Source organism: Micromys minutus (genome assembly GCF_963924665.1).
Source record: "Micromys minutus genome assembly, chromosome: 10".
Classification (NCBI taxonomy): domain Eukaryota; kingdom Metazoa; phylum Chordata; class Mammalia; order Rodentia; family Muridae; genus Micromys; species Micromys minutus.
Window position 1 is genome coordinate 25,202,737 of NC_137979.1, and position 72,089 is coordinate 25,274,825.

A 72,089-nucleotide genomic window follows, 5' to 3' on the forward strand; every position below is an offset into this window, starting at 1 on the left:
CTATTAGGTTTTCAATGCATACTGTCAAGCCCTTGAAAAAAATCAAGTACTGACTAAAAATATATATTCACATTGTTTTATGTAAAAATTATTTCAATGTCTGAAAAAACAATACTGACAAAAATGTATAATTTTAAGCAAAAAATGTTTAAAATCTGTACATTTATCTTTGTTTTGTAAAATAAAGTCATTTAAAAAAAATTTAAAAAAAAAATGCCATGGGTGATGCCTGAGATACCCAACATAAGGATGCTGTGAGTTAGCTAGAACTGATCAGCTACTGAAATTTACCAGGTCATCACTGTCCTGAGCCTCCTCGAAGAAATAATTTTTATACCTTTGAGTTACAGGACTTGTGACTAAAAGTTTCTTGTTCAAATCCCCTTTTCTTTAACACAGAGTGTTCAGTTGCCAACTTATCTCAATCGGGTTCTGAACCAGGCAAGTGTAGAAGTGGGTGGATGCTGGATTTTAAGAATTACAGGTAACAAAGTGTTTTTATTATTTCTTATCCTCACTATGAATAACATAATAAATAAGATTATAAAGCAATGTATATTTAAATTTTTAATTAATTTTTGTATGTTTGCTATTTCAGATTCTTGCCTTAAATTTTATATATGTGCATAATTATAAAGCAATAAACATTTAAATTTTTAGTTAATCCTCATGTATATGGGTATTTTGCCTCCATGTGAGTCTATACACCACATTTATATAGTATCCACAAAAGCCAGAAGCCAAGATGCCCTGGATGTGAAGTTATAGGTGGTTGTGAGCCACCAATGTGGGTGCTGGAAAACGATCTGGGATTGCCTGGAAAAATAACCAGTGGTCAATCTTAATCACTGAGCCATCTCTCTAGCCACATAAAAATAAAATGCTACTGGTATGAAAGTGTGGCTTTACATATTGCTAACATTTACTATTTCTAACCTGTTTTTTTTCCTGCTTTTATGGTGAGATTAGTACTACCTTCCAGTGATTTCAATTTATTTATTTATTTCCCTGAGGAATAATAATGCTAACAATATTTTCATACACTTACTGTTGATCTAAGAACTTGTTTTATTTTGTTTGAGACAAGGATTCTCTATGAAACTGTCCTGGCTGTCCTAGAATTTTCTTTGTAGACCAGTCTGGCCCTGGACCCACAGAGATCTGCCCTCCTCTGGGATTAAAGTACTGGAATTAAAGACATGCTCCACCGTGCCTGGTAACCTAAAAACTTTTATTAGAGATAATTTTCTCTTCAGCTTATCTCTAATTGTTTGGGGAAAAAAGTGAGTGCTGCCCATCGGCTACCTGGAGCATGGCACAACAGGATTCATACATGCAACATTTACTGCCTTCTTGCTTCTCCAATACACATTAGTATCATGCTTTTTTTCTCTTTATGGAAGACAACTCATTACATTTGTCGTATTTTGGCCTTATGAAATGTGGTAATTTTGAAAGGCATTATGCTCCCATATATTCAAGTTGTGTCTTATCTTCATGTCTGCTAATGGCATTGTCCTCTTTAGAGGAACCCACACACAGGTCATTGACTTGATACTCTGCCTCTCATATCAGGGAGTTGTTCTTGAATTCCCTGGAGACGATATTTTTCTCCTCTTTTTCCAGGAGGTTGTTATTGCATATTGTTTTGATTTCTCATTACTGTTTGGAGATGCCAGTATTTTTTTTAAATAATTCTGTGTTTCAGGATTTGGAAAACAAATCTAAGAAAACTATGGTTTCTGTTTGTCTCTCCTTTCTGCATCCTGAAATGATGAGTACAGAGATTACTCAATGGAGGGAAATAATAGGGAGAGATGAAAGACTCACCATTAGGAGTTAGTTTCTCATGGTCATTCTCTACGTGTTCAAATATTCAGTCAACTTAGGGACTACTATCAGTTCCTTGACCCCTGAATTGGTTTATTTCTACTGTCTACTCCATGGTTTCTAGTTCTTTTGTGCTTTTCTACCAAACTGGTCCATTGCTTTGCTTGCTTTGTTCTCTGAACAACTGGAATTGGCAGTGTTGCTGGATATCCCTTTTGCAGCTTCCCTTAGCTGTCAGATATTGGTAAAGAAGAAAAACAACTCACTTTGTCTTTTTCCACTGCTGTGGTTTTCTTCAGATAGTACAACCAAATCTGAATGTGTAGTCATTCCCAGACATTCTCCTAGATAAAAACAAGGCTCTGAAGTGAGACTATCTGGACTTAACACCCAGGGCTGTTGCTTAAAAGGTCTATGACCCTGGATGAATTAATAAATAAACATAAATTCTTGGCTATTTCTCTTAAAAATAAAAGTTATAGTACCCATCTCATAAGGTTTTTACGAAAAGTAAAGAAGCCCATGTGTTCCATGTGAATATCCTGATACAGGGAAAGAACAAGCTCAGGTAATTGTTGCTGCTGACTTATTAACAAAACCATTGTCAGCATTTTCACCAGCACTTTCCCTGTGACATCATTCCAGAGAAATTAAAATGGTTAATAATTTTCTGACTAGTGTGTTGTTTTTTATTCATTTGTATTTTTTATTCATCCATTTCCACTCATGGCACACTTATAAAACTTTTTTAATCCAATGCTAAGGATTGAACATTGTGTATTATACATACTAACAAAGTACTCTACTACTAAACTACACCCACAGCTTGTGCTGACTAGTTGCATGACAACTTGACATCATCTAGAGTTCTTTGGAAAGAAGGAACCCCAATTGAGGAGATGCCTCTACCAAACTGGTTTCTAGGCAAGCCTGTGGAACTTGTTTTTAAAGTAATGTTTGATGCAGAAGGCAATGGCTCATTGTGGGTGATGATCCTAGCTACTACAAGAAAGCAGATGGAGAACTTCAGTATGCATCATCCCTCCATGGCTTCTGCATCAGTAACTGGCTGCTTAAATTTCTGGACTGATTTCCTCTGTTGATAGACTGTGAGGCAGAAGTGTAAACAAAACAAATCTTTTCCTCCCAAAGTTGCTTTTTGTCATGATGTTTTATCACAGCAGTAGAAATTCTAAGCCCAGTACTTTTTAATTTTAGATTGAGATGTGTCTCATTAAGTTGCCAAGCTGGCCTCAAGCTTGTTACATGGCCCAGGCAGGCCTTGGACTTCAGATCCTCCAGCTTTAGCTTTCCAAATGGCTGGGATAACAAGTGTACTTTCAGAAGAATATTCCTAAAGAATTCAGCATTTCTGAATTTAACCTATGCCCTTGCTTCTTTGCTTTATGTAACTATTTATTACACACCTTTAAAATGCAAAATAATGAAGTAATCTTTTAATTATTCACAAGTGTTAAATTTAGATTTGAAAATGCCTTCCTAAAGCATTGGCTTTGTGTATGTTTGTATATTTGTACAACCGTTCTTAAATCTGAAAAGGTGAAGAAGTCAACATGGAAACAGGAAATCAAACGTTTGTGCCAGAGTTCCTCCTTCTAGGCTTGCCTGTTGAACCACACCATCGAGACCTGTTCTATGCCCTGTTCCTGGCCATGTACCTCACCACTGCCCTGGGGAACCTCATCATCATCATCCTCATTCACCTGGACTCCCATCTCCACACACCCATGTACTTGTTTCTCAGTAACTTGTCCTTCTCTGACCTCTGCTTTTCCTCAGTGACCATTCCGAAATTGCTGCAGAACATGCAAAAGCAAGTTCCATCCATCTCCTATGCAGGCTGCCTGGCACAAATGTACTTTTTTCTGCTCTTTGCAGATCTTGAGAGCTTCCTCCTTGTGGCCATGGCCTATGATCGTTATGTGGCCATTTGCTTCCCCCTGCACTATACTAGCATCATGAGCCCGAAGCTGTGTCTCTGCCTGGTGGCACTATCTTGGTTACTGACCATAGTCATCTCTTTGTCACACACTATGCTCATGGCTCGGGTCTCATTCTGTGCTAACCATGTGATCCCGCACTTTTTCTGTGACATGTCAGCTCTTCTTAAGTTAGCCTGCTCTGACATTCAGATCAATAAGTTGATGATATTTATCTTGGGAGCACTTGTCATTATTGTCCCATTCCTGCTGATATTTTCATCCTATGCACAAATACTGTTCTCCATCCTCAAGGTCCCCTCTTCTAGAAGCATCCGCAAGGCCTTCTCCACCTGTAGTTCCCACCTCTCTGTGGTGTCTCTTTTTTATGGCACAATTGTTGGTCTCTACTTATGTCCATCAGCTAATAACTCGACCATTAAGGAGACTGCCATGGCTGTGATGTACACAGTGGTGACCCCTATGCTCAACCCCTTTATCTACAGCTTCAGGAATCAGGATATAAAGGGAGCTTTTAAAAGGGTGTTTTCAAAGTGGATGGCTAAGCTTTCTCTGGGACAGTGATTCTAAATATTAAAATATGTTCTCAAATAGTAGGTCCAATTTCAAATAGTACGCAGAGGCTTTCTTCAAGTTTCAGTAGTTAGAATTTCTCACGGTTCTTAAATTTAGCATTATACTTGAGGAGTATTTCTAATTTAATATATATTTAATATATACATGCCCTGAACAATGCATTTGTTCTGTGGAGTCATTTTTCTTGTTTCAGATTACTTCATAGCTTTTTTAATGTGTTGATTATAAGATTATTTAATGGCCACATACCAAAACTATCATTTCTTTTGGATTTCATATCAACAATAATTTGTCTGCTAATGGTTATCTACTTCTATTATGTTTACATATTAGGTGTTAATTCCTTTTTTGAATTAAGGTTTTGTAATCTAGAACAAGCTATCCAGTCCTATTATAGGTTGCTTAATTTATAGATAGTAAAGCTGTGGCACATAGTATATTCTAAGGAAATATAAATCGTGATAGGTCTAGAATTTATTTGTTAATCCTAGTTAAGTTTTTCCTCCCTTATATGTTGAAATAATGTGCTCTCTTTATTTTCCAAAAAAAGTATACATGTCTTGAAGATAGGTGACCTAAAATGAACAAAGCCTTAAACATTGCTTTCCATATTTATTCTAGATTATTTCTTGAGTGCATTTTCATATTTCCTAAAACATGCCTTAAACATTACCTTTAAAGGAAATCTTCCTAGTAATGCCTATGTTGACACTCTTCACTTATCCAAAAATGCATTGACTACTAAAATAGGGCATACCTGCTTGAAGGTATCTAGGTGGCAAAAAGTGAAGGTCTCTGTCAGTTCTGTTTCCTTCTCTATCAAAGCAGTTAACAGTTGTTATTCTATATATTGCCTATACACAGCCTAGAATTATATATAATAAGTAATTGGAACTAAAGACTTGTTTAATTTCTTTTACCTAAAATGCATTGTGAACTTGGAATTTCACATAGGGATGTGTAATGCTTTTTGTTTTTGTTTTGTTTTGATGCAAGGTCTCTCTGTATTGCTCATGATGACCTTGAATTTACAGTGATCCTTGTTTCTCCATCTTTTTTGTGCTATGACTATGAGTATGTACTGTCACCACATCTGACAGGACTCGTGACACTTTCAGAAAAATGTATTTCAGCAACATACTTTTGGTGGACTTTTGGGTTGTTTTTTAGTTTATCCTTGATTTACAAAATACTGTTTCAATTCTATGTCTTAATCCCAATATTTTGTAGCATTGTCCTATTTTCTTATGGAAACACTCTCAGAACTAAGTACATTCATTCAGAAAATATTAACATTTTATAATTGGGTAGAAACTGCCAAATTGCCGAAGACATTCTTCTACTCTAAGCTCTCCAAAGAAAAAGAGGATGTGACTGCCTCTTTAGTGTCCCTAGTATTGGAAATGTGCTCTTAGATGTTTATTGCTGTGATAGCTAAAATGTGAGATTTTACTGTTTTTAAGCTAAACCACTGTGTGTACTGGTGAAGTCAACTTTTAATTTGTCAACCATTTTTTTCATGTGTTATTTGGGCAACATCTTTGTCTTAAGTTGCTTTCTTTTCATTTTTCTGTTAGGGATGTTGCCACTTGATTTGATTGATGGCCTTTCCTCTGCTGACCATTTGTCTACTTTTATCTTGCTAAAGATTTTAAATTTGGAGTAGAAAAGGTTTCCTGGATCATTTTTTTTTGCATTAGTCCTTGCAAAGGAGTTTTCATTAAAATATTAGCATCATTTTCACACTATGCAATCTTGATCTCTAAAGCTCTATTTCTGATCCACTTTAAATCTGGTTTAGGAATAATTATCCTCTTTCTTTTCTCTCCATCATCAATGAATCAGATGTCACTGTCGTTGATACTTCAATATACTAACTTTGAATTATGCTGTTTATATTCAATTTTTTTCTTCATTCTAGCATTTCCAGATGCCATCATATTTCTGCCTAAGCACATAAGATACACTTTGGTAGACATACATATAAAATATCTGTACAAGTTAAAATTAGGTTGCAGTCCCAGGAGTGCATAACCAGCAGAATATACTCAAAGGGGATTATTTCTGGGGGTGTTTTTGTTTGTTCTACTTCACAGGTCTCTTACTTATTATATATCATTGTTTTTAAATCTGTGGTTGTATAAAATTTCTCTGTGTGCAAATGTGTGTATCTCTGAGTCTGTTAGTTGTTAATGTGCTTTTTCTTGGCACTTTTTTTTGTTTTGTCCTATTCTAAATTTTATTTCATTTTATTTTATTTTTAGATGCCAGTTGAATTTCTAATAAGAAAAAAAGATAGGGTGTGGGCAACTTCTTTCCGGCCCACAACTTGGCCAGGGGGCAGAGCTGGCACTCCAGACCCCCTCCCACACCCAGGGACAGATAGACTCCCTGGTGATTTGACACAACTAGACTCACAGGTTCATAGGAGGGACAAGATCCAGTCAGGGACAGCAAGGCCAGTTAACAGATAAGACAACCAGATGTCAAGAGGCAAACACAAGAGCATATGCAACAGAAATGAATGCCATTTGGCACAATCAGAACCCAGCTTTCCTACCATAGCAAGCTCTGTATACCCTAACACATATGTAAAGCAAGATTCCAACCTAAAATCCCAACTCATGAAGATAATAGAGGGCCTTCAACTGGGCATAAGTAACTCCCTTAAAAACTCCAGGAGAACATAGGTAAACAGGTAGAAGCTCTTAAAGAGGAAACACATAAATCCCTTAAAGAAATACAGAAAAACACAATCAACTATGTGAATGAATTGATCAAAACAATCCAAGGTCTAAAAATGGAAACAGAAACAAAAAATATCATAGATATGGAAAACCTAGGAAAGAGATCAAGATTTCCAGATACAAAAATCATCAACAGAATATAAGAGATATAAGAGAGAGTCTCATATGCAGGAAATACTACAGAAGATATTAACACAACAGTCCAAGAAAATACAAAGTGCAAATATCTCCTAACCCAAAACATCCAGGAAATTCAAGACACAGTAAAAAGACCAAACCTAAGAATAATAGGAATAGAAGAAAGAGCAGATTCCCAACTCAAAAGGCCAGTGAACGTCTTCAATAAAATCACAGAAGAAAGCCTCCATAACCTAAAGAAAGAGATGTCCATAAACATACAAGAAGCCTACAGAACACCAAAATAGATTCTACCCATCACATAGTAATCAAAACACCAAATGCACACAACAAAGAAAGAATATTAAAAGTGTTCAGGGAAAAGGCCAAATAACACATAAAGGAAAATTTATCAGAATTATACCAGACTTCTCAACAGAGAGTATAAATGTCAGAAGACCTTTTGGACAGATGTCATACAAACCATAAAAAACACAAATATCAGCCTAAACTACTATACCCATCAAAACTCTCAATCATCATAGATGGAGAAACCAAGATATTCCAGGACAAAATCAAATTTAAACAGTATCTTTTGACTATTCTAGCCATACAGAGGATAATAAAAGGAAAACTCCAACAAAAAGAGGGAAGCTACAACCATGAAAAAAACAAAAAATTAATCATCTCACAATAAACTCCCACAGAAGAGAACCACACAAACATAATACCACCATTACAATAAAATGAAAGAAACCAATGATCATTCATCTTTAATATCTCTCAATAGCAATGGACTCAATATAATCAAACACAAGACAAGCCTCAATAGATATAAGTCAATCTTTTAGCCAAACTAACTAAAGGGCACAGGGATTGTATCCATATCAACAAAATCAAAAAGGGAAAGGGAGACATAACCAAAACTGAGGAAATTCGGAAAACCATCAGATCTTTCAAAAAAACTGAAAACTCTAGATTAAATGGATGATTTTCTAAACAGATACAAGATACCAAAGTTAAATCTGGACCAGAAAAATTATCTAAACAGTTCCATAACCCTAAAGAAATAGAAGCAGACATCAAAAGTCTCTCAACCAAAACAGAAAGCAAAAGTGAGGCAACCCAGTCACAAAAGAACAGACATAATATGTAGTCACTGACAATTGGATACTAACCCCAGAAAGCTCTGAACACTTCAGAATCAATTAACAGGCCATATGACCTCAAGAAAATCAAAGGCCAAAAAATGAAAGCCTCAGTCCTTCTTAGGAAAATAAATAAATCTATTTATTTTCAGAGTGGAGTGTACCTGGATCTTAAATTATTACTAATCCAAGATCAAAGAATATAGCCTCGTGGCAATTTTTGGTATTCAAAGATCATTATGCTTAATTTATACACACCAAGAAAACTGACTGTTTCCATGTTACGCTCTGTCCTACATGTACTTTATGCTTATGGTGACTAGTAGGATTTCAATACATGCTATCAAACCTCTAAAAGAATTAAGTACTGACAAAAATATATTCATATATTGTTATGCCAAAATGCCTTTTAAAATCTGTACATGTATCCCACTTTTTTAAAATAAAGTTGTAAGATGAAAAAAAATAAACAGAAAAACAGAACAAAACAAAATCTAAGGGCCAGATGATTTTAGTGCAGAATTCTATCAGACCATCAAAGAAGACCTATCATCAATACTTCTCAAACTATTTAACAAAATAGAAACAGATACAATACAAACCTAATTCACTTTATGAAGCCACAGTTTTGTTGATACCCAAGCCAAACAAAGACCCAACAAAAGAACTTCAGACCAATTTCACTTATGAATATCAATGCAAATAAACTCAATAAAATACTTGCACACTGAAACCAAGAACACATCAAAACCATCAATGACCACAATCAAGTAGGATTAATAGCAGGGATGCAAGCATGGTTTAATATATGAAAATTCATCAATGCAATCCACTATATAAACAAATTCAAAGGAAAAAATCACATGATTGTTTCATTAGGTGCTGAAAAATTCTTCAGCAAAATACAGCACCCCTTCATGTTAAAAGCCTTTGAAAGATCAAGAATTCAAGGCACATAATTATACACAATAAAAGCAATGTACACCAAACCAACAGCCAACATCAAATTAAATAGGGAAAAATTTGAAGCAATTCCACTAACATCAAGGACAAGTAAAAGGTGTCCACTCTCTTACTATTTATTAAATATGATACTGAATTTCTATGTAGAATAATTAAACAACAAAAGGAGATCAATGGATATAAATTGAAAAGGAAGAAGTCAAGGTATCACTGTTTGCAGTTGACATGACAGTATACATAAGCAACCCCAAAAATTCAATCGGAGAACTCCTATACCTAATAAATAACTTCAGAAAAGTGTACTGATATAAAATTAACTCTAACAAATCAGCATCCTTCTTCTACACAAAGAATAAATGGAATTAAAAGAAATTTTAAAACAACACCATTCACAATAGTCTTAATTATATAAAATATCTTTGAGTAACTCTAATAAAGAAAATGAAAGATCTTTATGATAAGACCTTCAAGACCCTGAAGAAAAAAATCAAAGAAGACCTCAAAAGATGGAAAGTTCTCCAATGTTCATGGATTGGTAGAATTAATATAGTAAAAATGGCCATCTTAATAAAACCAATCTACAGTCTCAACACAATTCCCATCAAAATTATAGAAAGAAATAGAAATAGTAATTTTGAACTTCATCTGTAATAACAACAACAAAAACAGGTTAGTAAAAACAATTCTCAACAATAAAACAACTTCTGGAGAATCACCATCCCTGAACTCAAGCTGAACTACAGAACAATTGTGATTTTTAAATTGCATGGTATCAATACAGAAAGAGACAGGTAGATCAATGGAATAGAATTGAAGACCCAGAAGTAAATCCACACACCTATGGACACTTGATTCTTAACAAAGAATCAAAACTATACAGAGGGGGAAAATCAGCATTTTCAACAAATGGTGCTACTCTAACTGGTGGTATGCATGTACAAGGATGCAAATTGATCCATTTTTATCTCCTTGTACGAAGCTCAAGTCCCAGTGGCTCAAGGATCTCCACATAAAGCCAGACATGAGGAATATAACAGAAAATAAAGTTGAAAAGAGCTTTGAATACTTCAGCACAGGGGAAATTTTTCTTAAAAGAACCCCAATGTCTCAGGCTCTAAGATCAACAATTGACAAATAGGACCTCATGAAACTTAAAAACTTTTGTAAGGCAAAGGACACTATAAATAGGACAAATCAGCAACCTACAGACTGAGAAAAGTTCCTTACCAACCCTATATCCCATAGAGGGCTAATATCCAAAATATAAAAAGAACTCAAGAAGTTAGACTCCAAGAAACTAAATAGGGGGCACAAAGCTAAACAAAGTATTCTCAACTAAGGCATCTCAAATGGTTGAGAAGTACCAAAAGAAATGTTGAACTTCTTTAAATCATCAGGTAAATGTAAATCAAAATGACCCTGGGAATCCACCTTATACCAATCACAATGGCTAAGATCAAAACCTCAGGTGACAGCACATGTTTGCAAGGATATGGAGAAAGAGGAACACTCCTTCATTGTTGGTGGGAGTGCAAGGTGGTGCAACCACTGTGGAAATCAAGATGGTGATTGCTCAGAAAATTAGAAAAATCTCTATCTATTTAGCTCTATATAGCTATTCCACTCCTGGGCATATATACAAAAGATGCTCCAATATATAAGGACACATGCTCCACTATGTTCATAACAGCCTTATTTATAATAGCCAGAAGCTGGAAACAACCCAGAAAATGTGGTACACTTATACAATAGAATACTACTCAGCTATTAAAAATGACAACTTCATGAACTTTGTATGAAAATAGATGGACCTAGAAAATATCATCCTGAGTGAGGAAGCCAAGACCCAAAAGGACATGCATGGCATGTACTCACTTATAAGTAGATATTAGCCCAAAAGCTCAGAACGCTCACCATACAACTCAAAAATCATATGAAGCTTAATGAGAAGGAAGGCCAAAGTGTGGATGCTTCAACCCCACTTACAAGAGGGGACAAAATAATTACAAGAGGGAGGAACTTGAGTGGAAGAGATATGGAGGGAGGAGGAAAAAAGAGAGATCAAGACCAGGTACGAGAAAAGGAAAGAAGTCCAGAGGGTCATGAGAACAAATAGCAATAAGTATCAGTGGGGGGTTGGGGAACTTTAGGAACCAATAGAAAGTCCCAGGGGTCAGTTGAGGGCAGACTTAGAGGTGTTGAGCTAGGGATAAAGGTATTATCATGATAGACACAGAAGTCTTAGAAGAGCGCAGTCACAGAGACAATAAGGCAGTTTAAAATGAGCTAATGAGTTTTCCATCTGGGGATCTGAGAGAGCTTCTAGGTGGGTGAGTGTCTTCAACTTGCTGGGAGTTCAACGCTGTGCAGCCAAAATTCACCACTACAGGAGGCATTTGGTCCTGTGGAGACTTGATGCCCCAGAGAAGGGGAGGGTGAGGCAAGAGTGGGTGGATGGAGGAGGCCCCTCTTAGAGGAAAAAAAGAGGAGGGAGAGATGTGGGGTTCATGGAGGGGAGACTGGAAAATAGGACAAAATTTGAAATGCAAACAAATAAAATGATTAATCAAAAAGCTAGGGTATGGGTCTGAATGAGTGGAAAGTATCCTGGAGAAACTAGGGGAAGGGGAACCCTGACAAGAATAATTGTATAAAAATTCTATTTTCAATAAAAATAAGTAAAATGAAATGCCTGTGTGGAAATTAATTAGTCTTTGCTAGGGAAGTACTCTCTAATGGGTCATTTAATACTAAGTGGTCACCCCTCAAATAATATACACACAAACAGGACTAATTTATGGAATATTTATATATTCATAAGCATATGTATGTAACAATAATAATTACATAAAAAGAGGCTATGAATTTGAGAAGCAGTGAGAACAGGAAATGAAAGGGAATGGAAGAAGAAGAAGAAGAGAGAAAGAAAATGATATAATTTTATTTGAATTTGACAAACTGGCAAAGAATAAAAATGCTTCAGATAAGAAAAAGGCACACCTAAATATAGGTGGTATTTCATAAAATTAAAAATATGTTCTCTTTCAAAAAAATTTTGAGATAGAATTCTTTCAAATATGCTTATAGTCTAATATATTACATTGTATAACAAACTGTTTAGAAATTGCATTGTAATCATATTACTATGCAGTAGTTATATGAAATTATATATTTATTAAACAAAGTTAGTTATTTCTACAGAAGAGGATATAGAATATATTTCTACATATTTGAATTTTTTCAATTAAATTCCATATATTACTTCATTTAATAATTATACACTAATTTCTACTTTTACTCTTCTAAATATTTTTAATAATTTTAGAGTAGATGACAGCTCTTTTTTTGTTTAAACAATTTTTTGCTTTAAAAGTTACTTCTTTGTATGGCAATTGTGCAGCCACCCATGTTAGCAAGTTTTCTAGTTTCTAAGAAGAATTTTCAACTAAATATTCTAGCTACTGGAGATACACTATGAAAACTAACATAAATACTGATAAGGGTGGACACTGTTCTCTAACTACATGGAATATTACTTTGAAAACAATGTAACCATAGGCTGCCTGGTATAGTGACTAGCTTGATAAAATGGTTTAGTGGCAGAGATGCCTTGGACAAGCCTGATGGCCTGAGTTCTGTCTGGAGGAACCAGATAGTAAACAAAGGAAATCAAATCCTACATGTTGTCCTCTGGGCTCCAAACGCATTCCACGTAACTTTAAAAAATGTGCAATACTAGTGTCTCTAGGAAAAATTTATATGTGAGTATAGGAGTGTGTTCTTGTGCTCTAGCTCAAGGATGAAAGAATAATAGAATCTTCTCGATAGCTTCAAGTATTTAAAGGGAATGGCAAACTCACTCTATGTGCCCAGTGGTTCCTTGAGCATAGGAAGGTTTTTACAAAAGCCATATCTTGGGAGCAATGAGTTAGAAAAAGTGTCTAAAGTACTCCATTTACAAATGCTAATGCTTTTGACCACTCTAAGTCATGAAGATATAAAAAATAATCTTACATGCACTGGTGGAGCCCATACAGTCATAGCAGTAAAGAGCCCAGTCATAGCAGTCAAGAGCCTGAGTTTCCAGAAGCTGTAGTGACAAGAGATCAGACTCTGTGGAAACAGTTAAAGCTGGAACCCAAAGCCAAATGCAAGACACAGCTGAGTACATTAGATAGATCGACAGGACCCTTGAAATCTGAAAGGGTCATCAACCCCATCCTCCAAGGACAAATATAGATTGTTCATAGTAACAGAAGAAATGTCAAATCCCATCAACAATAATTATGACACACCCTTTCCAAAACTCAAGATGATACATAAGCCTTAAAAAAATCTAGCAAAGAAAAACAAAGTTGACTAAAAGTAAGATGTAGAAATTGGTAAATGCAGAAGTGAAAAGCATCAATGGAGTAGAATGTCAATAAAAACTATAGAGTCAATATTGGTAAAACTAAATGTCTACTCTTTGGGGATAGTTAACACAGAAGATAAGCTTTGGCAAGTAAAACCACACAAAACAGAATAGCATCACTAAGAATCCTGAGTGAAAACAAGCCAGATGAGTAAGAAGAGAGGCATCATTAAAAATTAAAAGTGAAAAAGTAGGATGTTTAGAGAAAATCGGGATTCCACCAAGGTGTGTGGTGCACATACCCTGAACTAGCATATTAGATATAATTAATAGGATAATAAACATAAATATATACCTAACACAAAAGAAAGAATAAAGTAATAATAACAATAATAATAATAGAAAAAGCAAATAAATGTAAATAGAAATGTGTTTAAGCACTTTTTACATTAGCAGTTAAAAGTAGTAAGGTAGGAAGGTGGGTAGAGGAGATCCAGGAATACAAGCCTGGTGAAACTGTGCTGGGAATAACTGGGGCACAGAGAGGTCTGGGCCGAGCACAGGGAAAGCACCCCCCTACACACCAATTGGTTCAGAGGACCAGGAACTCTGCTGAAGGGACACGTTTCCACCCAGAGGGCCCGTGCATCCGGACCAAATGCTCAGCCATCTTCCACCAGGAACAGCAGAGATCCAGGGACACAGGCAATGTACACAGAAGAGACAGGAACCAATCACTGACAACAAGACCACTAGATGGTGAGAAAGCATTTGACAAAATTCAACACCCCTTCATGTTAAAAGTTTTTGGAAAGAACTGGAATCAAAGGCCCATACCTAAACATAATAAAAGCAATATAGAGCAAACCAATAGCCAACATCAAACTTAACAGTGAGAAACTTGAAGGAATCCCACTAAAATCAGGGACTAGACAAGGCTGCCCACTCTACCTTTACCTATTCAACATGGGAAGGAAAATCCTAGCCAGAGAAATTAGACAGCTAAAGGAAATCAAAGGGATACAAACTGGAAAGGAAGAAGTAAAAACATCACTATTTGCAAATAACATGATAGTGTACTTAAGTATCCCCAAAAATTCAACCAGAGAAATCCTACAGCTGATAAACAAGTTCAGCAAAGTGGCTGGATATAAAATTAACTCAAACAAATCAGTAGCCTTCCTCTACTTTAAGAACAAACATGCAGAGAAAAAATTAGGGAAAAAATACCCTTCACAATAGTCACAAACAATTTGAAATACATTTTTGTGTGACTCTTAACTAAGCAAGTGAAGGACCTGTATGACAGAAACTTCAAATCTCTAAGGAAGAAAATCTAGCAAGATCTCAGAAAATGAAAAGACCTCCCATGCTCATGAATTGGAAGTATCAATATGGTAAAAATGGCCATCTTACCAAAAGCAATCTACAGAATCAATGAAATTACCATCAAAATTCCAACCCAATTCTTTATAGAGTTGGAAAGAGCAATGTGCAATTTCATATGGAATAACAAAAGACCTAGAATAGCAAAATCCATCCTCAACAAAAAAAAAAAAAAAAAAAAAAAATCTGCGGGAATCACCATCCCTGACCTCAAGCTATATTACAAGGCAATTGTATTAAAAACTACATGGTAATTGTACAGAGATAGGCACGTGGATCAATGTAATAGAATAGAAGATCCAGAAATGAGGCCTCACACATATGGTAACCTGATTTTTGACAAAGGAGCTGTAAACATTAAATGGAAAAAGGACAGCCTATTCAACAAATGGTGTTGGTCCAACTGGCACTCAGCATGCAAAAGAATGAAAATAGACCCTTTTCTTATCTTTTTGTACAAAGCTTAAGTGCAAGTGGATCAAAGATCTCCACATTAAACCAGATACACTGAAACTATTAGAAGAAAAAATAGGGAAAACCTTAGAACACATAGGCACAGGAGAAAATTTCCTGAATAGAACACCAATGCCTTGTGCTCTAAGGTCAAATAATGACAAATGGGACTTAATGAGTTTCTGTAAGTCTAAGAACACTGTCAAGAAAACAAAACAGCAGCCAACAGATTGAGAAAATATATTTAACAACCCCACATCTGATAGAGGCCTAATATCCAAGATATACAAAGAACTCAAAAAGTTAGATACCAGAGAATCAAACAACCTTATTTAAAATGAGGTGCATAGCTAAATAAAAAGTTCTCAATTGAGGAATATCGAATAACTGAGAAGCATTTAAGGAAGGGCTTGACATCCTTAGCCATCAGGGAAATGCAAATCAAAACAACCCTGAGATTCCACCTCACACCAGTCAGAATGGCTAAGATCAAAAATTCAGATGACAGCAGATGCTGGTGAGGATGCACAGAAAGAGGAACACTTCTCAACTGTTGGTGGGGTTGTAAACTGGTACAACCACTCTGGAAATCAGTCTGGCATTTCCTCCAAAAATTGGACATAGTACTACCTGAAGACCCAGTTATTCCAATTCTGGGCATATACCCCAGAGAAGCTCCAACATACAACAAAGACACATGCACCACAATGTTTATAGCAGCCCTATTTATAATAGCCAGAAGCTGGAAAGAACCCAGATATCCTTCAGTAGATGAATGGATACAAAAATTGTGGTATATTTACACAATGGAGTACTAGTTAGCTATCAGAAACAATGACTTTGGAAATTCTTAAGAAAATAGATGCATCTAGAGAATATCATCCTGAGTGAGGTAACCCAGTCACAAAAGAACGACATAATATGCAGTCACTGATAATTGGATACTAACTCCAGAAAGCTCTGAACACCCCAGAAACAACTCACAGACTATATGAAGTTTAAGAAAACCAAAGGCCAAAAAAAATGAAAAGTCATTATGCTTAATCTTTACACACCAAGAAAATTTTGACTATTTCCAGGTTACATCTTGTTTTACATGTACTTTATGCTCATTTTAACTAGTAAGATTTTAAAGCATACCATCAAACTTTTAAAAAAATCAAATACTGACAAAAATGTATTCATATACTGTTATGCAAAAGTGTTTTTAAAATCTGTACATTTATCTTTGTTCAATTTTTAAAAAGGAAAGATGGGTAGACTACTTTTCAAGACAGGAAGTGAACTCCTTGAGCTTCTGACCTTGGGACAGCCTCTACCTTCCATTCATCTTTTTCCTGTGTTATACAATGTGAATCCCTTGTGGACTCCTGCTTAATGAGAGTCATGTGCATGGTGTACTTAGCACAGCATTTGTCTTAAACAGTTCATCACTAAACGTCCATTCTACCCTGTAATAGTGAAAAAGTGATAAGACACTCTGCATTGTTAAAGTGTGGACAAGGGAATGCTCATCGCAAACTTAGTAGAGTGACTTATAGTGAAATTGCATACAGAGAAGCTGGGCTGGCAGTGGAGGTTGGTTTGGGTAGACAAGGGGGAATTTTGTCTCTTTGAATGTTCACAATGCATATGCAGGATATATAATCTATGAAGAAAAGCATTAAGTTAAAATCACATTTGGATTATCTAGAAGTGTTCCAGGAAGAACCTGAATGGCTATGGCTGCCATTAAGGCACAAGCACTCCCGTGTGCCTCCTTCTCCAGCTTCTCCATTCACCTGTTGGTGTTACCTGTGTCCCACGTTCTCACTGCAGAGATAACCAGGTCAGTTTCTCCTTACCTTTCTCTGCCTTCTTTTTATTTTTTCAATTTCCAAAACTTAGAATTTCCAAACAACACTAGACTATTTTGAACATCCAGACAACATACAAAGGCATCAGATTTACTGTCATTTAACTTTGTGTTACATATCACTATATAATGCGTGGTCATATTTGCTTGGGATCTAATTCTTTTTTTAATTTTTTATTAGATACTCTCTGCATTTACATTTGAAATGTTATACCCTTCCCACACCCAGCTCCTATCCCCACTCCCCTGTCACTTGTATTCAATAAGGTGCACTGCCTCCTAATGACCCTCTCCACCCCAGTGCCATGGCAGTCCCCTACATTGGGAAAACGTGCCCTTCCAGACCAAAGTCCTCTGTAAACAAGTCATACTTAAGTCTGTGTAGGAGCAAAACTAACAACTTGAAGGAAGGAGGAATAAAGACAATATGTTGATTTTTGGAGAAAGAGAGAATCAATGAGACCATATTGATTTGGAGTCAGTACTGTTACTGACATGCCAGTTACTCGGACCTTCCATTACTCATCTTGGAGTGCTGCTCTCCATCTGAAACCCCTTTTGAAGGCGCCCTTGACCTCTTTGTTACGAAGACTGTAGATAAAAGGGTTCAAGGTCGGTGTGACTACTGCATAGACCACACTAGCCATGCGGTCATAGCGAGCCGAGTAGGCAGAGGATGGACGGAAGTAGACAGAGAGGACTGAGCCAAAGAAAAGTGACACAACCACCAGGTGGGCCCCACAGGTGGAGAAGACACGGTGCCGGCCTCCTGTGGTCCGCATTCCAAGCACTGCCACAAGGATGCGTGCATAGGAGAGGGACACAAGGAGCAGAGGGGTCAGCACCACTGTGAGGCCCTCTGAGAAGATAGCAGTCTCAGCAGCTGATGTGTCAGAGGTTGCCAAGCTCAGCATTACGGTCATGTCACAAAAGAAGTGGCGCACGGGGGCGGAGCGAGGGTAGGAGAGAGCAGAGATGAGCAGTGTATGCAGTAGAGAATGCAGATGGGACACAGCCCAGGATGCAGCCACCAGAACAAAGCAGCGCCAGGGTGTCATGACTACACCATAGTGTAGCGGCCTGCACACAGCCACCGCACGGTCATAGGACATTGCTGCCAGGAGGTAGCTCTCAGTGATGCCCAGAGCTACAAAGAAGTACATCTGCGCAAAGCAAGCCTGGAATGATATGGCCTGGCCAGGGTGGAGCAAAGTGGCCAGCAGTCTGGGGACAGTGACTGTGGTAAAGCAGACATCCACGAGGCTTAGGTGACCCAGGAAATAATACATGGGGGAGCACAGAGCCCCGTCGGACCTCACCAGCACCACCATGCTCAGATTACCCAGGGCATTGAGCAGGTAAATGCTAAGGAAAAGCAGAAACAGCAGCGGGTGGGGGTCTGTGCCATCCATCAAGCCGAGGAGCTGGAACTGTGGTTGATATGTGAGGTTGGTCAGAGCCATGGAGGTCAGGCACCCGTGGAAATGCTGAAGAGAGAGAGAGAGAGAGAGAACAGGAAACCTAAGTTCTAGAAACCCCAAGTAGATTTCCAGGACCTTCAGGTACCATATATAATCTTAAAATTAAAGACAATATTTCAAACCTATTTGCCATTTTTCCTGCATATTTGTCTGTACCACGTGTGTGCCTGAGTATTCTACTCATATGAACTGAGTGAGATAACATTTTTCCTAGAGAGATTGGGAAGAATTCAGGGGCAAATTACCTGAATTGGTTCCTTGGGAACGGACAGGAGTTTATTAAACAAAGAACAGAATGTGTGGGGTTATTGGTGTAGAAAGAAGACTGAGACACCCACAGATAACACTGGAACAAAGCCTGCTCTTGCTCTAAACTCAGCTCATTAAATCAGTTGGACAAAAATCTTCCAAATTCCTTGGATCTCAAAAATTATTTGTCCCCATTCAACATCTTCCTGAAAGCCCCATACCCTTCCTCACATTGCTCTGAGGCCATTAAAGCCTTCTAGGGCTGAGGTGACCTGCCCACAATCTGCCAAAAGAGAGGGACCATGTTTCTGCGTGGTCCTAGAAGATAATGGGGCAAGCGACTGTCAAGAAAAAGCCACATCACACTGCCCTGTCCAGAGACGTGTGCATGATAAGGATGTCTTGAATGAAGCTTTCTGTAGACCAGTGAGTGGACACAGGAGAATGGGCAGTGGGGGAGACTGGACAATGGTGACCAGTCATGCAACTGCCAGGACAACGTTTCAGACATTTCCTACCTGTTCATTTTGCTTTCTGTCATTATTACTCATGAGGCGTCTTGTGGAACTTGCTATCTAAGAACAGGAAAGCTACCTTTGTGCCATGATGCCTTTCCACTTTGTCCTGTATGTCAGTACCAGGCCTTTCTTCCTAACTGCTCCCTTAGATTGTATATGGTGCTGCAGAAAAACCATGACTTTGAAACCAAAGACACTGGTTGTCTGTGTAATCAAAGAACCCCTTTCATTTAGTCCCTACTCTCCTGACCTGGAAAATGGGTGCATTGATTCCTCTCTTAGATGCTTGATGACAACATTAAGTGAGTCAATGTACTTCAAGGACTTATCAAGGAACAGATGCTAACTTGTGGTAGCTCCCATTCCCCAGAGCCTAACGGCTTCTCTCTGATTTCTCGTGGGTTCCTGGTGGCTTTTGAGATAGATCTGTCTGACACCGGTGGTCTTTACTTATTCAGTGGTTTTGATTTCTTTAATTGAACTGAACCTGGTTTTCATGTAACTACCACAAATAGTCTCAGTTTAGCCTCTGGGGATAGTGTGTGTCACACTGGCTTTTTCTATAGCTTTTTATCTGGCAGTGAAAGCAATCTGTTCTGTCTGCCAAGTCATCTTTCTTCAACCATTGGTGCCGAAGGTGCAGTCTTAAAGGATCCAATTTCCATGTCCTTCCTATTCTGGTCACTCTTCTTCAGCATTTTCTTAGCAAAAGCAGGCAGTATTCCAGCTGAAGCTGAGCTGTATGGACATTACTGAGCAGTATAATGCCTCAACCATATAGTTCATTATTATCGATTTGGCCAGGCCAAGCACTAGATTGAGCAGCAAAACTACAGAGCTAACTTAGCCAGTGACCTAACCTTAAGTAATGCAGAATGTAATCATCTCTACCTTAGATATGTGAATCAAGAAGGGAATCGTTTCTCTGCCCAGTGGAGATTTGAGATTGGGATTGAGTTTTAAAACATGAATACACACTGCCAGCATGGGCTCACAAGAGTGAGAACACTGCCAAGATGGGAAGGATGGAAAGGCATGGAAAGATGATTTGTGGAAGGGTGAAAGTCCAGACATGCCCCCTTTCACAAACACCATGCAGAGTAGAAGGCGATGAGGTGGGAGGAAGGGAAGATGCACAGAGGACACATGCCATGATGCAGCAGGAATGTGCCAGGTTCTCTCACCTCCAGGATCCTCACCAGTCTCAACAACGCCTGAAGGCCAAGGAGGATGGTCTCCCTCCTGGCCACAAGTCCCCAGTCATGGAGGTAGATGGATTGCCTTCCATGCTGAGATGAAGTTCCAGAGACATCAGTGAGTTTCCTGTGGTATATAGAGAGGAAAACCCAACACAAACAGTAAGAGACCTGGGTGTTCCACCTACTTAGCTTTCTTGCATAGCCAGCTCAAGTCTTTTCCACTGGAGACACTGTGGATGCTGCCTAAAGCCTCGCAACATGACTTACAGAATTATAATCCAGTCTTCCCATCAGTTGCTTCTAGAAGTTTCCCCTTCCCTGGAGGCCAACCTGATTGGTCTTTTCACTGCTTCTTACATCTTTATCACAAGGCTTCCCAGCATCCTGTTTCCTATTTAAGATGCTATCCCTCTCCGTCTCCAACACCTAACCTAGATTCCCTCCCTTCTCCCCTAGAAGCCCTGTACTCTCTCTGGACCTCTGGAGTGCCCTTCGATTCCTCTCTCCCTTCTCTACTAGCTCAGTTTCTGGTGCTTTTTTCTGCTGTGATGCTTATCTTCCCCTAGATGATGAACCTTATAAACACATTGGATTGTCACTTCACATCTCAATTTGCCAGGGCTTTGACCCAGTTCTCTCAGAAATTTTAGAAGTCTCTGCCAAGGAGGTGGCATTTAACCAGGACCAGCTTGAAACCACTCATCAAAACCGACTTGGATAGACAATATTTTTAAGTAGGAAATTATAAGAGAAAGATATTTTATCTCTTTGAGCTGCTTTTTTCTTCCGTGTTAAAGTTAAATGATTCAGAGCTAGAAATGGTGGCCCATGATGAGTCCAGGAGTTTGAGAACAGCTTGTGAAACATAGTAAGACTCCATCTACAATTTTATATATATATATATATATATATATATATATATATATATATATATATAAAATTCTACCTCCTCACAAACACTTAGCAAATTGCAGGTGTCTAATGTCATCCTCCAGCTCCTAGATATTTCTGATAACACGAGATATGCTGTCTGCTCCTGAAACACCTGGCACAGGACTGAGTTCTAGGATACTGGAGACTCCTTCAGTACCTGAGTAATGCAGGTATTACATCAAAAGGACTTATTTAGGAGATCAGAATTAAGCAGAGATATATAAATATAGTACCAGTAACCTTTTCTCCCAGGCACCTGCTGCTGTAAACCCTATGCACCAGCACCTCAGTTACACAAAGACTCAGAGCTTGGTGAGATATACCCACACAGGACACAGGTATATCCTGGCATATCCAGACACACAGACCTGCAGAGACACACTTGCAGAGATACAGGCATTAACTGCTTACACAGAGACATGGACATAGTACATGCACTTAGAAAGCAGTCACATGTGTCACATGTGCCTGAACACAAGAAGAAATTGCAGAAACATGAAGCTCTCAATTGACTCACCACACACAGCCCATGACTAGATGTACATGACCCATCCATTCTGTTCTTGCTCTCTATATCTGCAGGTCTGTCTGCCATATCAGCATGGGCAGCGGGGAAAGGTGTCGCTAGCACTCTCTGCTGGAGTGTTTCTAACTACACCCTTGAATCTCATTTCTTCCTGAGAAGCCCTTGTTCTCTCAACAGAGACCCTTGCTCTTCAATGGCAATTTTAAGTTCTATTCCAAGATAAGCCCCTCTTGGAAAGAGATCGGCTTCTCTTCTACTTTGCTCTGTCAGCACATCACTTACTTCTTCTCAACCCTTTCTTCAACAGTCTCAACTATTGTATCTACTCCATGCCAGGCAGGTACTTGAGCACTGGGCAAGGAGTATAGTCACAGTATATGCACATGACATAGTCCAGTGTTAACCTTTCTGTTTTGTTACCAGGCAAGGGGCAATGAGATTAGGTTTCTTGCCCAATACCATGCTCCAAGACTGGGCTCAAATTTGCCTGAAGTCATTCAGCAATCTGGAGTCTAGCCAAAATTCTAGTCACCCACATGCAGTCTGCCATGCATTTTTAGGTACTTATGTACCCTTCTCCCACCAGTGCTTGATTTCTCTACCTTACCTTTCTACCACAGTCCTTCCTACCCAAGAGTTCACCCATGAGTGTGCCTGGGCTCAACTCTGCAAAGCACAGACTAGCTGCTTGCAGCAGAGCTGTTACAGAAGGTATGCCCTGGAGAGGCAGCTTTGTTTCCACAACTAAAGGTGAAAGAAATGAAGTAATGGTTAGTAATAAATGGACCACCAACTGACTAATTGTCTAGGGAACACTATGGCCTCTGTAATCTTTATTCCCAACAGGACTTTTTGAACTTCAGTCAGCCAACGGTCCTCTCTCCGATACTGCCATGAAAGTGGAAAAGTGATCAAAGTTTCTGAGAATCCAGAATTGAGATAGATGCCCATTTACATGGTGGTGGCTGGCTGGGCCCATACCCAATGCCTTACGCTATTTTTTTTTTTTTGTTTTGCCTTATGCTATCTTTTATCTGCCCCCTCCTCAAAGAGAAGGCCTAAGGGGGACATAGCTTGGTAAAGATCAACAGTCAAGGGACACCAACAGCCTCTTCCTGGCTTTTCCCAACATCTCTAAATCTGCAAACTTGCTGTGTGACCTTGCTTAGGGAGGAGGCTCTCCTGACCCTGCTGTGAGGAGAGCAGAACAGTGCTCCTGAGAGACCACCTAGAAGCCAGTCTCTTAGTCCACAATTGGAAGTATTTCTCAAGACCCACCTTCACCATCGTGGTCCTGCCTCACCTAGAAGTGGAAGATGGAAAGAGAGGCTGGGGTTCCTGGAAGAGTTCCCATAGCAGCAGGATCTATGTCAGAGCAGTGGCTCTTCATGTTCTAGGTGAAGCTGTTCATCAGGGGCTTGAACATTGCAGTCCTCTTACTCCACAGAGAGACTATAAATGCTAGTATCAGAACTCTGTCCTGCTGGAGCCAAAGCAAGAACAAAATAGCCTCACCTCCTTCTTCCAAAGCCTGCTGATTATCCTGAGATTCTTGCTTGACTCACCAAAGAGCCCTTCTAGATCTGGAGGCCTTGATTTCCCAGTGGCTCAATTCCTCCTGAGGACATTCTCTATCTTATCTATCTGTCTGTCTGTCTGTCTGTCTGCCTGCCTGCCTTTCTAGCTATCTCTGGAACTAATAGTCACATCGCATCTGTAAGCATGAGCTCATTCACTTAACATTTATTCAGTGTCCATGAAAGATGACCTACTGACATCCCAGGAGTGTCACAGAAGTTTGGGAATAAGTGAGACATCAATTCACAGCTGCTTTGACGCTGGGAAAATTACCTCTCCCCTGTGGTCTTAGTGTCCTTGTTGGCAAATTGAGAAGGGAGAAATGATGACCTCTTCATGCTTACAGGTGTAAAATTGTGAACATGAGGCCTCCACATTAACATTCAGTTTGGAGAGAGAAGACTTTAAGTCAAACAGAAGAACAGAAAGATTTTAAATACTAAAAATGTAGTCTTTTCAAGGGTACTGGGAAGGTCTCTGCTTTAAAAAGGTACTTCTTTGATGAGGAGTGAGAACCACACTTAATTTTTAGGTATAAAGTAAATATTTTGAGTACAGTTAGAAATTGCATTGGTTTGGGAAAACGGAAGTAATGGGTTCCCTTCTAGGGTGGACCTTAAATTCAATTAGATGATTATGTTCATCCTCGGGATACAAGTACCACTACTGAGCAACACCAAATGAACTTGTGTGTGTGTGTGTGTGTGTGTGTGTGTGTGTGTGTGTGTGTGTGTGTGTGTGTGCAGGAATGTAACAATGATAACTAAGAAATAAGAGACCCTGAGTATGAGAACAGGACATGGGAAGAGCTAAAAGAAAGAGAGAGAAATGGGACAATGTACACATAGACTCATCTGTAGATGTAGATGTAGATGTAGATGTAGATGTAGATTAGATATAGATATAGATATAGATATAGATATAGATATAGATATAGATATAGATGATATAGATATAGATGATATAGATATAGATATGAAAATGCCATCAGGAAACACTACTTTATGTGGTAATTTAAACTTTCTAAAGAAAAAACACAGAGGGAAAAAGATTTGTATATGGTTTGAAGATCATATAAATGAAAGGCTAAGAGTAATAGCTCATTTCCAAAGAGTGAAGAAAAGAAATAATCCAATTCAAAAGTCATAAGCCCATTCTTTCAGAAACAAATATGAACACCAAAAGAAATAACTCAAAAGAGTAAAGAATTATTGCATCAAGGCCTTAGGAACAGGTGTTGGGAAGTATGGGCCAGGCTGCAGGAACAGGTGTTGGGAAGTATGGGCCAGGTGGCAGAACAGGTGTTGGGAAGTATGGGCCAGGTGGCAGAATAGTATTAGGAAGTATGGGCCAGGTGTCAGGAACAGGTGTTGGGGAGTATGGGCCAGGTGGCTGCTTTATGTTGTGTTTTATTCCTTAAACTAAGTAATGTAATGTTTTGATTGAAATAAAATTTAACTCTAAAATAAAAATAAAATACAATTTTGAATCACAATTACTGAATTTTAATTCAATTCATGTACCATCTTCTAAAATAGATTGTGCAAAATACCTATATTTCTTTAATTCTCACAGGTAGTCAAGACACAGATAACTGATGAATTTATTTAAATTTATTTTTAAATAAATATAAAAATGTTGAAACAAAGTAATTTGCTAAGGAAAAATAACAGGTGACCATTTTTCCAAGTCACACAGATGCAAACAAAAACCCATCAGTAAACACTCACTAATTACCACAAGCAACTGTTAACAGTGCCTCCTTGCTGCTGTGGCAGTGTCTCAAAGCATCAGTATTTTTTTTCACTTGTGGAATTTAGAAATCAAAGCCTTATTATCACCAAGTGAATTATTTTGGAATAATGTGAGGTTATATGTGTGCTCACATGGTTTCACCAACCTGACTTCTGGACAGTACAGCAAGCTCTGAGTCAGGGTCTGGGGCTGTGTTGGAACGTGTTCCTGAAAACGTAGTGACCTATAAAGAAAGCATTAAATTTTCACAGTTTTCAGTATCACCTGTTGAAAGTAAGTTCTATTTCATATTAAAATAGTTTAAAATCTTGAAGAAACTAGCAAGACATATCTTGAAGGTCAAACGATCTGGAATTGACTTGTGGATTAATTTTCAAAGCAAAGCCATAAGAAAATTGCTTTTCATTTCTCTCTCTCTCTCTCTCTCTCTCTCTCTCTCTCTCTCTCTCTCTCTCTCTCTCTATCTATCTATCTCTATCTATATATCTCTCTCTTCCTTTTTTAATTTCACAAGTTTATTTTAAAAAACAAAGATAAATATACAGATTTTAAGCATTTTTGCATAAAAGTATACAAATACATTTTGGTCAGTACTTGATTGTTTGTAAAGGTATGATAGTGTGCATTAAGATCTTGCAAGTTACAATGAGCATAAAGTACATGTAAACCAAGATGTAACCTAGAAATACTCAAAGTTTTCTTGGGGTGTAAAGATTAAGCATAGTGGTTTTTCCTTTTTTTGGCCTTTGTTTTTTTTCTTGAACTTCATATAGTCTATGAGTTATTTCAGAGATGTTCAGAGTTTTCTGGGGTTAGTATTCAATTATCAGTGACTGCATATTATGTCTGTTCTTTTGTTACTGGGTTATCTCACTCAATATGATATTCTATAGATGCATACATTTTCTTAAGAATTTCATAAGTTCATTGTTTCTGATAGCTGAGTAAATTGTGTAAATGTACCACAATTTTTGTATTCATTCATCTACTTAAAAACATCTGGGTTCTTTCGATCTTCTGGCTATTATAAATAGTGCTGCTATAAACATTGTGGTGCATGTGTCTCTGTTGTATGTTGGAGCTTCTCTGGAGTATATGCCCAAAAGGGGAATAATGGGGTCTTCAAATAGTACTATGTCCAATTTTCTGAGGAATCGACAGACTGATTTCCAGAGTGGTTGTACCAGTTTACAACCCCACCAACAGTGGAGAAGTGTTCCTCTTTCTGTGCATCCTCACCAGCATCTGCTGTCATCTGAATTTTTGATCTTAGCCATTCTGACTGGTGTGAGGTGTAATCTCCTGGTTGTTTTGATTTGCATTTCCCTTATGGCTAAGGATGTCAAGCACTTCCTTAGATGCTTCTCAGCCATTCGATATTCCTCAATTGAGAACTTTTTGTTTAGCTCTGTACACCATTTTTAATAGAATTGTTTGATTCTTAGGTCTCTAACTTCTTGTGTTCTTTGTATAAATTAAATATTGGGCCTCTATCAGATGTGGGGTTGATAAAGAACTTTTCCCAATCAGTTGGCTGCCATTTTGTTTGCTTGACAGTGTCCTTAACCTTAAAGAAATTTTGCAATCTCATTAAGTCCCATTTGTCATTATTTGACCTTAGAGAACAAGTCATTGGTGTTCTGTTCAGGAAATTTTCTCCTATGCCTATGTGTTCTAAGGTTTTTCCTACTTTCTCTTCTAATAGTTTCAGTGTACCTGGTTTAATGTGGAGATCTTTGATCCACTTGCACTTGAGCATTGTACAAGGAGATAAGATAGAGTCTATTTTAATTATTCTGCATGCTGAGTGCCAGTTGAACCAACACCATTTGTTGAAAAGGCTGTCCTTTTTCCATTGAATGTTTACAGCTCCTTTGTCAAAAATCAAATGACCATATATGTGAGGGCTCAGTTCTGAATCTTCTATTCCATTCCGTTGATTCACGTGTCTATCTCTGTACCAGAACCATGCAGTTTTTAGCACATTTACCTTGTAATATAGTTTGAGGTCAGTGATGTTGATTCCTGCAGATGTTCTCTTGTTGTTGAGAATGGATTTCACTATTTTAAGTATTTGCTATTCCAGATGAAATTGCAGTTTGCTTTTCAAGCTCTATGAATAATTGGGTTTGAATATTGATGGGGATTGCATTGAATCTGTAGATTGCTTTTGGTAAGATGGCCATTTTTATAATGTTGATCCTTCCAATCAATGAGCATGCGAGATCTTTCCAATTTCTGAGATCTTCCTCGATTTCCTTCTTCAGAGATTTGAAGTTCGGTTCACACAGGTCCTTCACTTGCTTAGTTAGAGTCACACCAAGTTATTTTATATTGTTTGTTACTATTGTGAATGGTATCTTTTCCCAAATTTCTTTCTCTGCATGTTTGTCCTTTGAGTAGGCAAAGGCTGCTGATTTGTTTAAGTTAATTTTATATCTAGCCACATTGCTGAACTGGTTATCAGCTGTAGAACTTCTCTGGTGGAATTTTTGGGGTCACTTACATGCACTATTATGTCATCTGCAAACAGTGATGTTTTTACTTCTTCCTTTCCAATTTGTACCCCTTTGACTTCCTTTTGCTGTCTAATTGCTCCAGCCATGACTTTCAGTACTATGATGAATATGTAGGGGGAGAGTGGGCAGCCTTGTTGAGTCCCTGATTTTAGTGTGATTGCTTCAAGTTTCTCACCATTAAGTTTGATGTTGGTTATTGGTTTGCTGTATATTGCTTTTATTATGTTTAGGTATGGACCTTGGATTCCTGTTCTTTCCAAGACTTTTAACATGAAGGGGTGTTGAAATTTTCAAATGCTTTCCCGGCATCTAATGAGATGACCATGTGTTTTTTGTTTGAGTTTGTTCATATGGTGAATTACATTGATTGATTTCTGTATATTAAACCATCCCTGAATCCCAGGGATGAAACCTACTTGATCATGTTGAATGATTGTTTTGATGTGTTCTTGGATTCTGTTTGCAAGGATTTTGTTGAGTATTTTTGCATCAATGTTCATAAGTGAGATTGGTCTGAACTTCTCTTTCCTTGTATGGTCTTAGTGTAGTTTAGGAATGAGGGTTATTGTGGCCTCAAAAAAATGAGTTAGGTAGTGTTCTATCTGACTTATTTTGTAGAATAGTTTGGAGAATATTGGTGTTAGGTGGTCAATAAATGTATGATAGAATTCTGCACTGAACCCTTTTGGACCTGGGCATTTTTTTTTTGATTGGGAGGGTTTTGATTACTGCTTCTACTTCTTTAGGTGTTATGGGATAATTTAGATGGTTTACCTGATCCTGGTTTAACTTTAGTAGCTGGTAACTGTCTAGGAATTAATTCATTTCTTCCAGATTTTCCATCTTCGTTGAATATAGGCTTTTGTAGTAGGATCTATTGATTTATTTATTGAATTTCCACAGTTTCAGTAGTTATGTCTCCACTTTCATTTCTGATTTTGTTAATTTGGTTATGCTCTCTTTGCCCTCTAGTTAGTCTGGATAAGGGTTTATCAATCTTGTTAATTTTCGCAAAGAACCAGCTCTTGGTTTTGTTGATTCTTTGAATGGTTCTTTTTGTTTCTATTTGGTCAATTTCTGCTCTGATTTGATTATTTCTTGCCATCTATTCCTCTTGGGTATATTTGCTTCCTTTTGTTCTAGAGCTTTCAACTGTACTGTCAAGTTGCTAGTGTATGCTCTCTCCAGTTTCTTTTTGGAAGTACTCAGAGCTATGAGTTTTCCTTTCAGTACTGCTTTCATTGCATCCCATAGATCTGGTTATGTTGTGTTTTCATTTTCATTAAATTCTAGAAAATCCTTAATTTCTTTCTTTATTTCCTCCTTGACCATGCTATCATTTAATATTATTTAATAGAGCATTGTTCAGTTTTCATGTGTATATGGGCTTTTTGTTGTCTTTGTTGTTATTAAAGACCAGCCTTAGTCCATGGTGATCTGATAGGATGCTTGGGAGTATTTCTATTTTCTTATATCAATTGAGGCTTGTTTTGTGACTGATTATATGGTCAAATTTGGAGAAGGTGCCGTGAGGTGCTGAGAAGAAGGTTTTGTTGTTGTTGTTGTTGTTGCTGTTGTTGTTGTTGTTGTTGTTTTAGGATATGTTCTGTAGATGTCTATTAATTACAATTGGTTCATAACCTCTGCTAGATTCACTGAGTGCTTGTTCAGTTTCTGTTTCAGTGATCTGTCCATTGATGAGAGTGGGATGTTGATGGCTCCCACTATTATTGTGTGGGATGCAATGTATTTTTTGAGCTTTAGTAGGGTTTCCTTTATGAATATGGGTGCTCTTGTATTTGGAGCATATATGTTAATGATTAAGAGTTCCTCCTGATAAATTTTCCCTGCAACGAGTAAAAAGTGTCCTTCCTTATTTTTTTTTTTTTTTTTTGATAACTTTTGGTTGAAAATCTAGTTTATTCAATATTAGAATGGCTATTCCAGCTTGTTTTGGGGCCTTTGCTTGGAAGTTTTTTCCCCTAATCTTTTACTCTAAGATAGTGTCTGTCTTTGGCTCTGAGGTGAGTATCCTGTATGCAACAAAATTCTGCAATCTGTTTATGTATCCAGTCTGATAGCATATGTCTTTTTTGGGGGAATTGAGTCCATTTATGTTAATAGATATTAAGAAATAGTGGTTGCTGTTTCCTGCTATTTTTGCTTTTAGAGGTAGCATTGTGCCTGTGTGGTTTTTGTTGTTGTTGTTGTTGTTGTTGTTGTTGTTGTTGTTGTTGTTGTTTTTTGTTTTTTTTTTTTGGTTTTCTTGCTTAGGTATTTTCTTGTTTTTACTTGGATGTAGTTTCCCTCCTTTTATTGGGTTTTCCACCTATAATTTGTTGTAGTGCTGGGTTTGTGGTCAGATATTGTGTAAATTTAGTTTTGTCCTGGAATATCTTGTTCTCTCCATCTATGGTGCTTGAGAGTTCCACTGGGTATAGCAGCTTGGGCTGACACTTGTGTTCTCTTAGGGTCAGCCTGATGTCTGTCCAGGATCTTCTAGCTTTCATAGTCTCTGTTGAGAAGTCGGGTGTGATTCTGATTGGTCTGCCTTTATGCTACATGACCTTTTTGCCTTACTGCTTTTAGTGCTCTTTCTTTGCTTTAGGCACTTGGTGCTTTGACTATAATGTGTTGGGAAGAATTTCACTTCTGGTCCACTCTTTGTGGAGTTCTGTAGGCTTATTTTATGCTCATGGTCTTCTCATTCTTAATGATAGGGAAGTATTCCTTCTATGATTTTGTTGAAGATATTTACTGTGTCTCTTAGTTGATATTCTTCGGCCTCTTCTATTCCTATTATCTTTAGGTTTGGTCTTTTCATTGTGTCGTGGATCTCCTGCACATTTTGGGTTAGGAGCTTTTTGGTTTTTGCATCTTCTCTGGCTGTTTTGTCTATGTTTTCCATGTTGTCTTCAGCCCCTGAGATTCTCTCTTCCATCTCTTGTAGTCTGTCGGAGATGCTTGCATCTGTGACTCCTGATTTCTTTTTTAGGTTTTCTACCTCCAGGGTTGTCTCTTTTAGTGTTTTCTTTATTGTTTCCATTTCTATTTTAAATTCCTTCATCTCTGTAGTTCTGTTTTCCTCTAGTTCTTTGATTTCTTTGAGTGTTTTATGTTTTTCCTCTTTAAGAGCTTCTATTTCTTTTTGCTTTTCCTCCAGTTCTTGTTTAAGGATCTCCATCATCATCTTGAGGTATGATTTCCGGTCTGAGTCTTTTTTTTCTGGAGTGTTTTGCATTCCGCTGTTTGCTGTGATGGAAGAGCTAAGTTCTGATGTTGCCATGTTGTCTTGGTTTCCATTAAGTAAATTCTTTCGCTTTCCTCTTGCCATTTTGTTGTGTTGTCTGTGATTATATGTGGTCTTGTTGTCAGTGATTGGTTCTTGTCTCTCCCTTGTCCCTGGCCTGTGTCCCTGTATCTCCACTGTTCTAAGTGTAAAATAGCCTGAGCATTCGGTCTGCACGCACAGGCCCTCCGGGTGGAAACTGTCCCTATGTCAGAATTCCTGCTCTCCTGAACCAATTGGGGAGCCGCGCAACTCCGAGAGCTTGGCTCAGACCTATGGGCCCTAGCTACTCGCAGCACAGTCTCACCAGGCCTGCGTCCCTGGATCTCCACTGTTCCCGGTGGCCTATTTCTTCATTTGTGTTCATTTCATTTTTTGTTGCTGCTATTGTTGACTGGCAGTTTCATTTTATTGGTATTCAACTTCCTCAATTCTTTGTAAATTTGTAATTTGGCAATTAGCCCCTTGTCTGAAGTGTAGCAAGTGACAATGTCCTCCCATCTTGTGGGCTGTCTTTTCTCTGCTGTTTGTTTCTCTTCCTCAGCAGAAACTTTTTAGTTTCATATTGTCCTGTGTTTTGATGCTTGGGTCTGACTCCTGGTTATTGATTTCTATTCAGAAAGTTCTTGGCACCCAGGTGTCTTGGGCAGTATTTTCTATGTTTTTCACTAGATCTTTCAGTTGTGGGGTTAAATGTAGATATTTGATCTATTTTGAGTTGATTTTTGTACAAAGTGAAAGTTAAGAAATCTATGTTCATTCTTCTGCAGGTGCATATTTAGCTTTGCCAGCACTATTCTTTAAATAAGTTACCTTTTCTCTGTTTCATGTTTTTGTTTCACTTGTCAAAATTTAGGTGGCCATAGTTTTAATGGTTTATTTCTGGGCCGCATCTTCTATTGTGTTCTGTTTGTTTACTTGTATGTTTCTGTGCCAGATCATATCAACTCATCAAAAATGTGAGATTGTTCTTAATGTGTGTAAACTATTAGTGTTGTTAGTCAAAATATTTGAAAATATAATCTTGGGAAATGGATAATGAAGATCTTCTCAAAGAGACACAATAAGAAAGAATAAATAGGGAAGATTAATTCTTATTTTAAGAACTCACACTTGGGGCTGGAGAGACGGTTCCGTGGTTAAGAGCCTTGGCTGCTCTTTCACGGGGCTGGGATTCAATTCCAAGCACTCTCGTGGCAGCAGTTCACCATTGTCTGTAATTCCAGCTACAAGACTTTTGACACATTCACACAGATATACATGCAGGCAACATCGATGCAAATAAAAATAATAATTGATAATGAAAATAATGGTTAATTAATTTTTAAAAGAACCCACACCACCTAAAATTAAAATAGGAAGAAGTATTTAAAAAGAAACGGAAATGATATAATCAAATTGCTATATGAAATTTAATTAAATTTTAAAAGTAGAATAGAAATATAGTATGGCAACTGAGATAAAGTGAAATAATTTGAGGATAAAGAAGTCTTCTGGGTTCTATTTTGTCTAGATCTCATGAAAAAGTGCATGTCTGAAATAATACTGAAAGGATAGGAAAGAAAAGTTGCTATTTTAGAAAAGATTCTACCTAAAGAATATAACTGAACATCACTATGCATGCCATATCTCAGGACAGAAAGGTTCCACAATCCAAAACTGAGGGACTGTGGATGCAACTTCATGAATGTGTAGTGGACATTTCATATTCAAACCATAACACAGTAAAAGCACATTCCTGAAGGTCTCTGAAAGGACCAACCAGAAAAAAGCAAATCACAGTAGCTCAGCTGAACTGGCTGCTGTGTTTGAGCTAGGATGTCAGAGCTTATAACAGAAGCAAACTACCTCTTCCCATAGGCTTACAATAGTCTGCTGTGTCTATTTTAGAATGTGTGAGTTTATGTGAGTGTGTGTCTCTGAGTGTGTAACTGTCCATCTCTCTGTGTCTGTCTGCCTGTGTCTGTGTGTCTCTGTGTTAGAGACAGACATACAGACAGAGAGAGAAACAGAAAAACAGAAATGCAGAAACAGAGGCAGAGAAACAGAAACAGAGAAACAGGCAACAACTAAAAACAGATGGGTGATGGCTAATCTCCTATGGGATTAATCACCTTGCAGGATTTTTAATCACTAGGAGAACACATTTCAGAGTGACTCTGTAAAGGTGTTACTAATCAAGTTTGATGGAGAAGAGAAGTCCCAGGATGAAAGTGAGAGGTATCATCCCATGGTCTGAGATATTTCATTGATCGAAAAGATGAAATGAAGCTGAACACTAGCATTCATCTGTCTCTGCTTCCTGATTAAGATGTAATGTGACCAGATACCTGCCATTCCTGATGTCATGCCTTTCTGTCCAAGATAGTATCTCTTCCAACTGCAAGTCAGAATAAAACCTTTCTTCCTCAGGTTGCTCCTCATCAAGGGTTTTGTCACAGAGTGATGAGAACTGTAACTAGTACAGTTTGGAAAAACTCTGACCTCATAATAGCATGTTTTTGGATTGGCATTCTACAAAAGCCATGATGAGGTCTCACATCTCTCCTTTGGTTGTTTTTGAGCTCTTGTGGAACACAATCAGAATGTCCTAAAGTGTTTTTCCAGCTTTGAGAAGCTTCTTGTTGTATATTGTCAACAGGAAGGTTCCCGAGGCTCCTCATATTGTTGTGTCAAACTATGAGATAAGCTCTTATAAGGGTTCTGAAGTTTTGGGCTTATCTAAGATAAAACCACAAATAAAAGATTATTGACATAATGGCCACTCAATGTAGTTTCTCAATTTCTTTTATTTTCTTACCAGGTAACTACTTCCTTCACTCAGTGTACATGATTGGGTTTTAGGGTCGTAAATTCAGGTGCCTTGCTTTGCTAGTATGTCAAACTGAAGAAACACTGAAGCATGCCATCAGATCCTTTCCTTCCCCATTTACTCCTGGAAACTTTGGTTCCTGAACAGAAGCACGGAGGATCGCAACAAAGCTATAGGTTATCCATTCCAGTGCTGACTCCCCTCCACCCAAAGCTGTGATCTTTACTTTGATGCTGTGATCTCCCTTGTTACTTTGTAGTATGTTTTGATTATTCTCATAAGTGAGCTAGCTCATTTCTACTTTTAGTTAAAAAAAAAACTGTGGTAGATCCATCTCTATGTTACTCTGCTTTCTTTGAACTTAGGCTGAAACTATGAGTGTGGTTCTGAGTTTTACCTTTCCTCTCAGAGTGTCTGAACACCACTGAAACACCGACTTAGACAAGACAGGCTAAAGTCTAGAATGGGTGGCCTGCAATCCACTGCTTCCCTCAGTGTAAGACAGCACTGTGTGCCAGGCTGAGGGGAGTGAAGTGAATGGGATCCGCAGAACTCTGGACCAGCTGGATGTGCCAGAATAGCTCTTAGAAAAAGAATATAGAGGTTCCAGAGGTGTAGGGCCAATATCCCTGGTCCCACAGTGGCTAAAATCAAGGGAATAAGTTGGGGGCTGCTCTGATGCAACATTGGTCCTTGAATAATGTGGTGCTCATGACTCATGCCATTCAGAAGTATGGTATCATTAAGGCAAGACCTTGTGTGAAAGTCTTCTGACTATGGCAGAATGCTGATCAAAACACTAACTCATAGAAGTCAAATCTCAGATTATCTTCTTCCGCTTTGCTCTTAAATTCTGTTTATATCTATAGTAGGTTTTGCACACGAAGGTTTCCATGATTGCTACTGTTTGGGTACATCTGCATACCTAACATAGATCCCAGAATGGTAATGTGTTAGCTACCACTTCCAAGATTTCTCAAGAACTGAACCCTTTCCTTCACTGGTCTAGTGAACAACAGCACTATCTGCAGTTTGTTTTGACCAGAGGAACGCCTGTCTTCCTGGCCTAGATTGTAAGAGAGAGACATAAAATCTACATATGATCAGATATTAATTTAGATATTGTTGCTGACATCTTACCCTTTGACCTTTTTAGTAATTTAGTTCTTTAACAATTCTATATGTGTATATAGTGCACACTGGTTACCCTCTCCTTCTATCTCCCCGTGTCTCACTCCCATCCCTACCAGTCTTTCCCTACCCCAGTCCTAGCTGCCCTTTTCTTAAATTTATGGGTGTGGTTTTATTTTATTTTATGAACTTAACTAGAGCTGTCTCTTTAACATTGAGACCTTCCGTTGCATCCTAGTAAGGTCACCAGTGACTGTCCAGCTGAAGACCATGACTTCCCCTTTCTCTAAATCTATCAGTAGAAGTGGTATTACAATGACAAGAAGGATTCGCTGAGTCCTTCCTTCAACCATTCCTGGCTATTGATGACCCATCCTTGTGCAGACATGGTGGCTCATTTGAAGTAGATGAGAGTTCATGACTTCAGTGACTGTGTACTGCCAGGAATACTGCATTTTGCGGTCTTTTCTCCCTAACATCTGGTGTTTACTTCCTTCCTGCTTCCTCTTTCACAGTGTCGGGAGCTTTGGAAAGGATGGAATAATGTCCCACTTAGGGATACACACTCAACTATCAGTTATTCTCTGTGCAATCACAGGTCTGTTTTTGCTGTAGCTCACTGGAGACAGAGACCTCTCAGATTAAGGCTAAGAGTGGTAATTGTCTATGAACATAAACTTACATATTTAAAAACTGGGTCAATGGTATGTTAACTTACCTAAACCACAGAAATAAGTTTTCCCCTAGTACCTGTCACATCCTCCACCAGAGGCTTTTGAAGAGTATACTATTTTGGTTTAATAATCCACAGCTTCAAGAAGAAGCTTTTTAGAGCTATTCTGTGCATCTCCAGTTAAAATTTTTTAATAGTTTTTTAGTTAAGTTTGGCTACAGAATAGCAGGTTTCCTCATGACTTTTTCTCTTTTTTACATTTTTATTGGATATTTTATTCATTTGTATTCCAAATGGTATACCCTTTCCCAGTTTCCCCTCTGAAAACCCTCTATCCCAACCTCCCTCTCCCTGCTTCTATGAGAGTGGTCACCCACCTATCCATTCCTGCCTCCCCATCCTGGCACCTTCCTACACTGGTGCTTTGAGCCTTCCTAGAACCAAGAGCTTCTCTTCCCACTGGTGTCCGACAAGGATATCCTATGCTACATATGTGACTGGATCCATGGGTTGCTACATGTGTACTCTTTGGTTGGTGATTTAGTCTAGCAAACCCCTGATACATATACAACTGGAACCATGGGTTGCTCCTTGTATATACTCTTTGGTTAGTGATTTAGTCCCTGGGAGCTCTTGGGGCTGGGGGTGTCTAGTTGGTTGATAATATTGTTATTCCTATGAGATTGAAAACCCCTTCAGTTCCTTCAGTTCTTTCTCTAACTCCTTCATTGGGGAACCTGGGCTCAGTCCAATGATGGGCTGTGAGAATCTGCCTCTGTGTTTGTCAGGCTCTAGCAGAGCCTCTCAGGAAACAGTTGTATTGGGCTCCAGTCAGCAAACACATCTTGGCATCCAAAATAGTGTCTGGGTTTGGTGTCTGTATATGGGATGGATCCCCAGATAGGACAGTCTCTAAATGACCTCTCCTTCAGTTTCTGTTCCACACTATATTTCCTTTTGACAGGAAGAATTCGGGAGTAATACTTTTGAGATGGGTGAGTGGACCCATCCCTTAACTGGGAGCTATGCTTCTCTACTAGATATAATCTCTACGGATTCTATTCCCCCTTTGTTAGATATTTTAGCTAAAGACATCCCTGTTGGGTCCACAGAACCTCTCAGGTCCCTGACATCTGGGACTTTATAGTGGCTACCCCTAGTTCTTCTCTCCCACTGCAAAACACCTACTTTCAAATTCCTGATCATCTGTATTTCTCACAAACCTCCTCCCATATCTTAACTGCCCCCCTTTTCCACTACCCTCCTCTCTCACTCCCCGATCTCACTCTCCCTCTACTACCCATAGATTATTCTCTTCCTGCTACTGAGTAGTACTATAACATCCAAACTTCCGAGTGATTGTTCTTCTTAAATTTCATACAAAATGTGGGTTGTATCATGGGAATTATGACCTTCTTTTTGGCTAATATCCACTTATCAGTGAGTACATACTATGTATGTCCTTTTGTGAATGGGTTATCACTCAGGATAATATTTTTAGTTCCATCTATTTGCTGCAAACTTTAAGTTATTGTTTTTAATAACAGAGCAGTATTTTACTGTAAAGTGTCACATTTTCTGTGTCCATTCCTCTGTTGAAGGACATCTGGATTCTTTGCAGCTTTTGGCTATTATAATTAAGTCTGCTATGAACATAGTGGAACATGTGCCCTTGTTACATATTGGAGCATCTTTTGGGTTTATGCCCAAGAGTGTTATAGCTGGGTCCTCAGATAGAACAATTTCCAATTTTCTGAGGAACCACCAGACGGATTTTCAGAGTGGTTTTTACTAGTTTTCAATCCCACCGGCAATAAAGAAGTGTTCCTATTTCTCCCATTATTATTTTGTGTGGTGCAATATATGTTTTGAGCTTTGGCAGAGTTTCTATTATGAATGTTGGTGTCCTTGTATTTGGAGCATAGATGTTCAGGATTGAGAGTTCATCTTGATGTATTTTTATGCAATGGGTAAAAAGTGTCCTTCCTTGACATTTTTTTATGACTTTTAGTCGAAATTTTATTTTATTTGATATTAGGATGGCTACTGCAGCTTGTTTCTTGGGACTATATACTTGGAAAGTTTTTTCACAGCATTTAACTCTGAGGTAGTGCCTGTCTTTGTTGCTGAGATGAGTTTCCTGTATGCAGCAAAATGCTGGGTCCTGTTTACATATTGAGTCTGATATTCTATGTATTTTTATTGGGGAATTGAGTCCACTGATGTTAAGAGATATTAAAGAATAGTGATTATTGTTTCCTGCTAGTTTTCCTGTTAGAGGTAGGATTATGTTTGTGTGCTTTGATTATTGGGGGTTTGTTTCAAGAAGATTACTTTCTTACTTTCCCTAGGGTGAAGTTTCTCTCTTTGTGGTGGAGTTTTCCATCTATTATCTTTTGTAGGGCTGAATTCGTGGACAGATAATGTGTAAATTTGCTTTTGCCCTGAAGTATCTTGGTTTCTCCATCTATAGTAATTGAGAATTTTGCTGGATATAGTACCCTTGGCTGGCATTTTTGTTCTGTTAGGGCCTATATGATGTCAGTCCAGGATTTTCTATCTTTCATAGTTTCTGTTATGAAGTCAGGTGTAATTCTAACCAGTCTGCCTTTATGTGTTATCTGCCCTTTTTCCCTTGCTGCTTTTAGTATTTTTTCTTTGTTATGAATATTAGTTGTTTTGACCATTATGTGTTGGGAAGAATTTTTTCTGCTCCAGTCGATATGGAGTTTTGTAGATTTCTTGTATGTTCACAGTCATCTATTTCTTTAGGTTAGGGAAGTTTTCTGTTATAATTTTGTTGAAGATATTTAGTGAGCCTTATAATTGAGAGTCATTGCTTTCTTCTACACCTACTATCCTTAGGTTTGGTCTTCTCATTGTGTTCTAGATTTCCTGGATGTTTTGGGTTAAAAGATTTTTCATTTTTGCATTTACTCTGACTGTTTTCTCAATGCTTTCTACAGTATCTTCTGTCTGTGAGGGTCTCTTTTCATCTCTTGTATTCTGTTGATGATGCTTGAGTCAAGGAGAGGAGAGGTTTTTGGCCCTGTGAAGGCTCAATACTTCAGTGTAGGAAAATGCCAGGGTGGGGAGATAGGAAGGAGTGAGTGGGTGGGGAAACACTCTTGTAGAGACTGCAGGAAGGGAGATTGGATGGGAGATTCCAGAGGGTAAACCAGGAATGGAATAACATTTGAAATGTAAGTAAAGAAAATATCGAAGAAAGAATAAAAAAGAAAGAAAAAAAGAAAAAAAATGTGGCTATAGAATGAATGGAACTGGAGCAACAAACTGAGAGCTTATATTTTAAACCACAAACATGGAGTAGATAGATAACTAGAAATTTCAAAGTTTGTCTGCAGTTAGCATACTTCCTCCAGTAGGACCACACCTCCTATACCTATACAAATAACACCACCAACTGAGTATGAAATAGTCAAACACCTTGCAAACTGAATCCAAGAACATATCAGAATAATATTCATGTGATCAGGTAGGCTTCATCCAAGGGAAGCAGTGATGGTTCAATATATGGAAAGCCATCAAAATAATCCACTATATAAACAATTAAAAAAATAACTACAACAACTTGATCATCTCACTAGATGCTGAAAAAGCCTTTGAAAAAATACAACACTACTTCATGAAAAAAGTATTGTAGAGAATAGGAATTCAAGGTCTGTAACTAAATGTAATAAAAGCAATATACAACAAAACAATAGCCTACATCTAACTAAATGGAGAGAAACGTGAAGCAATCCCACTAAAATCAGGGACAAGACAAGGCTGCCCACTTTCTTCCTATATATTCAACATAGTACTTGAAGTCCTAGCCAATGAAATTAGGCAACAAAAGGTCAAAGTGATACAAATTGGAAAGGAGGAAGTCAAGATATCACTATTTGTAGATAATATGATAGTATACATAAGTGACCCAAAGATTCCCAAGAGAACTCCTCCAGGTGATAAAATACTTCAGCAAAGTGGCTGAATACAAAATTAACTCAAACAAATCAGTGACTTTTCTTTCTTCAAAAGAGAAAAAGGCTGAGAAAGAAATTAAAGAAACAACATTCTTTTTTTAACGAATTTATTTTACAAAACAAAGATAAATGTACAAATTGTAAATATTTTTTGCTTAAAATTATACATTTTTGTCAGTACTGTTTTTTCAGACATTGAAATAATTTTTACATAAAACCATGTGAATATATTTTTTTAGTCAATACTTGATTTTTTTCAAGGGCTTGACAGTATGCATTGAAAACCTAATAGTTACAAAAAGCGTAAAGTACATGCAAAACAAAACGCAACATGGAAATAGTCAAAGTCTTCTTGTTTTGTAAATATATGTATATTTTTTTGTTTTCTTTATTTCTTGGACTTCATACAGTCTGTGAGTTGTTTCTGGGGGAGTGCAAGCCTCTGGGGTTAGCATCCCACTATCAGTGGCTGCATATTATGTCTGTTCTTTTGTGACTGGGTTATCTCACTCAGGATGATATTATCTAGATGCAGCCATTTTCTTAAGAATTTGATTAAGTCATTGTTTCTGGTGGCTGAGTAGTATTCCATTGTGTATATGTACCACAATTTTTGTATCCATTCATCTTCTGAAGGACATCTGGGTTCCTTCCAGCTTCTGGCTATTATAAATAGAGCCGCTATGAACATTGTGGTGCATATATCTTTGTTGTGTATTAAAGTGTCTCTGGGGTATATGCCCAGAAGTGGAATAGCTGGGTCTTCAGGTAGTACTATATCCAATTTTCTGATGTATCACCAGACAGATTTCCAAGGTGGTTTAATTAGCTTGCAACCAAACCAACAGTGGAGAAGTGTTCCTCTTTCTCTGCAGCCTCGCCAGCATCTGCTGTCATCAGAGTTTTGGATCTTGGCCAATCTGATTGGTGTGAGGTGGAATCTCAGGGTTGTTTTGATTTGCATTTCCCTGATGGCTAAGGATGTCGAGCACTTCCTCAGGTGTTTCTCGGCCATTCGGTGTTCCTCAACTGAGAACGTTTTGTTTAGCTCTGTACCCCATTTTTTAATAGGGTTACTTGATTCTCTGGTGTCTAGCTTTTTGAGTTCCTTGTACACCTTGGATATTAGGCCTCTATCTGATGTGGTGTTGGTAAAGATCTTTTCCCATTCTGTTCGTTGCCGTTTTGTTTTCTTGACGATGTCTTTAGCCTTACAGAAACTTTGCAATCTCATTAAGTCCCATTTGTTAATCTTTGACCTTAGAGCTTGAGCCATTGGTGTTTTGTTCAGGAAATTTTCTCCTGTACCTATGTGTTCTAAGGTTTTCCCTACTTTCTCATCTAATAGTTTCAGTGTATCTGGTTTAATGTGGAGATCTTTGATCCACTTACACTTGAGCTTTGTACAAGGAAATAAGAATGGGTCTATTTTCATTCTTTTGCATGCTGAGTGCCAGTTGGACCAGCACCATTTGTTGAATAGGCTGTCCTTTTTCCATTGAATGTTTACTGGTCCTTTGTCAAAAATCAGGTGACCATATACATGAGGGCTCATTTTGGATCTTCTATTCTATTCCATTGATCCACATGCCTATTTCTGTACCAGTACCATGCAGTTTTCAGCACAATTGCCTTGTAATATAGCTTGAGGTCAGGGATAGTGATTCCCGCAGATGTTTTTTTGTTGTTGAGGATAGATTTCGCTATTCTAGGTCTTTTGTTATTTCATATGAAATTGCACATTTATCTTTCCAATTCCATGAAGAACTGGGTTGGAATTTTGATGGGGATTGCATTGAATCTGTAGATTGCTTTTGGTAGGATGGCCATTTTTAAGATGTTGATTTTTCCAATCCATGAGCATGGGAGATCTTTCCATTTTCTGAGATCCTCCTCAATTTCTTTCTTTAGAGGTTTGAAGTTCTTGTCATACAGGTCCTTCACTTGCTTAGTTAGAGTCACACCAAGGTATTTCATAGTTTTTGTAACGATTGTGAAGGGTACGTTTTCCCTAATTTCTTTCTCCACATGGAGAAACAACATTCTTTACAGCAGTCAGAAATAATATGAAATATCTTTGATTTCTGGTCCAAGGCCAGAGCCGGCCCTGTTTCATCAGAACTGGCAGTCTGCTCTTATATTGCTGGGCACCTAGAGGAGCCCCTGGAGTGCTCTCACTACTGAGCCCACGGGGGAGTTCACTTTCTCTCTCCACTGACTATCCATGGAGAGAATGCCTGGAATTCTCAGGGCACAGGTAGCTCTGTGCTGTCTGGGAATGGACTTTTCAGAATCAAATTCAGGGTGGGCCCACTGCCATAGGACTACACAGCCTACCCAGAGATTTGAACACCCAGAAACAATCTCCCTCTGGAGCCCATGGGCCACAGATCCACAGACCCACAGGAGAGACAAGCTTTAGTCAGAGACAACAATATCACCTAGCTTCACCAGTAACAAGATGGCAAGAGGCAAGCACAAGAAGCTAAAAAATGGAAACCAAGACAACCTGGCAACATCAAAACCCAGTTTTCACACCACAGCTAATAGAGAATATTCCAACTCACCATAAAAACAAGATTTAGACTTAAAACCGTACTTCATGGTGATAGAAACCCTCGAGAAGTGCATGAATAACACACTTAAAGAAGAACAGGAAAACCAGGAGATCACATGCAAACAAGTTGAAACCCTTAAAGAATAAACACAGAAAACATAAAAATCACTTAAAGAGTTACAGGAAAGCACAACCAAACAGGTAAAGGAATTGAAAACAGAAATGGAAGCTGAGAAGAAACCACAAAAGGAGACAATACTGATGTTGTAAAGCCTAGGAAAGACACGGGGGGGGGGGTCATAAGTGATAAGGACATCCTCTGCTACATATTTGCTGGAACTATGGGTCCCCCATGTGCATTTTTGCTAGGTGGTCTAATCTCTGGAAGCACTGGGGTTTGGTTGATTGGTATTGTTCTTCCTGTGGGGTTACAACCTCCTTCAGTGCCTTCAGTCCTTTATCTAACTCCTCCATTGGTTGACTAACTCAGTACAGTGGTTGGTTCAGAGCATCCAATGCTACATTTCTCAGGATCTGGCAGAGCCTCCCAGGAGACAGCTATATCAAGGACCTGTCAAGATGCACTTCTTAGCATCCACATTATTGGTAACAATATATAGGATGGATCTCCACAGTCTCTGGATGTCCCTTCCTTCAGTCTCTGCTCTCCGACTCACCCACTCCCTACTGCCTCCCCACCCTGGCATTCTCCTAAAGTAGGGCATTGAGCATTAATGTGCAATAAAGGCCATCATCTGCTACATAGGTGGTTGGAGCCATGGGTTCCTCCATGTGAGTGCTTTGGTTGGTAGTATAGTTTCTGGGAGCTCTGTGGTGTCTGGTTGGCTCTTTTGAATGTCCTACATTCCACTTGTAAGAAGTAGGATTGAGCAAACTTCTCTGATTATCGGGAAGAGTGGTCTTCTTCTGCTCTTTTTTGTTGAGTCTTCATTTGATTTTGATATTAAAGTAGTAATGCCTTCAATGGAGTTCTGAAGTATCCCTTGTGTTTATATTGTGTGGTGATTAGAGGATTATTCATTTTAGTTCTTTAAATGTGTGATAGAATTTTTTGTGGATTTGTCTACATATTATTTTTAATTACTGCTTCAATTCCCTTGCTTGTTATTGGTCTGTTTAAAGTATTACTCTCATCTTGGTTTGACTTTTGTTGTTTAGATCTATATCTGATTGTTTGGGACTTGATTCAAAAATAAAGAATGGTGGCTCTTGGTTGTTTTCCAGTTCCATTTGCTTGGGATAGCTCTGCATTCTTTCTCTTAAAGGCGGTGCCTATACTTGAAGGTGCCTCACCTGGGGATCCACCCCATATGTAACCACAAAACCCAAGTACTTTTCTAATGCCAAGAATGCATGCTATCAAACCTCTAAAAGAATTGCCAAAATGCTCTTAAAAGTCTGTACATGTATCTCTCTTCTTTAAATAAAATTGTAAGAAAAAAAAGAAGTGTTTACTGGCAGGAACCAGATATTGATGCTCCCACACACTCTGCCAGAGCCATATTGATATGGATGAGGATGCTTGCAGCTATCCATCGACTGAACATGGGGACCCCAATGAAGGAGCTAGAGAAATGACTGAAGGAGCCGAAAGGGTTTGCAACCTCATGGGAATAATAACATTATCAACCAAGCAAACCCCCCACAAATCCGATTGACTAAATCACCCACTATTGAGCACACATGGAGAGACCCATGGCTCCAGTTGCATAAGTAGCAGAGGATAGCAGTGTCTGGCATCAATGGGAGAAGAGGCCTTTGGTTCAGTGAAGGTGTGTTTTCCCAGTGTAGGGGAATGCCAAGGCACTGAGGTGGAGAGAGTGATTGGGAGAGAAAGAACCTTCATGGAAGCAAGTGAAGGGGGAGGGGAGGAGGGGGTAAAAAGATAACATTTGAAATGTAAATACAGAGAATATCAAATAAAATAATTTTTAATAAAAGAAGACAAGGTATGTTTCTCGTAGACAACAAAAAGATGAGTCCTGGTCTATAATCCAGTTGGCTAATGTGTATCTTTTGATTGTAGAATTTAGGTCATGAATATTCAGAGTTATTGAAGAACATGAATTAATTGCTGTTATTTATTGATTTTGTGGCATTTATTTTCTCATCTATACTTTACATAAGCACTCCTCCATAGCTTATTGGCTGTGTCTATCCTTCTCTTCAACATGGCTTCCAGTATTCTCTAGTACAGTTGCTTTACAGCTGCTTTGGTGGTCACAAATTTCCATAGGCCATTCATTCACTCATTTATTCTTCTTTCATATATTACATCCTGACCAGTTTCCTCTCCCTCCATTTTCCACAGTTCTCCCCATCCAACCACCTCTTGTCTCCTCCTGATCTACTCTTCTTCCATTTCTCTTCATCACACAGCAAGCATCACAAGTATATCAGCAGAACCTGGCCTGTCAACTTACAATACATCTAGTCACAAACCCAAGTATCAAGGCTAGATGAGGCAACCCAGTAAGAGAAAGAGTCCCAAGAGCAGACAAGATAGTCAGAGACATCCCCCACTTTCACTATTAGAAATCCCACAAGAATACCAACCTATACAACCATAACATGCATGCACATGATCTAGCTCAAATACATAAAGTCTCCATGATTGCCACTTCAGTTTCTGTGAGCCCTTATTAGTTCATTCTGTGGGCTATATTCTTATAGTATCTTTGACCCTCTGGCTCCTATAGTCCTTCCTCCCCTACTTCCACTGGGTCCCCTGAGCATAGGGGTTCCCTGCCCAAAGTGGCTATTGGTCTCTGCATCTGCATCAGTTGCTGGATGAAACCATTCTGATAATGACTGGGCTGGGCACTGTTCTATGAGTATACCAGAATATCATTAGGAATCATTTCAATAACTTTTCCATTTGTATTAGGTTATATTTTAGATCCCTGGTTTGTTCCACCTCTGATTACTAGACAACCAGGATGTGTCCAGCATGGCTTCTGGTCTGACAAGGGCCTCAAGTTAGGCCAGCATTGATTGGCAACTCCCACAAGTTCTGTGCCACAATTACCAGAGCACATCTTGCAGGCAGTGTTCAGGGTCTGTATTCCCCATTACTTGGACTCTTTACTACCATCACTCTCATGGATTCCAGAAAGTTTCCTGCATACCAGGTTTCCACAGCATTCCCAAATGCCCTTCAACTCCACTCACTGCACAGTATTCTCCTCCAAAATCCCACCCCAACACCTCCTGTTTGCATCGCTAACCAACCCCAGCCAATCTCAAATCCTATTTTATTTTTCTTTCCCAGGAAGACAGTTATGTCCTCCCTTGACTTCTCCTAGTCTCTGGTCTTCTTGCTTGTGTGGCTTATGGTTAAATAGTGGTTCTCTGCTTATAATTCTTTGTCTAGGGATTTCTCTCTGTGAGATATTCCTTCTTCCGTGTCTACTGATATTGTCGTAATTCAAGTCTTATTTAGGAAGCATTTTCTAGAAGACACAGTCCACAGAAGACTTTCTAGTCCTCTGGATGTTACATTCTTTCTACCCTCCCTCTAGACTCTCCCAAAGCCTAAGGCAAAGAAATTGTATATATGCTTACTGAGGTTTAAGCTTGCTCTGATCTGTTACTCTCTGAATAGTATCCATTTGTGAGGTTTTTTTTTTTTTTTTTTTTTTTTTTTTTTTTTTTTTTTTAACAGAATGAGCTAATTCTTCTACTTTGTCTTTAAGCCTGGATAATCTGTCTTCTATGTAATCTGCTCTGTTGGTGGAACTTTCCACTAAGGCTTTCTCTTTTTTTCCTTACTGATTTATTTTTATATTTCAAGCTTAAATTCATTTTGAACTTTCATCTGTATTTCTCTTTTCTCATTGAACTCAATTTTCATATCCTGTATAGTTTATATTACTTTACTTATTATATTATATTTTCTTGGACTAATTATTTTATTCTAGCCTTTTTAAATTTCTTCAGGTGTTGTTCATGTCACCTTAAATTGTCTGAACTTTTTAGTATGTGTATAATTGTTCCTTGAAACTCATTTATTGAGTTTCATATAAGGTGCTCTGTTAATTATGATACTGGTGCTCTCTGGGGACAAAAATGTTTTCCAGATATTTTTATTGTTTGTATTTGTGTGTGTGATCTTGGTATTTGGAGTTAGGTTATTGATTGTAGCCTCTAGCTAGGGTAGTATAATGGGCTTAGTGGCTTAGATGATTCTCAAGGATAATTCCAAGTGGGGATAATTCTCTCCCAGGGCTACCCAGTTGTTTTGAAAGATGTGTGACATAGAGCAGAGGACTAAACTGAAGAGGATCCTGAAGGAACTTGGGAACCCCAGTCATTTGCTAAGGATTAGAGATATCATGTGCAAGTCACCCAGAGTGAAGTTTTCAAGGAAGAGTAAGTGGAGCAAAGCAGAAAAACACTTAGAACTGACAAATACATTGAGCAAAATAGCAAAGTACAAAACTCTCCTACATACAATTATAAACTTTCTGAGAAAGAAATCAGGAAAACAACACAATTTGCAAAAGCATAATAATAAAATAAACTTAGCCAAAAAAGTGAAGTTACTCTACAATAAAAATTCTGATACTCTTAAAAAAATAAAGTGAAGAAGGGAACAACATATGACTAGATTCCCCCATACTCACATATTGGTGGAGCTAATATTGTAAAAATTTCTCCATTACTGAAAGCAAACTACAGATTCAGTGCAATGCCCATCAAAATCCCAATGACATTCTTCACAAAAATAGAAAAATATGTTAACATAAATGAAAACCACAAGAGGCCCTAAACAGCCAAAACAAATCCTAAACAAATAGAATAATGCTAGAAATACTGCAATACCATGCTTCAAACTATACCACAAAGCTATAGCAACATAAATACCATTGTTCTGGTGCAAAATTCGACATGTTGCTCAAAGAAATTGAAGAAAGTACCCAGGATTGAAACCTACATAACTACAGCCAATTGTTTTCCCACGATGCCAAAGTAAACATTGAAGAAAAGACAATATCTTCAACAAGTGGTGATGAGAAAACTGAGTATTTACATACAGAAAACTGAAAGTTAATGTCCATCTTCTCAATCTGTACAAAATATTATTGAACACAAATTAAAGTTCCTAAAAAATAAACAGAAACTCTAAGGCTGTTAAAACTGTAAATACTCCAAGAGACAGGCATGAAGAAGGACTTTCTAAAGAAGTCGAGGAATTGGCGTTCCTCCGGAAGACACCATTCTTCTTCCTCTGGGTCATAGACATAATTACCAGTGATTGAAGGAGACGGCAGAAATCAGGTCCTTGTGGCCTAGAATATACATACAAAACATCTATCCATCCAACCCCGAAGACGTGAAGATGCCCTCGCATTGATTCTGACAAGGTAGCAATTTTGTCAGCTTCTGTTTCCATCATTCAAGATGTAATCAGAGCCCTCCCTATATAAGAAACTGAGTATATATGAAGAGGAAATATTTATAAGTATAGTGTGGTCCCTAGAAGATCAACTCAGGGCTGATGGTGACAATGTGCTCCAGCATAATGACTGATACTATTAGAATTCATAGAGCAGAAATTAAGCAAGAAATTGTTAAACGCGTTTTTCATGTAAGAATCAAGATTTTAAAATCAAATTTGTGTTTAAGTAAGAACACAATGGTGTATTTGTCAGAAAAACTAGGCTAATTATCTATATTTATTATTTGGTCTGATATTTGAGGACCAAATGCCCTGGATCAATGGTCAAACTGTACAGTCCAGAACTCCAATAGGTGCATATAGTGCTCAAATGGGCTTAAAGTGAAAACAAAAACGAAAGCAAAAACTTCTATGACAAACCTTTTGAATAGACAATCATTATGCATAAGGAAGGGAATAGGAATATAGGAAAGTGGAAAAATTTGTGTCAATAGCAAAAGATAATAGACAGAGCATGAACATCATGGGATTGAAGGATTCTCAAAATTGCAGGCATACTGTCAATATGGGCTATAGTTGTAATAATTTTGAATCTTTTTCTTTATGTTACTACCTGACTGACATCAAGCATTAAACTGGCCTTATGGATCCCAACATTCGTGAGACTTAAAGACCATTCTAAGTACAAACACAATAGAACTGTTCCAACTTCACTGCTTCAGCGCCTTCTGCATTATAGATATGAAGTATCTTAGAGACAGAAAGCACAGGCTGCTCATCTTGCTCTGAAGCACATCTATCATAGTGGGGATCCTGTGTTGTTTCAGCTGATACTTCTTAAATTTCAATATATCTGGAGATATAATGTGGCTTTACATACATGAAACTTCTCAAGTATCAGCTGACTTTGCTAGGACGGATTTTTTTGCTGGAAACCTGCTGGTTTTCTAACTCATTGTGATTAGGATGAACAAGACAGGCTTGTCTATGTATGAGGGTTGCTCAAATGACTCCATGGGGTGTGATGTATTTACTTGTGTTTTTAACACATTACCATAATATACTTAAGACATGTACCTATGGTTATTAATTTTATTTGACTTTTAGTTTAAACATGCTTTTACATAAACAGAATTTCATCACTTTCCATCCTTATCTCCTTCCAGCACCACCCAGGTACCATCCCTCCAACTTATCCTATACCTCTCGCTCTCTAGGAGTTAGCCCATTTTATTTAATTATTATTGTGTTCTGATAGAGAATTTAGGGTGTTGTGTATAGAGGGTCATATAGTCTTCAAACAGAGTCAAGTCTTCCTTTTCTCTTCCTACCTTTTCATTTCTTTTCCTTGTCTTACTGCTCCAGCTAAGGCTCCAAGAATATATTGAATGAGAGTAGGAAAAGTGATACCTTTGTCTCATTCCTGCTATTATTGGAAGGTTTTGAGATTTTTCCCCCACTTAATTTAGCATTGGTTAGAACTGCTACTGTATTTAGCCTCTAGTATGGCAATGTATTTACCTTCTGTTGATAGTTTTCTTCGGCACTGTTTATTAATTATGGTAATGTTAGACTTTAGTGAAGGCATATTTTTTCTCTATGATATGGCCTAATCATATAATTTCTACCCTTGAGTCTATTAATATGATTAATTAGATTTATTGACTTGCATATGTTGACTCATCCAGCCATCTGTGGAATTAAGCCCATATAGTCATCATTGATGTGCTGTTGAATTTGACTTGCAAATAATTTATTAAGAATTTTTGCATCCATGTTCATCAAAGAGATTGGCCTGTAGTTTTGTTGTTGTGGTTTTCCTTATACACTTTTGTATCAGGGTGATACTTGTTTCATAAAATGTAGTTTTTCCACTTCTTCCCTTCTATCTTATATAATAATTTGTGGACATTTGTGTTAGTTTGTTCAAGGTCTTGTAGAAGTTAGTAGTGACTTCATCTTAGACTAAGATATTTTTTAAGTTGGAAAACATTACTAATTCAATTTCATGGATTTTTATAGCTATATATTATTTTAAATGCATCCTTTGGTTTCATTTTGTAGGTCAACATGTATCTATTAGAAATTTTTCTATTTTCCTGCCAATTGAAAAAAAAATATATATATATATAAAATACCCCAATTATCCTTTAAATTCTGTGCCTGTTATAATGTCTTTTTTTTACTTCTAGTTTTATTAACTTTGGTCTTTCATCTAGATAATTTGACTAAGGATTAATCAACCTTGTTTGTCTTTTCAAAGGAAATGCTTTTTTATTTTATTTTATTTTATTAGTATTGAATAGAGTTTGTTAAGGGCAGGGAGAGAGGGCTTAAGAGGGAAGTGGGGGCAGAGAATGAGAAGAGGAGAAGTAGAAAAGTAGATGCCAGCATGAGAATGTAGAAAGAGAGGGGAATGGGAATGGGGACAGGAGGGACAAAGGGGATAAGCACAAAAGACAAAAGCAAGAGCAAGGGCAAGTGCACCGATTCTTCACGTTCTTTTTTCCACATTCAATTAATTCTGACCTATTTTTATTATTTTTTACATATTAAGCCATAAATAGAAGTGGTACTATAAAATTTTCAAGAAAATTGATGGAAGTTAAAAATAGTACAGGAAGCAAGGCATCAACGCTCAGAAAAATAACTACTCTCTATTATCTCTCACATGCAGATACTAACTTCCAATATTTTATCTATTGATGTCTATGTGGAATTGAGGGAGTTAAACAACCATGAAAAGAAGGGGGCCCATGAGAGGAGAAAGCTTACTTCCAACAGAAAAAGTCATGACTGATTAGCTTAGTATTGACTGTTTATGACAAAATTTAAATTAATGTTTTCTCAAAAATTGCTATTCTAATTTATTTCCAGATATATTTCTTCTCAGTAATGATACTGAAAATATTGGGACATTTTGTTTTTCACATTTTGTTTTAAATATTCGCAGAGTTTCATTTTTATGTTAACGTGGTACCTTTCATATTTCATCAGTTTTCATCCTGTGAACTTAAAAATATGTTCTGTGGTTCTGTTTCAGTTCCCTAGTATTTGTTCAGTAACAATGAATCATACGGAATTAATCATATAAATAAATATGCACAAAAGAGCCTAACATATTTGTATTTCATACTAAAACTTCCATTTTATAACAGCAAAGTAACATTGACATTAATAAATAAAGTTTATTAAAAAGTGAAGACTTGCTTGGTAAATGCCTTTAGTTCCAGTACTTAGGAAACAAGCGTAGACAGAGCTCTATGTGTTGAAGGCCAAACAGGTCTACTTAGTAAGTTTCAAGTTACCCAGGGCTACATTGTAGCCATATAACAAAAAGAAAAAAAACTGGGGAAAATTTAAGGCGAGGTGGGGCACACACTATAATTCTAGCACACAGTAGGAAGGAGCAAGAGGTTTGAGAGATAAAGGCCAGCTTCAAAAAGACTCTAAAATGAGATACCATAATTAAACCCTTCCCTTCAAAGTTCAGAGATTGAAAGAGAAGGCAGAAAGGTTTTAAGAGCAAGTGGTGGTGGATGTCTCCAAGGAGAGTGTGTCATCTAGTCATAATGGGTCTAAGACATGTATGAACTCAGAGACTGCAGCAGCATGCACATGTCTGCACAGGTTCAAACCAGCCAGGATCCAAGTGCTAAGAGGGGAAAGTAGACACGTACTCCTACCCCAAGAAGATGTTTGCAATGGATACCTACTGGGAAAAGAAAATATCAGTTTTTCTCCAATGGAGTATCACAGAATATAGCAACGACATTGCAAGTTAGGCCCCATGCCCAAGAGGTCAACAGAAAATATACTAAATGGTTGTGTGAGTGAGTGAGTGAGTGAGTGAGTGAGTGAGTGAGTGAGTGTGTGTGTGTGTGTAAATACACTTTAGCTTTTATTTTGTCATTTTAACCATATTGATTTTCTTTTATTCTTTTTTCAGTTTGTTTATATTATGTTGTGTGTTTGTTTGTTTGTTTGTTTTTCATAGTTTTGTTGTTTTTCCTATTTTTGGAAGAAGAGAAGCATGGATTTGGGTGGATAGGAGGTGGGTAGGATCTGGAAGGAGTTGAAGGAGTTAAAAGTGACACTTGAATATGTGCATAGACTATCCCATGTCCCTAATCTAAAAAGATCAATATTAATACACTGTCAACCCACCCCTCCCAAGTTCTTCTATACACTGAGCACAATTCTAAATAAAATTGCAATGGGAGAAAATTCTAGTTGGCCAAATGAAGTTGTAGCTAAAGTGGAAAAGAAAGTGTGAGAAGATTTGAGGGATGAGACTCATGATAAGACATTCCAGGATGTGATGTGGGTACCATTGTAAAGTGATAGATGGTGGCACAGGACACAGAGTTCAGAAGTGGGTATATGTGTGCACACACACTTAATATTTAATGAAAGTCTATTTCCAATTTTGGGGTATGCTTTCAAGCCATATATTAAACTAAACAGTCATTAAAGAAGGAGTGAAAGTGTGTCATTTTTACAAATTTTAAATAAGAAAGATACTTTCAATTGTGATAGCAAAGGCAGAATATATAACATGAATGTTTCCATGTTTAGATACATAGAAATTTCCTTACAAAAATAAACATTATTAGGCAGGTAAGATGGCTAAGCACATATACATATTTGCTCTGTGAGCCTGATAACCTGAGTTTGATCATCAGGACAAAGTAAAGATGGAAGGAGAAAATTAACTCAACAAAGTTGTACCCTGACCTTCACACATGCCCACACATAAATACATCATGCACACACACATACACAATACATCATTTTAAAGCACCATTATTAGTAAACAAATGAGAGGAAAATATGTTCATTGCCTGTGATAGTGTTGTTATTTGTGTTACAATAGGAATAGTCTCTTAGTCTTACTCATAAAGACATAAAATAAAGCAGCAAGTAAAATATTGGTTCATATTGTGTTATAGATTCTAAGTGACAATTTCTAAGGATGATCTAATATGGGTGAATATGTATGTAAGTATTAAATACTCGTGAGTATGTAAGATAGATAGATAGATAGATAGATAGATAGATAGATAGATAGATAGATGATAGATAGATAGATGATAGATAGATAGATAGATAGATAGATGATAGATAGATAATTGAACAACACTGTTAATATGTAATCATTCTAAGAATGTTGTTCTTCTAATTATAATCAATATATACCATATAATTATTCTTCTGGTTGATGTTTTCAGAACACTATATTAATTCACGTAGATAACCGTGCAAGGCAAGAAGGGCTTACTTCCTCATGCCCTTGGGAGGCCTATCTCTTAGGTCACTGTGCTACTGGCCAGTGTAACCTCTGCTTTTAAAGAATTTGTTTGAAATACTTTTTAAAATATCACTTTATTCTAATTAACTCAAAAGTAAAATCATCACATGGATAGTTTTTTTTTTTTAATGTATCCTTCTCGCACCAAGTTGATAAAAAAGTGCTACAATGTATCCAGTTAATGACTTATCAACTCCATAAATAATTGAAATATTTTCAAAGAAAAAATAAACTAGAAAGTATCAATTAAGTGAAATAGTCCAAGTTCAGAAAGTAAAACAGCATATGCTCTTTTACACATGTAGATCAGCATTGTGCCAAAACTCTTTCAAACCACAGGTAGGGTTGAGGTATGGATGTGTAAAGAAATCATGATACAGCTATTAGATAACAAATACAGAAAATACAGACTTACAGAAATCAGAAATCAGAAGAAGACATAGCAAACAGAAATATTTGTATGTGTGAACTAAGAAGAAAGTTGTGACACCAATAACCAGACCCCACCCCCAAAAAAGGAAGAAGCATGGTGCCTTATAAAAGCAAGTAAGTTGGCTTAAACCTGAGTGGCTTTATTTCTTAAATATTGTTAACAAACTTAATTAACACATTAATACAAAATAGGGTTTGTTGTTACATTTTCTTCCCTCCACCCACAACATGACTAATGAGTCTTGCTAATGACTACTGTAACTACCAATGGCTAATTGGCCTCTCTACTCTCTGAGGGGCTGGTTTCCTGCAGCCTAACAACCAAAAAGAAAGTAAATCTTGTCTGGGTGTTCGTTCCTTCCCTCTGGCCTTATTAGCAGAGATGCAGAAGATGTCATAACCCCCCTTCCCTCAACCCCTGAGCCATAGTATCTTGCACCCTCATCTGGGAACTAATTAGAGGAATTTGCTTGCAAACTTTCAGAGCTTCAACCCCCAGTCCTTGCTCTGTCTTTCTCTGTGGGGACCATTGCTAGATGCATGCCTCCTGAGGCCCTGTGAATCAGAAGTTAGTGAAGCTTTTCAATTAGTCTTACTTGTCTGAAATATCACGATATGCTAGAACTGAAAACTCAGGAGATTAGCATTCTCCCTCCTGTCAGATGGGTGGCAAATTTCTATATCCCCAAACCTTCAGTTCAGTCAACAAAATAAAGTTAAGTGTAGTACAAAGCCCATAGCACTATCTGTGAGAGCTGAAGGGGGTATCTGGGGGTTGGGGGAGTGATGCTTGGGTAAGTCCCTGCCCTGATCCTCATTAGAAAAATAAAGCATAGATTCTAAAACCAAAAATAGTTACTCTCTCAATTCAAAAGCCAGTGGAACCTTGTACACATCTATGCCACCCCAAACATCAATTCAATAATGAGTACAGCACTCTTCATTGAATCCTCTAAATGATCACTTGAAGGACTCATTATGAATCCTCCTCCATAGTTGAGAAAACTAAAGCCATAGAACTGACCTGCTCAATGTCATCTGAGCAGCAAGAAGCAGCGTTCATCCAGCACTCACTTTTCCCAGCTTCTCATCCAGTGCTGAATTAGGGTATCAGGGTGAAGAGTTTACCAGTTAACTCCCTGCAACATGGAAGATGCTATATCCACAATAACCTTCCCTTATATTTATATGTTTATATTCTAAAATGGATGAGCATATGCAAGTACTAATAAAAGGTCTAAACTCTGTAGGATCCTGGTAGCTTTATCTGTTTCCCAATTCTATAAACATAAAGTCTAAGAACAAAGCTTGGCAGCTTCTAACTGACATTCTAACACCTTCTTAAGCCCTCTTCTTTGTTACAGTTGCTGATACATCCCAGGCCTCCACATCTCTGCCTGGCTCACTTCTTCAAACTGAACATCTAACAAGCTGACTAGTCGTTCCCCAAAACTGCACTCAACCCATCAGAGATCCACTATATGTGAATAATTTCTGGGTTCACATAGTTCTTTTTTAAAATACCATTTTCTGTCTATTTAATTTCCCATAGTCATACATTTCTTCCTTGTGTTGCAGCCTGTGTTAAGCACTTACCATGCACTGGGTAAATAAGAAGCCTAAGAGTCTTAGGATACACTAAGTAAGGCTGGGTTGGAATTGGGGTCTCTCTATGTCTTCTTGAAAGCTTTATTCACTCTTATTCACTTCCTTTTGTATTTCTAAAGCTCTCAACAGTATTACTGTTAATTTTTGGTTCTTCAGTGGTCTACTAGATGCAGGGAAGGAAGCAGTGATGGTGAACTCAGAAGCAAATGTTCTTAGAGGGGTGTTACCCAGGATATTTTTCAGTTGTATGTGTGTTAAATTTTTGTCACTTTCTGAATTTAGCAGTATGCCCTATATCTTCTCAAGTCAATATGTAAAACTCTTCTTAGACAAAATATATGCTTTATTCAAATTACTTATTGAAACACCTGTGTCTAGTTAGTATTGCAAAATTTAAAACTATTTACATTAGAATGAGAATTAAAGAAAGAGAAAAATAATCTCTTAACATATTATTCATTGTTGTTATCTTTTCGTTACTGCTAGCGTTCTTTTATTATAATGGGCCTACAATACTGTTAAGCCCATGCATTTATTATTATACACCTCCTCACTATTATAATGATTTATTATTATTCTACTTCACCATTATAATCACTCTTATCTCACTTTACTATTATGACTATTCATAATTACTCTCCCATCTTATTAATATAACCATCTGTCAATACTATCTGGCCTTACTATTGGGATAATTTATGATTGTTGGACTTCTTTACCATTTTTATGCCACCTCACTGAGGTGATCATTTGCCATTATTATGCATGCTATACATGGTGCTTGGAAAGAAAAGTCATCAACAAATTGTTATTAATTATTAGCCAGCTACAGACCCTGCATGCAGCAATAACAACCAGCCTAGAATGGTATGGCCATTAGTAAAAAAAGTTATGACCTTCATATTTAGAGGTTATGGAGGTCACCAAACACTTCCTGATTTATTCGAGTTTATTTTGATAGATTGAAATTTGTAACTGGTACTACAGTTATGCAAATCTAGCCAAAAAAACTTCCTGGTTAGGGAGAACCTACTATTAGTATTTTGTTATATGGTATCAAACTGCCTTCAAAACACTGATCTTTAAGCTCATAGGTTAGTGTAACACTCAAAACACGTGGAAAGACTAAGAGCCTAAGGCTAAGGAAAGACTACTGCAAAATAATGTCTTCTGTAAATTACAGGGTTACTGTACTCATGAACTCACAGCATCTCTGGTTGCCTACACAAGGTCTGTATAAAGAGAAGAGACTCAAAAGTCCAGCATGGATTGCAGAGGGGCTTGTGAAGTTCCATCCCTAGCTGGTATAGTTGAGGCTTGCTGGGGTAGGGCTAGTTTCTTCTAGCCTGTGATTCCTAGTATATTACCCATCTTCCAAGGTATGATTCTATGTACCTATGAACAAACAGGAAGAACTAATTTAATTGTGTATATGCATGTGTGTGTGTGTGTGTGTGTGTGTGTATGTGTGTGTGTGTGTGTGTGTGTGTAATGATAGACTACCTGAAGTTGGGAGGGTTAGTAGATATTATCAAATGTAAAATGTGGCAAAAGAAAGAGCAAGGGAGTCATAAATGGATATCATCAACATACATGAATATACTTATATATGTAGGGATATTCCACCTACATGCATATCTGTGTGCCACATGCATACAGTGCCCATGGAGTACAAAATGGGGTTTCAGCTCCTCTGGAGCTGAATTATACATAGTGATTGGCCACTATGTATGTGCTGGAAATAGAACCTGATCCTCTACAGAACAAGTTTTCTTTTTAACCACTGAGCCATTTCTATCTACCTCCTAGAACTATGTCCACTTAGCAGAATAATAGTATTAGGTTCTGTCATAAGGTCTATGACTTATCTAACTGGGTTCTTAGCCTACTTAATACTAGAAATGTATTCCAAGTTATATAGCCCACAGTTGGAAAGTGGTTGGCTACTCTCACACTTTTGTGACACCAGTGGGCAGTTTTCCAGACACAGTTGGTCAGCTACACATAGGAACTTCAGTGATTGTGGTAGCATGAACAGGACCTGCATGTGCTCAAGTTATACAAAATCCCAGCCGGGGTGTGGAAATGGGGTGGGCACAAAATCTCCCCACTAGCTGAGGAGGCATTATTGATAGTTGGTTTTCTAAAGAAGACTATGCCAGGTCTGTTTTCTCACTGATGGGACTGACTTGCTAGGTCCAGCATACTCCAGGACCACTCCCAGGTCTAATTGAGAAACCCAAACTGGATGAGCAGAAAATAAAACAAAAACACTCAAAGTTAGGTGGGGGAGGTGTTAGGAAAGAGATGTAAGTATGGAAAGAGTTGGAACGGGGGTGAATATGACAAAAATATATTGTGTGAAATTCTCAAAGACTTAATAAAAATATTATTTAAGTGTTGGTATAAAGAATTCAAGCCAAGTGCAGAACCCATTAGATAGTTGACTTTGGAGAGTGTGGTAGATACAGTTTGATTGAAAGCCATTTGATTAGGAATATCCGCAGATTCCTTTTCTTCATTAAAAATAAATACTACTAATTCTTAATGCTTCTTCTCATAGGATGGAAATGTGTCACTCTTGCACATTCTCATACACTGGCAGGTGTGTAGGACTTGCTCATGAGTTAGTGAGGAAGCAGGTGTGGTTAGGGAAGAAAGGTTTAATAATGTTGCTGACAAATGTGATGGCAGGATTGTCTGACTGCTTCTCAGATATCAATAACCCTTGACTTATTTCTTTTTGACATGGATTCATTTTAAAAAACACATCAGTACAAACATAGATTATTTATAAAGGAGGCTGAACAGTTGTTTTTATTTATTACCATCTTAAGTAAAAGTTATTTAAGCAGTAAAAATAAACAAAAATTTCATCTCCTGTTCATTCATGTTATAATTTTCTTCCCCTGTATTTAATATAGTGCCTATTAATAATTTGCATGGTCTTTGACTAACTTTCTCCCAGTCCAAGCTATAATCTGCTCTGACCAGTACTATCTAATCCTTAGACCGACTTCTGAAGAATTCCTCCAACTGTGCAGTTGAGCTTCCAGTGAGAATGCCAAGAGCATATGTAAGGATGACTGGGCATTCCGATAGCTTTGTTCTGTGTTCTCACGCTGGATGCCTCTTTCCTGTCTGCACCCTCTTCAGGGAACCCTGTACGTCCGGGTTCCAGAGGCTGTAGATGAGTGGGTTTAACCTAGGACTGAGGATAGTATTGAGGATCCCAATGCCCTTGTCCTTGTCTGAGGCTGAGACCGAACCCAGACGCATGTAACTGAAGAAGCCAGTTCCATAAAAGATACAGACCACAGTGAGGTGGGAGCCACATGTGGAAAATGCTTTCTTCCTTCCCTCTGTGGAGCAGATTCTTAGTACTGCGACTGTGACATGGGTATAGGACACAGAGATAAGTATCATGGGGACTACTCCCATGAACATGGTTCCCACAAAAAGCAGCTGCCCACTGAGGTAGATGCTGGAGCAGGAGAGCTGGAAAAGTGGTGGGAGGTCACAGTAGAAGTGATTGACCATATTAGGGCTGCAGAAGTCCAGCACAGACACAGCCACTGTGTGAGTCAGAACATTAGTGAAAGAGACAGTACAACAAATACCCGCCAGTGTGGCCTGTGCTTCACGGCTCATGCGGGTGCTGTAGGTGAGGGGCTGGCAGATGGCCAGGTAGAGGTCATAGGCCATGGCTGTCAAAAGGTGACAGTCCACACCTGCAAGAAGGTGGGGGAAAAGAGCTGTGAAATGCAGGCAGCATAGGGAACTCTGCATTTGTGATTCAGGAGACACACCAGCATCGGGGGAACAGTGACACTGGTGCATCCGATGTCCAACAGAGATAGATTCCTCAAGAAGTAGTGCATAGGAGTGCGGAGCTTGGGTTCCACAAAGATGGCAGCCAAAATGCTGAAGTTACCCCCAACAGTGGCAATATAGGCAAAGAAAAATACAACAAAAAGGATAGGCTGCAGTCTTACACTTCCTGTTTCCCCAGGCACCTGGCTCCATAGGCCACTGTGATGAGCTAGAGAGCAAAGGAGGAGACGTTAGCTCTCACAGATAGTAGGGTAGAGAGGCACCTGTGAACGTGCAGTCAGCATCTCTGTGTGTTGGTATGGTATGTGCAGAACACCTACTGATAAAATTCAATACCCGCCTAGTTTTCAGGTATCCTGCAGCCTTCTGAAGGCTCGTACTGACCAACTAATCAACCCTTTTAGCTCCTGGTTCAGAGAGAAAACCAGAGAATACTGGGAAAGGGGTTGGTTGAGTGGCTATTTACCAACATGGTAGGCAAATACTTCAGTACTACAATGCCTGTTCATTTGTAACTGACTAGCAACACTCACTGGCTCCTGAGTATGAGATTCTACAAAGCATATCATATGAATAATAGCAACACGAGGTAAAAGAATAATAAAGAAGTTCTCATGTCTCAAAAAGGTATAACGAGTTTGAGAAAGGGGAAGAACAAGAAATGATCCAAATACGGAAATACACAAAGGTGAAGGAGTGGAGCTGTGATTGGCATTTTAAAAAAATTAACATTTAGATGCACTGTATATGGCACTTTCTATTTATTTTCATTAAATTCTATGAAGTAACTACTGCATCTTGTGTAATGGGGATACTGATACTTAGAAAGATTTTATAAACCCTTGAGTCCTAGGGTTCCCAAGAACTAGCACAAACTAAGGAGATTCTAGTACCAATCCCAAATGTTTACACTGTATTTGGCATGTTTTCTACTGAGGCTTTTTTGGGTGCCTCTGTGTATAATAAAAAAGGAGTAGTATTTATTCTAAAACTTTCCATATTAGCATCAATGCAACTATTCTAAGAAGTCAAGGTCCCATCCACTTATTTTCATTAATTATTATTGGTTGAATGTTAAGGTCCGTACTCATAGTGGATCTAATAGACTGGGTGTGATTTATGAGATACATTTGAAAGTATGGCCCTAAGGTCCTTTGCTGAACAACTAAAAAAATAGAGTTGATACTAAGTATTATGGGGAAATATGATTATTGTGTGTCTATGTGAAGGAATAGCAGGAGCTTTTCAATGGCAAAGGGGGAATTGAAGTCCAGGAGATATTTCACTGGCTTCCACTCACCACATATGAAGATATGTCCAAAGTGTATAGACAGAAACAAGAAGTCAAAAGTCAAATGCCCTTTTGTTCTGACTACAGAATGTAGTTCTAGAGAGGTTTTTTCTGAGTATTTCTGCTTCTGGACCCTTGCCTGTGCTGGGACACTCTTTCCCTGTAACTGAACTTCTTTTTTTTCTGTCAAAAGTACTATCCCAGCCACAGACTAAAAAAATCCCTTGGAACTCAATCCATAACTATTGCTCCATGTCTTCAAGGAAATTCTCCTTACACAGCTCAATCTTCAGTTGAATTTTCTTTCCTGTGGCAACACAGGAAGTTAATGTGATCATTCCAGCACTTGGCCAGCAGCATAGGATGAGCTCACAACTCAAGATAGCATGTCTATTTTTAATTATGGTAATGGGTCACTATAGGACAATATGGTGCTCCTGTGCCTTCACCAATCCCATCACTACTATTTTGTCCTTTTCTAAAAAAAAAAAAAAAAAAAACATTGACTATCTTTGAGAAAGGTGAAGCTCACAAAACTTATAAGATCATACCTGTCAGAGTTTATTCTGAACAGACACTTTACTCTTTTTCTCCCAACTCCTGCTGACTCTCAAGTTCCCTGCCATACATACAGATGTATATGTATATGTATATGTATATGTGTATGTGTATGTGTATGTGTATGTGTATGTGTATGTGTATGTGTATGTGTATATGTATATGTATGGATTTTCCATTCCCTGCCAGGCACTCAGAGTGGAAAGGTTTATCATCACTGCCACTTCCTAAAACTGTCATCACCTGATACTTTACTTACACATAGACAGTTAAAAAACCTGAAGTTCATGGATGTCCTCTCACACATCCTTACTTAAGAAATAAAAGAAAAGAGGATGGCTGGAGTGGTAGGAAAGACTGTAAGACAGTTACCACCCTGTGGCACCTGGTCTGGTTCTGGTTCTACAGAGAACTGAGTAACTATTAAGGTTGTCAGTATTCAGAGCTCCCATAAAAAGTTGAGAATATGTCCTGGTGTTCTCTCCATTTGGGAACTAATCAGCACCCAGAGACCTTAAAATAAGATAATTCTCCAAGGAAAGAGCAAGAGGAGAGCAACCTCAGTCCACAAGGGTTTTTCCTCCCCCAGAACAAGTATTGTATCCATGACACCATCACCGGTGTGTTATAGACAGGAGAATATGATCTGAAAGGATTTGATGACCTGCTGAGTCCACCAAGTAGATCCATGATTAGAGCTCAGCCTAGACTTCAGATGATCACTAAGACCTAGTAATGATCTTATTTAGTTTTCACATTTTTTAGGTATAATTTTGGAAGGTTGGCAAAAAACATACAGTTTATGAGTTTGAAAGAATGTGCAGTAATAGATCTAGCACTTCCCCAATATGGGGGATAGTTCAGTGATACTTTATGATTCACATCCATCAGCAATCTGGCTTCTGTCCCTTGAGTTTTGCCTTTTACAATGAAATAAATAGATTCATGCAGTGTGCACACTTTTCCATGTGTGTGAGGGTGGGTATTCCACAGTACACACATGGAGATCAGAGGATGATTTCATGTGTCAGCCCTTGCCTTTGATTTCATTTGAGTCAAGTCCTCTTTTTTATAGCTGTGTACACAAGGCTAGCTGGTCTGTGAACTTCTCCTGTCTCTGCCTCCCTTCTCATTATGGAAACGCTTGGATTAAAAACAAGTGGTAATGGACCCAGTAGCACTTAGGTGGGTTCCTGAGGATTTCAGCTCAAGTGCTTATGTGGCATTATCTTTAGCCCTGATTCTATGCAGGCTTTGTTATAAATTAATGCTATCAATAAGTATAATCCTTTGATATTTTAAGAGTTGAGTTATTTCTAGATTTCAACCATTACAAATCAGTTTTAGTAAGTATGTGTAAGAAATTCTTTATGTTGATCTATGTCTTCAGTCCTCCCCGGAAAATGGCTTGAACTATAATTACTGGAGCCCATGCATAAACTCATTATCTAATATAATTAAGTATCAAAGCTTAAAAGATGACTCCATGGATAAAGCACTTACTATGCAAGCATAAGAACCTGAGTTTGAATCCTCAGCCTCTGAGTAAAAGCTAAAATGATATGATAGCCTACCTGAACGTCAGTGTTCAGGAGACAGAAACAGGGATTCCCAGAGTGCATTGGCTAGCTATACTAGACAAATCAGGGTGTTCCGGGTTCAGTGAGAGACCCTGCCTCAGCAAAATAGAGAAGAGTCAAGGAAGACACCTGACATTAACCACTAACTTTTGGTATCCAAATATGGATAGATTAACAAATGGGACTTAATGAGATTGCAAAGTTTCTGTAAGGCTAAGGACATCGTCAAGAAAACAAAACGGCAACCAACAGAATGGGAAAAGATCTTTACCAACACCACATCAGATAGAGGCCTAATATCCAAGGTGTACAAGGAACTCAAAAAGCTAGACACCAGAGAATCAAATAATCCTATTAAAAATGGGGTACAGAGCTAAACAAAACGTTTTCAGTTGAGGAACACCGAATGGTCGAGAAACATCTAAGGAAGTGCTCCACATCCTTAGCCATCAGGGAAATGCAAATCAAAACAACCCTGAGATTCCACCTCACACCAGTCAGATTGGCCAAGATCCAAAACTCAGATGACAGCAGATGCTGGCGAGGCTGCGGAAAAGAGAAACACTTCTCCACTGTTGGTGGGGTTGCAAGATAATACAACCACTCTGGAAATCTGTCTGGTGATACCTCAGAAAATTGGATATAGTACTACCTGAAGACCCAGCTATTCCACTTCTGGGCATATACCCCAGAGACACTTTAATACACAGCAAAGATATATGCACCACAATGTTCTTAGCGGCTCTATTTATAATAGCCAGAAGCTGGAAGGAACCCAGATGTCCTTCAGAAGATGAATGGATACAAAAATTGTGGTACATATACACAATGGAATACTACTCAGCCACCAGAAACAATGACTTAACCAAATTCTTAAGAAAATGGCTGCATCTAGAGAAGATCATCCTGAGTGAGATAACCCAGTCACAAAAGAACAGACATAATATGCACTCACTGATAGTGGGATGCTAACCCCAGAGGCTTGCACTCCCCCAGAAACAACTCAGACTGTATGAAGTCCAAGAAATAAAGAAAACAAAACAAAACAAAAAAAATATTTACAAAACAAGAAAACTTTAACTATTTCCATGTTACATTTTGTTTTACATGTACTTTAGCTCATTGTAACTATTACGTTTTCAAGGCATACAACCAAACCTTGAAAAAAAATCAAGTACTGACTAAAAAATATATTCATATAGTTTTATATAAAATTATGTTAAAATCTGAAAAAAGTACTGACAAAAATGTATAATTTTAAGCAAAAATGTTTAAAATCTGTACATTTATCTTTGTTTTGTAAAATAAAGTTGTTTAAAAAAAAACAAATATGCACTCAGACACACAAACACACATGTATACATGAATAAACAACACACACATACTAACATACACACCACATACATACAACATGTCAATTTGTTGTAAAAATTTGTGATGCCATTTTGAATTCCCACCAAAAAAAAAAAAATGAACTTTCATAGTGCCAAAAGATTCCAAGGGAAGGATAGAACCAATGGTTTTACACAACTACAATACCTATGAACCACAATAATGACAAGGATAGTAACATATACCTAGAGATGCAATAGTGGTATTCATGTCCTGGCAGTAACCAACAGCTATCTAAAGCCAGACCAATAGAAAGGAAACCTTTCCTAGTGTGTGAAACCTATCCAACTACCCAAAGCTAATGAAGTCATCAGTCTTAGAGGACAAGCTATTATCTTCCCCCTTTTCAATCCAGTATGGCTTCTAACTGTATCTAATCTTATCCTTGCCCACAGATAAATGTAACTTTCACACCTCATTGAAGAAGCAAGCCTTCCCAACACCTAATACTTGCATGCTTAGAATTCTTGCTACTATATCCAGTAGTATTTGTGTATGTGTTACTCCACTTTGTTTACAGTTTCCATACTATCCTCTAAGGGATAAATATGTGCCTCTAATGGTTGTTTTCTTTCTGTGTTCTTTACATAGAATAGTGCTGAACATTTAGGATACTAGTAAGTAATAGTAGTGTGAATGAATAAATGAAGTGAACAGATAAAAAGATGATATATGTGATTGGGTATATGATAGATAAATATACAGAGATAAACGATTGATAAGAGATAGATAGATAGATAGATAGATAGATAGATGATAGATAGATAGATAAATAGATAGATAGATTTAAAGCTTACATTTACTATTGCCAGAGAGTACTGGCTTCCACTGCTTAAATTTTCCTTAGATTCATTGAGTGTTTGATCCCTAGGTTTTATAGTGAACATATAAGTACTATTGTTGCATTATTTTGCAACATTTTATGAGTTTCTGGAGGGCAGGAATAGTGGGTAGACATTTTTTAAAACCCAGTGAATCAGCATTTTAAAAAGATCACCTTGGCAAAGGGAATGACAGGGTGGTAACAGTGTTGGGAGCCAATGTTGCATTTATCCTATTCCCTTTAGGAAACACCTCAGTGGCTGCTTTATAAAATCTACACACATATCTATATAAAGAAAATAAAGCATCTCTCTTACTACTGTTGCATTTTTATATTCTTGCTTTTAATCTGTGGGAAATTGTTTTTATTCTGAAGCATCTATCCACAATCCACTACTGCTGGTGTTTGCCCAGTAGCACTCTAGCACACAGTCCTCTGATCTTCAATAAAATTATTAAAGATTCTCTTGACAATATATCTCTTCAGCCAAGGCTACATGGTGAGACCCCTTTCAAAACATGTAAGAATGAGATGAATAGATGTAGCAAGATGACTCAATGGGTATAAAAGCCTCTGTTATATAAGCCTGATAGCTTGAGTTAGGTCACCAGAACCCAAATGAAGCTGAAAGGAAAGGACTAACTCCATATGGCTGTCCTCTGGCTTTCTGTGTGTGCACATGTGAACACAAACATAATAATAATGATAATAATGATGATGATGATGATGATGATGATGATGATGATGATGATGATGTTTTAAACACCTTTTGCACCATCTGTGGCCTTTTTTCCAATCTTCTTTTGAGAGTCATCCTCATCTGTGATCTTCACTTTCAGACTTCCATTTCCTGCATCTTACCTATGTGTTCACTTCCTTCCTACAAGAACTCTCAAAGAGCACATGCTACATTAAATGTAGTTGACCTCATTGGCATTATGGGTGCCCATTTGCCTTTAACATGTGACTCAGTAGCCATCTTCCCTATTAAGAAGTTTCAACCACTGCCAAATTCATGACTAAAGTTGAGCATTTTATAAGTTTTTCATATAAAAATATTTTCTAATACTATTCTTAAAACATCATATTCAATTTTACTAGTGATTAATTTCAACTAATGGAGCAATGGGTTATAATATTTAGCATTTAAATAGATATAAATCTTCAATAATTAGAAATAACAGCTTGTTTAACTATTTCTAAGTGTCAATCTAGCCAAATGCTTTGCTGGGTTTTTGTTTGTTTGTTGTTTGTTTGTTATTGGAGGGAGAAAAATTTATCATAGCTTACAGTTTCAGAGGTCTGCAGTCCATCATGGCAGGGAAGGCAAGGGGCAGTTCATATCTTGGTGGACAGGAAGTAGAGAGAATGAAATGGGAACAAGTACTGGATGGCATTCCCTCAATGACCCAATGTCAATGATCTACAACTTCAAACAAGACCCAATTTTCTAAAGTTCCCAAATAGCACCACCTTGTGTAGACCAAACATTGCAATCCTCAGATTGACGGAAACAAAACATCCAAATCACAGAATAGGTTAAGATGGTTTCATAACTCTGAATTTACTTTAATCTCTTACCATATTCAAGACAAAAAATTCTAACATTTAAATGGGAGAAGTCCTTAGAGTCTTATGTATAAAATCCAAAGAATGTCATGCAATCTCAGCACTCAAGAGGCAGAGGCAGGGGAATCACCACAGGTCTTGAGCAGTCTGGGATACATAACAAGTTTCTGGCTAACCAGGGATGTGTAAACAGACCCCTATTCAGCAAAAAAAATAAAAGAAATAAATAAAAGAAAGGAATTTTCAGGAACAAAAGTAATCAAAGAGTTTCTGTCTCTAACCAAATGTTTTTAGGTGTTCCAGAGTTCATATCCTTTGACCCATGGCCCTGCTTCATGGGTTTCTGTCTTCTTAGAGTTTATATATATTCTTTAACCCAGGACCCTGCTTCATGGATTTGTGTAACGTTCATATCCTTTGACCCAGGAATCCTCATTATGTTTTTTTGGATTTAGCAACTGGAAAAGAGTGCACAGATAAACACACAGGAAGCAAATCCCAGAATACCATGCAACCCAGATTATTAGAACAGTAAAATTCAATGTACTCACCTAATAGTACATAATTAAATACATTTCACCTCATCTACTGAAAGATATAAGATGCAACAACAAAAAAGAACAGCAATTATCTATATTTTACATCATTAAAAATTACTCTATTATTGAGTTCAACTATATTGGCAAAATTATAAAGTTTTGGGTATAAAACAATTCTGTTCTTTACAAGTATATATCATGATCAAAAGCATTTTAATAATATATATTAACTGTCCATGTGATTATCTGTAAATGATGAGCCTAAGGGTGGCTCCTATTTTATTCTTTCTGTATTTTGTATGTAGTTATTTACTTCTCATATATTTGTGTATCTGTAAGAATGCATGCTCACATGTGTGTGGGTATACATGTGTATGCACCTGCAAATGGAGGTCAAAGTTAACATTTGATGTCTTCCTCAATCACTTTCTATTTTATTTGCTTATGTAGAGTCACCTACTAAAGTAGAATCCTGCCAGAACATATCATGCCCTTGCCTTCTGAGAGCTTGGATTACAGATGGCCACCACACCTATGGTAATTCCTATGGGAGCTGAGGATATAAACTTTAATTCTGACACTTATATGGAAAGCGCTTTACCCACTGAGCCTTCTCCCGAACACCTCTAACTTTTAAATATGCACACATTTTATTGTGTTGTAGAAACAGCCATCTAACGCTTTCAAGCAAAGCATCTTCCTCCTTAAGGTGACATGAAGAGAAGAGTCTGCTTCCTGTTCAAGTCATGGGTACCAAAACTATTTTTTTCAAGCCATAAGATTTTCTGATTAATAAAATTTAAACTAGATAAAAATGTGATAAACATCTTTTCTAATAAAAAGCCTATTAATGAATCCAGATAGGCTCAAACACCCTGATTCCCTGGATGCTTCAGTCAGCATCCTTCCAAAATCATTTGTCCTTTATTGTAGGTGTCTGATGGAGAAATGTCCTGCCTTATTTCTATGTTTTTTCTAAATAATATGAGTTATGTTTTAAAATTTGTTGACTTTTTTATGTGTTTATTTCATACACTGATGTCTTGATACCTCTCAATCTGCATCAGCTTCTTTGGATCAAATCAGATTCAGTAAAGAATAAGTCTCTTAATTTCATTTTAATTATAGTATAGTTTTTATCACACTGACATTTCTTTTATTATACTTTGTTGTTTATTGGTTATTATCCCCTCTTTACATTAGGAAGCCCCTCTTTATTTTAGGGAGCCCCTCTTTACTTTAGAGAGCCCCTCTTTACTTTAGGGAGCCCCTCTTCTTTGAAATAAAGTATAACTACTAGAAAGAAACAGTTGAATGTGTGGCTTGCCTTTAGGAACAAATCTTTGCTCTAACATTCACTAGCTCTGTGTCTTAAAGAAGTTACTCAACCTCTCTGAAGTTAAGTTTCCTATTCTACAATTTGCAAACTGCACCCACCTTCTATGATTAGAAGAATTAACGGAATTAGTGACACTAGTCGCTTGACACCTTGTATGTGGCAGTGATGATGTGATAGTTATTACAATTTTAGGGATTCCCCTTTCTAATAAAGGATGTACCCCATTTTGTCATACCAACTCTTCAGTTGTGTTGACAACAATATCACTTAGAAGCTGTAAATGGAGCTCTGACAATGGTTAAGGCCAGAAGAAAGGAGTGTCGTTTGGGGACTACCTCCCTGTGAGCACCTTCCGTAAGGCACCCTGTACATCAGGGTTTCTAAGGCTGTAGATAAGTGGGTTCAGCATGGGGCTGATGACAGTGTTGAGGATGCCAATGCCTTTGTCCTTGTCTGAGGATTCCACTGACCCCAGTCTCATGTAACTGAAGACCCCTGTCCCATAGAAAATGCCTACCACAGTGAGGTGAGAGCTGCATGTGGAAAAGGCTTTCTTCCTGCCCTCAGCAGACCGGATACGGATAACTGCAGCTGCCACATGGCCATATGACACCGTGATGAGGACCAAGGGGGCCACGCCCATGAAAGCTGCTGCTACAAAGAGCAGCTGCTCATTGAGTTGGATGCTGGAACAGGAGAGCTGGAAGAGCTGAGGGAGATCACAGTAGAAGTGGTTGATTGTGTTGGGGCCACAGAATTTAAGAGTAGACAAGGCAACAGTTTGGGTCAATGCATTGCTGAAAGAAAACACACATGACAGACACACTGAAGCCTTCTGCATCCTCCAACTCATATGGGTATTGTAGGTGAGGGGGTGGCAGATGGCCAGATAACGATCATAGGCCATGACAGTCAGAAGGAAGCAGTCTGCCCCAGCCAGAAGGTGGAAGAAAAAGAGCTGTGTGAGGCAGGCCGCATAGAGAATGTGTCTGTCATTGGATAGAAAATGTTTCAACATGGCAGGAACAGTAACACTAATGCATCCAACATCCAGCATAGACAAGTTCCCCAAGAAGAAATACATAGGAGTGTGGAGTTTAGGTTCTATAATAATAGCAGCCAGGATGCTGAAGTTTCCACCAAGTGTAGCTATGTAAGCAAGAAGAAAGATGACAAAGAGAATGGGCCGCAAAGCTGGAGTCTCTGTGAGACCCAGCAGGACAAATGTGGTCACACAAGAATCATTTCCCAAGGTTCCAAGATCCATAATTTTCTTCCTCCAGTGAAAGATAAATGAGGTTTAAATGTGATTCAAAAACAGTGACATCTTGGTAATGAATATCAAGTATTGCAATATCCAGGTGCAGTCAGGATAAAACAGAAAACACAAGGAAGAAAAGTTAAACACTGGATCACAATAGAAAAACATGTGTTGCATACAACAGTTACTGATTTAAAGCAATATCATCAATCAGACTCAGAGACATGAAAACATTGACATAGAAAGGAGAAGGAATGTGATGCTTGAAGGTTAGAGGGAAAGATTATTTACCTGAGGACAAAATTCTAGAAAAGAAACCATGGTCTTCAGATGGAGACCTGGACAGCTTAGGTACAAAACATCCTGGAGCATGAAAGAGAAGGTTCCAGAAGAGAGGGGGCATGGTCCTCTTCCCCAACCTATACTGCACATATCATGTTACAGCATCTCCCAGTATCTTAGGAGGATTGATTCCATAGCTTGTCAGACACCAAAACCTAAGGGTGCTCATGTCTCTCATATAGGATGGAATATAATTTACATATAGCCTATGTACATTCTCACACACACTCTAAGTCATTTCTAAATGGCATGCAATACCTTACCCTGTATTCATAACATATGAGTCTTTATTATCTTATATTGTTTAGGGGATGTTGACAGGGGCAGTACCTGTACTTATAAGAACAGACATAATTTTTCCACATACTTTCCATCCACAGCTGAAGCCACAAGATATGGATATGGAATTTGCAGGCAGATGGCCAGTTGAAGGATGTTAGTAATAAAATTGCACCGTGACCTAAACTATGAGAAACTGAGTTGTAAAGGCATGAGACATGATCTAATCCTTTCAGAGAAAGGTAAAAATTCGATGACGAACAGTGACACTCCATGGACACATGCCAGAGTGACTTTCCATGAGGACAACATCTCTGGATATATCTAGCTCTAGAACTGATAACAAGCAGCCTTGGATTTCTTGACTCTTAAGATTATATTACATTTCTCCATAGTGTCCAGGAAAATTGCGTACCTCATTGCTCATGCTTTGCTAAGTAAGAACAATGTGTAAAAACTTTGAGTAAGGTGAAAATTACATGGAATTACATGGTTTAGTGCCTGGGAGAGCTAAACAGCTATGCATTTTGATGAGCACCCAACTGAACATTCTCACAACTGGAGTGTCAAGCAAGAATATACCCAGACCATCCCATGTTATCTAATCTACAGGGCTTATCTAATCTATATGCTATCACAGGGCCACAGCCTACTATAGAGCCATAGATGGCTCCCATACGTGTGATCACTTACATGGTGCTCCCTGAGCCTCACAAGGTCCCATAGTGATCTGCTTCATTGAAGTGAAGATAGTTATCACTCAGGTGAATCCAGACTCACATAGAAAATAGATGAAGCTGGAGTTTCTCAAAGACAAATGGAGCAGAGAAGCAAGATACTCGAGTTCCAAAAAGCTAACCACTATTTGAGCATAAACTTTATTATGCCACTATGCCTATCTCAATATCTCTAAAATTCAATTGCCTATCTTTATCCATCAACTACTGAAGAAAAATTTTAACAACCTGATTGTCCTAGCAGGTAGTTTCTCCTGCACTGTACCCCCTCTCAGCCAAGTACCTGAGTCTCCCCTGGGCCATCTTGAAGGAGAGAGATGCCCTTCCAGTGACCAAGAATGAAATCACATGTATGAAAGCCCAAGTATAAGCATGCAGCAAGAGCTCTTGAAATTACACTCACCCAGTGAAGGGGGAAAGCACTTCTTGGGCAGAGAGGAAGCCAAATATTCTCCACAGTTGAGAGTTTATCAAAGACAGAGAAACAATGAGACAAACAACTTGACTGACATCATCTTCCCAATGGGTTTGAGCTTCTCTTATTTTTTCCCAGTGGTGGTGTCTGAAATTAAAACATTCCAGGGAGAGCCATGGCAAGATGAATACCTGGCTTCCCAAGACACAAGAATCTCCAGTGCTTTGAAAATACTTTAGGCTGTCTCCATGTTTCAAGGATGAACTTCATGAGTGTAGCCAAATTCATACCTTTATTTAACAAGTGAGCTTATAAACTCACACCATTTTTATACAAAAACTACTGTTTTACAATTATTAAGTCTTTACAGCATGCATTAATTTAACATATTAATGTGGCTTGGTATGATATTCCCAGTGTGCACTGATCAAATTCTCCCTTACTATACACACACACACACACACACACACACACACACACAAACACACACACACACAAACACACACACACTTCACAATCTCTAGTAATAACTATTCAGCCTTAAGAATATGTTTTAAACTTTTCTAATATTTGAGAAGGTTTGTTTATCTCATTTAATGCCTCCTAGTTTCATCCACATTTCTACAAGTGACAGATTTTCCTTCTTTATGACTAAATGCTACTCCATTGTACATTTCTACCATATTTTCATGAGTCTTACAGTTTAGAAAGTCAATGTTATGCACAAAGTTCAAATTTAGGATACAGTTTAGATGTCACAG

At 38.0% G+C, this 72,089-nt stretch overlaps 4 protein-coding genes across 4 annotated transcripts; 1 reads left to right on the top strand and 3 right to left on the bottom strand.

Moving 5' to 3' along the window:
* Positions 1 to 3,404: 3,404 nt before the first annotated feature.
* LOC308426156 (olfactory receptor-like protein DTMT) lies at positions 3,405 to 4,355 on the top strand (the record flags this gene model as incomplete). Its single annotated transcript, XM_080923914.1, has 1 exon — positions 3,405 to 4,355. The coding sequence occupies one exon, from the start codon at positions 3,405 to 3,407 to the stop codon at positions 4,353 to 4,355; it is 951 nt and encodes a 316-aa protein (XP_080780040.1).
* A 13,553-nt stretch (positions 4,356 to 17,908) lies between these two features.
* Positions 17,909 to 18,853, bottom strand: OR1R1 (olfactory receptor family 1 subfamily R member 1; the record flags this gene model as incomplete). The annotated part of the gene is made up of 1 exon (XM_080923923.1): positions 17,909 to 18,853. The coding sequence occupies one exon, from the start codon at positions 18,851 to 18,853 to the stop codon at positions 17,909 to 17,911; it is 945 nt and encodes a 314-aa protein (XP_080780049.1).
* Positions 18,854 to 58,486: 39,633 nt separating this feature from the next.
* Positions 58,487 to 59,074, bottom strand: LOC308425173 (olfactory receptor 3A10; the record flags this gene model as incomplete). Its single annotated transcript, XM_080922407.1, has 1 exon — positions 58,487 to 59,074. One exon carries the CDS (start codon positions 59,072 to 59,074, stop codon positions 58,487 to 58,489), a length of 588 nt encoding a protein of 195 aa, XP_080778533.1.
* Positions 59,075 to 68,625: 9,551 nt separating this feature from the next.
* Positions 68,626 to 69,561, bottom strand: LOC308426171 (putative olfactory receptor 3A4; the record flags this gene model as incomplete). Its single annotated transcript, XM_080923930.1, has 1 exon — positions 68,626 to 69,561. The coding sequence occupies one exon, from the start codon at positions 69,559 to 69,561 to the stop codon at positions 68,626 to 68,628; it is 936 nt and encodes a 311-aa protein (XP_080780056.1).
* Positions 69,562 to 72,089: the final 2,528 nt, after the last annotated feature.